This window comes from Saccopteryx leptura, chromosome 1 (genome assembly GCF_036850995.1).
Source record: "Saccopteryx leptura isolate mSacLep1 chromosome 1, mSacLep1_pri_phased_curated, whole genome shotgun sequence".
Taxonomy (NCBI): Eukaryota; Metazoa; Chordata; class Mammalia; order Chiroptera; family Emballonuridae; genus Saccopteryx; species Saccopteryx leptura.
The window spans coordinates 131890551-131962639 of record NC_089503.1 but is presented as its reverse complement, the minus strand read 5'-3'; the positions used below and the strand labels follow the sequence as shown (position 1 = coordinate 131962639).

Below are 72089 nucleotides of genomic sequence, written 5' to 3'. Positions count from 1 at the left end.
GTGACACAAAACTTCAGACATCCTTGTGATTTAGGGGCGAGATCACTAAGGGGCTTTGGGAAGAATTTTTTTCCCTGACATTTCAGAAGAAAAAACACACCTCTGAGCTGAGCCTATACCATCAGCATTCACAATGTCATGTGAGCTTTGCTTGGCTGGTGCTGTTCCAAGTACAAAGGAAGCATTTGCCGGGAGGGTCTGGCTCTCTGCAGTCTCTCCCCTCCTAAGGGGAAGTCAGATCTAAAGGCAGTGTCTAAAGCACGAAGTCTCGTAAGATTTCCAAAGAGCAAAGAAGAAAATATTCTAGAATGATCCATGTATGAGAGTGAGTCACAAAGTGTTTCTGTGGGGTTTACGAGGTGGCTCCAGGACACGTGTGCAGACTCTATAGAGCAGTGGTTCTCAACCTGTGGGTCGCGACCCTGGCGGGGGTCGAACGACCAAAACACAGGGGTCGCCTAAAGCCATCGGAAATACATATTTTATTTAAAAATGTATTGTATAATAAATGTGTATTTTCCGATGCTTTAGGCAACCCCTGTGTTTTGGTATTCGACCCCCGCCGGGGTCGTGACCCACAGGTTGAGAACCGCTGCTATAGAGCATAGGTTCACCCAGATATGCCTTCATATGTGGAGCTCTTACTGAGCACCTACTGTTTGCCTGGTACATCCTAATCTCCAGGGAAGGAGAGAAGAGGGGCTGGAGGCTGTCCTGGAATTGCTAGTTTATTCAGGGGAGACACGCCCAGTCCTGCCGGGACAATGGACATCGTAGTCAGTGCACACAGAAGGATGCAACAGGAACACAGGGCGGTGCTTCCATCCCGACACATTCTGACTCAGTGATGCTTGAATTCTACTCAGACGAGAAGAGCTTTGTTTTGTCTAAGGGAGGAATTGAAGATGCTCTCTCTTCACAAATTGACTACGAAAGCTGCAACGTGCAAGAGAAGGAACTGGAGCCTCAGCTTCCCTGAACACCGCAGCACTTAAGAAAATTCAATTCAAAAAACCCTGGTGAGCTGGTGGGGTTTCTGCCACCAGCTCTTGATCCAAATTCTCATTTCTACCCACACATCCTTTTCAGCAAAATGGTGACGGGAATGATGTCTTTAACATTGCCCTACTACTTCCTTGGGAAACAACATTAAACAATAAAGAAAAATACTTAAATACTTAATTCTTCCAAGAAAATAGCAAATATAAATACACAGTAGTTCACTACACTCTGAGAGTAGACAGGGGAATAACACTTTCCTGTGTCCAAAGGAACAGGTCATAAAGCCTGTTGCTTTGCGGGCAGTGGACACACCTCTTCCTCTCCCACGTGCAGCCACACCAGGGAGCAGTTAGGTCCCAGTGTCAGCAGGCACGTCGCTGGGAAGCCAGCGCCAGGCCTGCTGACGCCTCATTGAAGACCTGCCAGAGCCGCATGACAGTGATACTGTATCTTATGGGTAAGGAGACAGGACGATGGGCTAGATTAATACTTTGCCTTTTTAATCTATTAATCTACCGCCTTTGGGACATGATTTTAAATCCACTCCAGAGCAAAGTGACTGAAAATCATTCTGGCCTGACAGCTTTAAAAGATCACAAGTGAAATGTGTTAAGAAGGTCTCAACCCACTGGTACCGTACAAGGATGGCTTCTGGAAGTTTCCCTCACCCTGGCCATGGTTCTGCACCCTCCCGCTGGGAGACCCTGAGACAGACAATTGTGCCCCAACAAGGAAATGTCCCCATGAGACAGGGTTAACGGGAGGACTCCGTGTTTTGTCGGAATAATCTGGGCTGTGTGTATTCATTACTGATGGGTTTAAAGGTGCTCAAAGATCCCGGGGAACATTTGCTGCTTCCTTGCTGGGGTGAGTCCTGGTGGCACAGGCGCAGTGGGCGAGGCGAGGGTGGTGCCGGCCAGGCACTTTGTAGACAGAGCCTGCGGTGTGACAACATGTAAAACTTGTTTCTTAGAGCTTAAATTTTGATGACACAGAAACAAAATATGTCTGTATTTTTTTTTAAAACAAAGAACCCGGCCCTGCTTCCCTGGTCTTCGCTGGGTTCGCCAGCCTGGGATGTCCCTGCAGCAATGGATCAAAAGTCCCTGAGCAAGATCTGCAGCCTGCTCCCCTGTCGCGAGGTATACGACGTGGTCCCCACACTACAGACATTCCCAGGCCGTCCTGGGCCAGCACAGGGGGCAACACACAGATCCCAGCTTCTTCACCAGTAGGAGAGGCCTCAAAAGTAGCCAGAAGACCTGATAATATGCACAAAAACCCTATTCTCCCAGAGGGCAGGGTCCAGTCCAACGCACAAATCCGGCCCTTTGGAGGCAAATCGTTTGACAACATAAAGCACAGTCACCTCAAGGGACTGCCCGCACATGGGGGAGAGGCGGGAGAAGCATGCAGAGAGAGATGGAAGGCGTGCAGAGCTGGGAGGCGGCCAGCAGGGGTGTCTATTGGCAGAGGACAGTGGGCCACCCTGAGGACAGTGGGATACTCTCGGATGTTGCAGTTGGAGAAGCAGCCTTTGGACTGCACAACAAAGCAGTTCACAAGGGCAGGTGTGCAGGACTGAAGAGGGGACAAACGCATCATGGGAGAGTGGAGTGTGACCCAGTGCAGACTGTTCCTTCCAGGACCCGCAGAGAAAGGAGGGAAACCAGATGGGTGTCTGGGGATGACAGGGCCAACAGAAGATTGAGGGTGGCTGGCCCTGCTATAAGAGAAGGACAACAGCATGTGAAGGAAGCTGGCACAGAGGGACGAGGTCTAATTAAGGACCTGGGGGGTAGGGACCCTCAGCAAGGGTTGTGCTTGTGAAGATGCTGGAGCAGACGCTTCCCCACCCTGCGCCCTTCAGCCCACCTTGGGGCGCACCTGCACTAGAGGCTTCATTCCTGCCAAGGGCTTCGGGTCTTTTCTTTCTGCCCACGAAGTACCTGCAGCCATTGGGTGTGGAGATCTGTGGATAATTGTCTCCGTTTGCTCTCCTGCTGTGGGTCCCACTGAGGCATGTTCTCAGGATAACCCTTCTTCCTCTCCTGACCAGGTTTCTGGGCTCACACCCCAGCAAACTTCCCACCTCAAACCCTTCTTTCAAGCTGCTTTGGGGCAGCCCAGTGTGAAAGATTTTAAATCATGGATGAGAACATTTGTGGGAACTATTACTAAAATGCCTCTTGGGGAAAAAGCAAAACGGTCACAGTACTGACAGTGTAGACAGAGAGTGGGGAAGGTATGGGGACTTTTTTGGGGACTCGAGAGGTTCTAGAAGGAGCCGAGCAGTGAGAGGGAAGTCAGAGAACAGTGGGAATAAGGATCTGAGAAAATGTCCCTTTAGTGACATTTAAAAAATTATAATGATGATGAAGAGGAAAGGACATGAGAAATGTTATTGCTGTAATCAAGATTGCCAAAACCTGGTCTTGTTAATAATAATAACAAAGAACTTTGGATTAGACCAAATTCAGGACACATAGCCCTTTTATGACATCTACAGACTTTGATTCGTGAGTTTATGTGGATTTTCACAAGTGAGTAACACACTTTTTCTTCCATCTAATCACCCTACATGTACAGAAAAACAATCACTGTTTCTCCCTCTCTATGGACGTATTTCTAATTAGTTTGCTTTTTTTAATTAGAAGACACTCTGTCAACCTTTGTATCATCTCACAAATTAATGAGCTCCTCCAGATGTTGAATGGGAAACAACAACAACAACAAAAAAAAAAAAAAACCAACACAGAAAAAAATAGCTGGACATTAAACACAGCAAGAATTACCTACAGCTTATTTTGGAAACCTGTTCACATTCTCACATTTGCTAAGTAACCACTGGTGTGACATTTTCCCTCTAGAAGTGATCAACAAGTGGTGTGGGCACGTGGAAAGAAATCCGAGCGCCATTCCTGTGTCTATTTTCCTGGGGTGGCCACATTCCTCTGTCCTGCCGGCAGCTGTCCCCAGCATGTGTAAGACCTGATTGTATTTCTGGCTCTGCTGATGACTTCGTCCAGATTTCTCACTTTTAGTCACGAATATGGAGCTCCTCCACTGAGCACAGAGGAATTGGCCTTTTTTTTTTTTTTTTTTTTTTTTTTTTTTTGAGAAAACCAGCTCTTTCAGGTGACTTCTCCCTTTGAGACAAGGAGGGCTAGAGTATGTGGTCACTACTGATGACCGGTTTTCATTATTGTGTAAGCTTGGCGTGAAGAACGCCTGCAGAACAGGGCACCCCAATATCTGAGGCAGCTTCTCGAAGGTGCTCAATGATTGTTTGATAAGTGACTGTGTGAGCAGGGGACCCTCCTCCTTCCTCCCTTTCAGATGGAGACCAGCTGGAATCCACAGCAGAAGCTTAGTGCCTCTAAGGCCTTTGCCGTTGGTAACAGGAGCTTTCCTTACCAGGGGAAACAATAGTCCAAGAAGTCAAGGCATGATCTGGGGGTCACTATTAGTGCCATCTCAGCAGATGCTCCCGGGTCGCTGCAGTACGTGTGTGGGGATTTTATACAACTGGACATTCACTTCGGCCAGGAAAGCTAGGTCACCAGCAAACTCTATCATGCATGAAATAATTAAGGCAAAATATATGACAAAATAAAACCTTAAATATTTTCCATAGTTTTCATGAGTGTATGTATATCTATATAACTAATAAATATGTATAAATAATTATCTCATAAATAAGTAAATACATATTAATATGTATTCAAGTTCGGTTAAGTTTACGGTTATAAATGAACTCATTCATTACAAATAAATTGAAAAATAAAATGACTTGGGTGATTTGACAAGCCCTTAATTTTAATGGTTTAGATCAGCTAGTTTCAACCTTTTTTTATCTCATGGCACATATAAACTAATTAGTAAAATTCTGCAACACACCAAAAAAAAGTTACATTTTTTGCCATCTTACAAAAAATAGGTATAATTTTGATTCATTCACACCAGACAGCTATTGTTGTGTTGGATGTTGTCATTTTTTTATTTGACAGTTTAAGGAAAAAGAGGTCAGTGCCCCTGACTAAATAGGTCTTGCACATTTTGAAAATTCTTGTGGCACACCATTTGAAAATTACTGGCTTAGCTACTCTACTTCAGTCTTTTTTCTAAATATGTACATTTTTAATAAAATTTAGTTGATGGTTTGTATGATTTCATCTCCTGTTCTTTTTACTTACTCATAAAAACATTATATGTTGGTTTTCGGCCAATTATTTTTGACTTAAAAAATGTCTTTGATGTTTGCTGCCTTTGCTATCTGAATTATTTTTAGTTTACTTTGTCTTTTCAGGGAATCTGCCTTCAATTCTTCACATGATTACTTTTAAATTTAGAAATTTCTTAGTTCATATTTTCACTATTAAAGTCAAAAATTAAAATCACTTTATCTCTTAACAAAAGATAAAATTTTATCTTATTTTTCTTCTTCTTCTTTTCCAAGTGAGAGGAGGGGAGATAGAGAGACAGACTCCCACATGTTCCCTGACCGGGATCCACCCAGCAAATCCCATCTGTGACCAATGTTCTGCCCATCTGGGGCCATGCTCGCAACAGAGCTACTTTTAGCTCCTGAGGCGGAGGCTCCACAGAGCCATCCTCAGTGCCCAGGCCAGTGCACTCAAACCAATCGAGCCATGGCTGTGGGAGGGAAAGAGAGAGGAAGAGAAGAGGGAGAAGAGGGGATGGAGAAGCAGATGGTCTCTTCTGTGTACACTGACCAGAAATCCAACCTGGGACATCCACACGCTGGGCTGACACTCTACTACTTAGCCAGTGGGTCAGGGCTTATTTTATCTTTTTTTAAAAAAAGGAATCTTATCTAAAATGATGGAAGAGTCCCACAGGAGTACACAAAATTCACATAATGTCATACGCATAAATGAACCTTTGACGTCAACACCATGCCACACTCTTGGCCTGGCAGTGCCCTCAGTGTCCTGCCTGCACCAGCGTCACCGTGACATTGTCCCCCAAGCTCCACCATACCACCTTATTGGCCAGCCTGCTTGCAGCCTTGTTGCAGGCTGCTTTGTCGTGGGCATCGATGGTGGGCCTCTTCTTTTGGCTCTGGAGTATCCCATCCTCAAGGCCAGACAAAGTGAAGTTCATAGCTTCTTCTGAGGTAAAGGCTGTGACAAGATAAACCTTTAGTCTACTTTTTACCATCTGCGAACAGCCTAGCTTTTCCTGATGAAACCTGGGCACTGAGACACACACCACCCTTCTTGGAAGAACCAGGTTCAACATTGCAGTCCCAGTGGTCACCACCCCTCCAGCAACATTTTTCATTTACTCAGCGTGACTTTCTAATGCCCTTTGCTGAGTCTTGGCCTGTCCGTCACATTTTAGTTTGCATCCACTCTGCTTAGTCATCTTCATGTTAAAGAGTTTTGTTTTTCAAAAAAAGCTACCAACTAACATGCTGTGTGAGCAATGTGATCCAGGTGGCATGTCTGTGTCCATAGAAAGTTTTGGCTGCAGTAACAGAAGGCTCTACTCCAACAGATTGGAACAACGTAGAACGACTAGCCATGCACAGGGGTGTGATCTGCCTCTTGCACTAGGGCATGGAGTGTCAGTGTTGTTTTAAGCTGGAAATCCTCATGGTCACAATGGGGCTGCCAGTGCCCCACAGGACTGCAAGCTTTCTCCTCATCCTGCCCTCTGGACAGAAAGTGACTCTTTGCCACAATTAGAGGATTTCCCCAGCAGCTTCCATAAACCTCTCCTGGGTTGGGTCAACTCTCATTCCTTCCAGAGGTAAGGCAGGGAATGAGGTCAGTCCTACAGCTGTTAGGCCTCCTGCCTACTGGCCAAGCAGCCAGCTCTCTGAGTCTCATGGCATTATAGGGGAGGCACAAGACACCACCTGAAAAATCTTGAAAGGGGGAATGAGAAACACATGTACTCTCCATGACAACAGTTCTCTGTTGACTTCCTGCATAAGCAACCCATTGTCTGGGTATAAGATGCTGGAATTAGAATGTATTTTCCTCAGTCTCTATATGCAGCTGGTCTTGCCATGACATTGGAGAGACCTAATATCTGTTTCCTTTAGAGAATAGTCATTTTTCTTACATCTCCATAATTAGAAATAATACAACTGCAAATACTATTTCTGCCTGGATAATACCACTTAAATATTTTTTTTTCTCAAGAAAAAAACAATTTTAATTTTATATTTGATTATGCTTCTCTTTTAGTTGCTTTAGTTTTTCCTACAAGGACATTTATAATTATTAGACTGTATTCTGTTCTCTGTACTCTCAATCCACTTGTGTAATCATTTATTTATAAAGAATAAAACAATTAGCTTTATTTATTCTGCACATTAAAAATAAAAGGTGTTTCTTATTGAAGTCAGTCAATACCAAAAGTTATGCAGATGAACACGCTCATTACCAGGGCAACAGTAGTCTCAATATTTTACCGTGTATTTGTGTGTTTTTTTATCTTTTTTTCTATGTGATATATATTAATTCATGCATTAAACTGTCAGAAAATATTTCTTGACAACATATTATGCTGGCCTTAGACGATATTCTGCTTGCAGTGCTTAAAAGTACTCAACTTGGTTATTTTTTCCTCTGTGCTTATATCAGTTTGATACAGCGCTGACCCTGGAATAACCCAGGGGTTAAGGGTGCTGACCACTCTGGCAGTTGAACATCCACATATAAATTAAGTCAGCCCTCGATTCCCACCTGGAGGTAGAAAACAAACATTTGTTCCTGTTCCTGTTCAGTTTTAGGGTTGTCTTTCACATTTTTAAAAATGTTATTATATTATTGACCATGTAAAAAACTTTCTTGTTTCAAAAGGCCCTCACACTCTACAGGGCTCTCTCTCCCTCTCCCTCCCCTCACCCCTTCCCCCTCATCCTCCCAGTGACTATTAGATCATGGGTCTCCGTGTAGCCTTTCTGGGTATCTCTTTGCCAAAGTATAAAAAGATACTTACATTCTAATCACACGAAAGGGAACCCACTGCATATGCAGTGTGCACACGCCTGCTGGCTTCTCGTCACCCCAGCTTTCCCAGGAGCCCCGCGTCTTGTCAGGAAGGGCTGTGCCCATGACACACAGTGCTATGAGTGGCTGCACTGGTTTCGAGTCGCATTCTCCAGGAAAGGCAGTGTTAGTGTCACATGACTGTTGTGACAAAGCTCCATGAGCTGGCTGCCTTAAAACAGCATGAATATATCCTCTTGCAGCTTTAAAGACCAGAGGTCTGAAATCGAGGTGTGGACAGGGCCATGGCTGCCTCTTCCAGCTTCTGGTGGCCCCAGGTGTTCCTGAGTTTACGGCTTCATCCCTCCAAGCTCTGCCTCCAGCTTCACTCGTGCCCATCCTCTCTCCTTTCCGTCTAACTTCCCTTTAGCTCACTCTGAGGACACCTGTCATTGGATTTAGGGCTCACCTAGGTAATCCAGGATAAACTCATTAAAAAAGATCCTTAACTTAGTTCCATCTGCAATGTCTCCCTAAATCAGGTCTCATTCACAGGCTCTGGGGATGAGGATGTGGACAGTTTCTGGAGAGCACAATCCAACTCATTCCAGTTGATTATTTTTGATGTCTTGACATAGCAAGCAGTGCCTTATGTATGTAGTACTTCATTTTTTAGAACTGTTCAGAAGTAAAGGGCAGCTGCCTGTGCAGTTTCGCTAGACAGTGCCCACTCCCTTCCACAGGGTGATATTTCTCTTAGTACAAGTGACATGGAACATCTACCCATGTTTTTAAAAACAACTTGCATATGTTTCAATGAAGTATTGTTTCTTCTTGTTTGCACATTTTTTCATTAAGTGTTCGGTCTTTTTTTCTTGATTATTTAAAACAGTTCATAAATAGGGGTTTTTATCAACACTACACTCAAATTAGGGTTTTTAGCCCTGATACCAGAGTAGGAGCCATTAATACTGTCCTCAGTTTGGCATTGCTTTTGATCACGATCGTGGTGTTCTGGGGTAAGGCGGGGGCAGGCAAACATTTATGTATGTTTAGTTTAATAAATTGTCTTTATTTAATTGCATCTTACTTTGAGTCCTAGTTGAAAACTTTTCACCACTGAGGTTTAAAAAAAAATTGTTCATGTGTTCTTTTAATACACTCGTGGTGCCATTTTAATTTTTTGTGGATCACCGACCCCATTTTGACCTTATTCTGTTGTTTAGAGTGAGATATGGGTCCAATTTTGTTTTTTTCCAAATGCCTATGTAGTTCCCTTGATGTCATTTATTTTTGCCTTGATAGTAAGGGATGACACCTTTATCATAAACTAAATCCCTCATTCCCTGGATCCGTTTCTTCCTCCTCTGTTCCCTTGGCCCATCTGCCCAGCCATTCTCTAGAACCATTTTGTGAGAGAGACTATATGAAATGCTATCGTGTCTGGTAAGCTTGGCACTCCCCTTCTTCCTTGCTCATCTTTTATAGAGCTTTTCTAGATATTCTTGCACAATTACTTGTCTATATAAACTTTAGGATCCACTGCAGAGCTGTGACAAATACTTCTTGGCATGTGTATTGAATTGGTACTCAATTCATATGTAAGTCCGATATAATTGAGGCTTCCTGTCCAAGACCACGGGAGCCCCGCCCCCTACATTGCTTCAACTCTATAGAAGGCTTTTAAAAGTGTTTGAAAATTTCTCCACATAGGTTTTGCAATTGCTTGCCAATCAAATTTCTTTGTAAGAATTTCAGGTCCTTGGTTGCTACTTTAACTGAGATTTTCTCTTTTCTTATGTCTTCTAAGTGGTTGTTGTGGGTCTACAGAAAGATCATTGATTTGATTTTTTGTGTGTGGGGGAGGGGTCACTTTTTTATCCTCCTCAGTCTTGCTAAAGGCAATTTTTAATTATTTGAATAACTTACTCAGATCTCAAGGTCATGCTGATGAATGGAGTCCTCTTTAGAGGCAGCAGACACACACAGGCACCGACACCAAACACCAAAACAATCTCTACAACTTACACTTTAGACTATTAGTGGGCCAGTCACCCAAGAAACAAGTCAGACTCCTTCTTCTGGAAAGTGTATTTTATCAGTGTTTTTAACAGCAAAACAAAGGAAAGAAAATACCGTGCAAAAAAAAGAGAGAGAGAAAGAGAGAGAGATGGAGAAGCACAATTCTCTCCCATTGTGCACATATAAAATGTTTAGAGAAGACCTGTGCATGGAAGCTAGTGTTGTTAGCATATTAAAAACACACTTTTAGCCCTGGCCGGTTGGCTCAGCGGTAGAGCGTCGGCCTGGCGTGCGGGGGACCCGGGTTCGATTCCGGGCCAGGGCACATAGGAGAAGCGCCCATTTGCTTCTCAACCCTCCCCTCCTTCCTCTCTGTCTCTCTCTTCCCCTCCTGCAGCCAAGGCTCCATTGGAGCAAAGATGGCCCGGGTGCTGGGGATGGCTCCTTGGCCTCTGCCCCAGGCGCTAGAGTGGCTCTGGTCGCGGCAGAGCAATGCCCCGGAGGGGCAGAGCATTGCCCCCTGGTGGGCAGAGCGTCGCCCCTGGTGGGCGTGCCGGGTGGATCCCGGGTGGATCCCAGTCGGGCGCATGCGGGAGTCTGTCTGACTGTCTCTCCCCATCTCCAGCTTCAGAAAAATACAAAAAAAAAACAAACACTTTTACAGAGGTGGCAACTGAGCTGGGGACCCTCCTCTCCTCCACAAACACCAAAGGGCCACTGAGGGCAGAGCCACTTAGCAATTGCTGTGGACCCTATTCAAGAGCATACTACTGAAGCTGAAATTCCACCTCTGCCTTCAGTGTTATTTGCAGACTTAAAATAACAAAGTGTTAAAAATATATATTACAACAAGTGACTCCCAACGATAAATGCATCAAGCCAGCGGGAACTGACTATATTTAAGGTATTAAAGTTGAAGTTGATGGTGACCCCTCATTATTTATTACACCAAATGGAGATGACTTTAAATTTATATTAAATTCAATTTAAATGCCATCAAAACCATGGTTGACAAAGTCCTGGCAGATGAATATTTTAGTTTGATTCAATAGCAGTAAACTTCATTTTCTTACCTTGAGGCAAGGTGAGGCCATTTTATATGCGGTGGGATGAGCTGGGTTTGTAGTGACATGGTTTATGATTTCCATAAAATAAAATTTTATCTTTAAAAAATGATTTTAAAGGGTTTAAGTCTTGAACTCTGAAAACATTTCTTCAGGGTGCTTCTTGCTTTACTTATTACTTTATACTATGAAATCCAAAAGCTCCCTTAGATCACTCTTCAAAATATTTTTGGGTTTAAAATTAGCAATTAGTCACTTTAAAAAATTTATGTTTCATGTTGAGATGCAGTAATAGTCTGTTTTGCCTTTTTCACTTGCAGCTCTTGGTCATCAGAGAAAAACTGCCTTAACCAAAAAGTCACTTGTCGTTGGCATTAAATGAAACAATTAGTTAATTGATTATTAGCTAGTCTTTGTAACTGTTTCCAAGAAATAGCCTCTTGTCGGCCCACTGGAGTAGTTCTTGCCATAAGAGTTTATAGGCCTCATCACAACAAGACACAACCAGTTTCCCTAAAGTAGTTATTAGCGATATATACAGTGGTTATTAGTAATATATATATATAGTTGTTATTAGCGATATATACAGTGGTTATTAGTAATATATATATATATAAAGTGGTTATTAGCAATATATACAGTTGACTGTTTCTGTATTGAGCCCTCCAGCCAATGGCAGATGTTTCCATCGAAGCTCTGAGGATTTAGGAAAGGATTTTCTCTTAACATTTGTGTCCTGGGATGGAACTTCTGACTTTCTGGTCTGTTGTCTTTACTGAGTTTTACAGAAGCTGCTGGGGTGGAACCACAGCCCAAAAAACATCCCACATGTGCTGTGATGCTCTTTAGTCCAGCGTATTTTCAATTCCTGTGAAGCTGTACCCAGATAATGGCCCGTTTCTCCCTAAACCAGGCAGCCGCAGATTTAGGATCAGGACAGATAAAATTGAAAGTTAGTAAGCCATTGCTCAGCTGTGACTCTCAAAACAGCCTTTTAAAAAATAAAAATAAAAATAAAAATAGTCTAACCAGGCGGTGGCACAGTGGATAGAGCATCGGACTGGGATGCAGAAGACCCAGGTTCGAAACCCGGAGATTACCGGTTTGAGCCCAAGGTCACTGGCTTGAACAAGGCGTCTCTCAGTCTGCTGTAGCTCCCTCGGTCAAGGCACTTAGAGAAAGCAATCAATGAGTAACTAAGATGCCGCAACAAAGAATTGATACTTTTCATCTCTCTCCCTTCCTGCCTGTCTGTCCCTATCTGTTCCTTTCTCTGTCTCTCTCTGTCTCTGACACACACACACACACACACACACACACACACACACACACATGCACAAAACAATAAAATAAAAATACCACTGGATTTGGGAGCCAAAACTTAAACTGCAAGAGCCAAGTCCTTGAAAAAGAAAAGGGTTTCTAAATTCCAAAGAATCCCACAGAACACTAAGGACCCAAGTCTGGTCCTGGGGCACAGGACAAAGAGGGCACCCAAGAGAGATGGACACATTGCAAAGTGTCTTTGCCACCAACAGACGGAAGAAAGGTCTGGAGTTAGGAGCCTTACCTTGTCCCTTCCCCAGTTGCCAGAGATCTCCCCAGACCTGCAGACAGGAGGGACAGGTCTGGAGTGGCATGGACCCAGAATGGAGAGGGAGCTGAGAGCCCTAGCTGGCCAGCTCACCAGTGCTGGGATGGACTCCTGAAATTGAGAACCCAGTACGCTCAGAGCTCAGCCCAACAGAGCAGCAACCTGAGCCTGGAGGGGCCGAGTCTTGGGTTGGGTACAGGAGACAAGATGTGAAGTCACACATACCAGCTGCAGAGACTTCCTGGGTGGAGAAAAGATGGAGACCAAGGAAGAGGCTCTAAGAGTCTCAAGTCCTAGAATAATCTGTAGTCTGGATCAACCTAGTGATGACTGAATATAGCCCAAGCTAAAACATTACTGTCTCACCCACCCACCCACACTTGGCCACCAGCAACAGAAGTAGCTTCTAAAGAAGTTGATCTGCCTGACCAGGCGGTGGCGCAGTGGATAAAGCATCGGACTGGGATGCAGAAGACCCAGGTTCCAGATCCCGAGGTCGCCAGCTTGAGCGCGGGTTCATCTGGTTTGAGCAAAAAGCCCACCAGCTTGAACCCAAGGTCGCTGGCTCCAGCAAGGGGTTACTCGGTCTGCTGAAGGCCCGCGGTCAAGGCACATATGAGAAAGCAATCAATGAACAACTAAGGTGTTGCAGTGCGCAATGAAAAACTAATGATTGATGCTTCTCATCTCTCCGTTCCTGTCTGTCTGTCCCTGTCTATCCCTCTTTCTGACTCACTCTCTGTCTCTGTAAAAAAATAAATAAAATTAAATTAAAAAAAAAAAGTTTTAAAGAAGTTGATCTGATAGAGAATGAAGCTCCCTATCTGCAAGACAGGACAGTAACTGCCAATTTGATCTAAAAAGCTAAAATATGAAAAAGAGATGGCCCTTGCTTTTTGTCTCATCCCTGTCATGACAGTAGGCAGTACAGAAGCATTTGCTGCTGAAATGTCAGGGTGCAGGTGGGGATCAGAGTGAGATGATGAATGGGTACCTTCAGACCCAAACATTCCTTTGCATTTGCATTATGATCCCCAGCAGCCCATCTTTATGTGACACTTGGTGTGTGTCCACATGTCCCTGTGACCTAACACCCTGGTGTTGTCTTTGAGGAAAAGATTTCTCCTCTGATAGCTTCATTACAAACTACAAATAGAGCTATTTCACAAACAGTAGAAAAGAAGATGCAGAATGAAATTTACTTGTTTGCTCAAAAGTATTTCCTGGACACCCTGGGCAAATAAATGTGTGCTGGTAACAAACACAGCTGCAAACCATGTTTCAATTGATCATACTTTGAATGTGCAGTGTCCTCTGCCTGTTCTCATCAGCGCTGTTTAGATAGCAACATAGGACTCAGCTTTTGAAGACTCTATAGAAAGAAGGAAGGAGGAGCTAAAGATAAGAAGGCATCTGATTTATCAATGTCACCCTATTAAAATTAATAATAATAATAACAAAAATTTAAAAAGAAAAGAAGGCATCTGATGATGTCAGTCAAAATCCTCTTGCAAGCTGTGCTTGGCCCTGTCAATGTGCCAGACCAAGTAGTGGCCACAGGTGCGTGCCTCGGGGCCGGCCGGCACTCCAATAAGTCCCGCACTGCATCTTTCCTGTGTCGTAAGTACAACGCCCCCCCCCCCCCCCCCGCCCTGGCAACAAAAGCCTGACTGTTTTTTAGAGATACCATGCAGAGTAGCTTTCATTTTAATCCTTGTTCTCCAGACTACTTAGGAATGCCTGTGGCCAATAAGTTATGATCCTTGTTACAGGTAGTGCCATCACGACTTCGCCTCTAGAACAGAAGGAGTGGAGGCTGGTTTCCAGGTTCCAGGTTGTTTTCAAGGCTGATCTAAAGGGCTGCCCAGTTGAAAGAGTAGCCATTGATCTAACATCGTTTTTCATTGGTGACCGTGTAAAGTGCTTTATGTTAATGGTCTCATTATTTTTATAAATATTTAAAAATCGTATTTCAAAGATACTTTTACATTAATCCAAAATGGGTCTTTTTAAAAAAGTTATAGTAAGAGAGAAGAATCCATGTGCAAAGATAGTCAATTTTAGCACAAAGTCAGTCACCTGGGTGGAGAACAAATATCTGTGACCCTGACAAACAGAAAATCAGGAAAGTAATTTCAGAATGGTTTTTTTTTCTGCTTCCTGGCTCTGCAGTGCCCAACATTGACTCAGAAGTAAAAATAACTTTATAATGTGATGGTTTGTCTAAGGTATTGCATTTTGTTAACTTTTCACATTAACAATTCAAAATAAAATTACTATGTGATTATACATTTTTACATATTACTTGTCAATTCAAATTATACCTATTTTTAAAGAAATGTTTATTTTTTTGATGTATCAGAATCCAAATATACACATTCATGAAATTAAATACAAATTTCATTTTATACCTTTGAATTGTCCTAGTACCCAAAGGCTATAGAGAGCCACTGGAACTTAACGATTCTGCTAGAATATTCCTGCTTGAGAATTTAAAAATAGAAGCTATTACCTTTTCTAACTTTTGCCACACTGCAAATAAGTGAGCAGAGTGAAGGATGTCTGTGATGAGTCAGTGCTGACTCAGCTCCTAGGATATCCTCAAGCCCAACAAGTGTCAGAGAGTTTTCAGGAGGCCGTCACCCTGAGTCCCGCTCAGTGCAGGACAGCACCCTCCAGTCTGGCACAGAGCACCCAGCCTCTGGAGGCACAGGTGCTCAGACCTCACTCAGGTAGGCAGACACCTGGGTCAGGGTCATGCGTGCATTCTTGAGTCTCTTTGAGAAAAGCCAGTGGTGTTCCGCTCCTAAAAAGGTTGAAAAAATAAAACAAAACCTCAACCATATTTCAGTCTGTTAGCCACCATTTCTCTCTAACCAGGCCTGAAGGAGGAGGCTTTTGGGTGACCCAGCACTAGGAAGAATTGCTTTACACATTCATACTCTAACAAAGAGACAGGATGTCTCCCTCCTGGGCAGAATCTTAGGGAAATCGAAGGCTACGTGCTACAAAGTCAGGAGCTTAACACAATGTAAAATCCCAGGAAATAAAATTTTGAGAATTATTCTGATATTGAAAAACTAAGTCAGAAGGCCACATGTTTGCAACTTGTCTGTATTATTCAGGAAAAAAAGATAAAGGATTGTTATTAATTACATTATTAATCATTTCTTCCTACATGTTCAGATTCCTTGGCTAGTTAGACTCCTGTGGTCACAGTAGTAGCAGAATCTTGGCATTGGCATTGGGAATGTGAACATGAGCAATTCTGTGGCTTTGGAATTATAGGCAGTGGGTGTTGGGGACAAGTGTGGGAGGTGGTAAGTGAAATTGGTTGCTGCTGTTTTTCTGGACCCTGAACTGCTGCCTCCCCCCATACACATGCTCTATCAGTCCTGCAGTTCTGGTGGGGCTGAGCCTGCTCCTGGCGTGACATGTGTGGCTGGCCCATCCGCACACGGAAAGAATCCCATGTTCAGGAGCTGGTTTGGGGCTGGATAAATGGCACAGGTCAGGTGATCAGCACAACCTCATCTCTCGATGACCATGATGATTGTCCAGGGATAAGCATCCCCACTGACAGAGTCATTAGTGGCCACAGCCAGAATGGTTGTTTCATTCTTCCTCCTCTCTGCCTCCCATCACTCCACCTCTCTTTAAAACATTAAGGACAAGTGGCCCCTGCTCATGCTTCCATGTACTACTAACAGACAGATGCTTATCAGAAACGTCCTTCTCTTCTGCAGGGGGGCTGGTACTGGGTGTCAAGGGACAGTGACAAGGATGGAGACTGCTGCCTAAGGAGCAAGAAACTGGGCTCATCACTCATCCAGCATCCACATCCCCTGATAATGTCAGTCAACAAGGCATCTTCAATATGACACTCTGTAATCAGAGCCCTGTGCAGTACTAGCCACCCTGTCCTAAATGAGTGCTTTGCTCTTAACCAGCCAGGCACTGATGGCCCAAGAAACTTCTTTCTTCATCCAGCAGTTACTGTTAGGACATTTATTGGGGTTTTAGTAGTTTATAAATAATTATAGCCTGCTCCTCTTTCGCTCAGAGTGAGAAGACTCTTGCCTGTCTCATCTTCAGTAGGGCATCAGGAGTCAGCTGGAAGGCCCTCACTGAGTTAATACTGAGCTTCTAATGAAGAGGAACAGCCAGGTTAGAGGGAAGGGGCCTCCACCCCAGCAACACATCCTGGCTGGCTCATTCCCCATTAACGCAGACACAGGGAGCCAAGGACCTCTGCACGAAGGTCATTCTATCTTGCGATAGTGCCAAGCAGCCACTGATGTGAGGGAACATGAGGAAAGGATAGACGGAATTTACTTATGAAAAATAAGATGGATGTCTGTAGGCAATGAGACCTGAATCCCATCGTTCTGGGTGCGGTCCCTGCTTTGATGGACAGGCTTCTCTCACAGCCTGGTCACCTCTGGTTTCACAGATACTCCAGTACCAACATGTTCCAGTACATGTGAGCTGTCCATTTCCTTGTTTAGACAATTAAGCACGTCCTATTCAGCCATTCTTAATGGTGGCCACAGAATTTGGGTATCAAGATGAAGTCCCATTGCAAAGTGAGCATTAAGCAACATTTTTTGAGGGAAAGCATCTTTTATATTCTAAAAAAGAGTGAAAAGATTACACATCTCAGATCCAGGGCACGTGACTAAGCCACCAGTGCACGTGTATTTGGAATGCTGGTGGCTATGGCTTCTTTCTCCAAACATCCTGGGACTTCAAGTTCAATGGATTTTAAGAATAAACATACCTGACAAAACAAAGACTTAGATGGAAACGATTTGCAAAATTTCCAGAAATTCAATGTGTGTGATATGCATTAAAGCGTGTCAAAGTTAAGCCCATAAGTCGCAGACCTGCGTCTGGATTCAGGTACAGGTTTCGGAATGAAATGCTAAAAGCGTGATTACATGGCAGAGCTGCAGGGAGACTGCGGACAGCCCCAAGCTTGGCTGGCTGCTCCCTCTCCACCTTGTCCTCTGCCAAGTGGCAGGAAACAGCTGGCAGGAATTTCTGAGTGCCCTTAATGAAGAGGGTTCTTCGTTGTTTGGATCTGCTGATTATATGGAATAAGACGAATATTCCTTGGTGGTTTCCAGAAAGAAGCCTGCCCGTGAAGACAGTTGAGTCTCCACACTAGTCCTGGGTCCCTGCGAGCGGGGGAGAAATCGCACCTGGAGATTACAGTAAGCTTTGAATCACTTGGTCTTCGTCAGTGTGCTTTTCCCTTTCTATGTCTTTTGAGCACATTTCTTAGATTCAACTCAAGTCTGGGCTATTTTACTTGTTGGGATTTCTGTCCTTGGAACACAATGCCAGGGATCTGTAGAACAGTCTCCACTGTGGCATCTGCAGAATGGTCGAGTCAACCCCCAGAACGCTTGAGACAGAAATGGGCAGTCTGGAAATGTCCAGAAGCAAAAACTCTCTCAAGGGCATCATGAGGACATTCCCAGGCCCTGCTAAATAGAGTTTGGGTACCAGATGCTTTCTCTCTGTGGCAAGAAAAGGCATGAAAATCATGAGTTACTTATAGCAGTTTGTACCTTAACTGTTTACTGAGACTAGGCACCAATCATGATGGCCCCAGCTTTCCCCCTGATTAGTGTGTTTCACTCACTTTTTCTGGGATATTTACTCTTCTAATTGATAGGCAGGCACTGTCTCTACTTCCTGTCTGTAAAGGCAGAAGAAGAGATTGAGAGGGGTGATGGGCTGCCTACCACGTTCAAGAAACGGCAGAGGGAAGACTTGGCTTTGGGCTTGTTGACCCTGAAGCCGAGCACAGTGGCTTTGCTGCACTGAGTCCCGCAGAAGAGAGGGTCCCATGTAGAGTACAGCAGCATCCTGACCATCGATAGAGAAGCACAAAAAATCCGTTTCTGACAGATCAACCAGTGGCTTCCACCTACAGTCCACCACAGCCCTCAGAAAGAAACACACTTTACAGCTACACACATACACAAACACAACTGAAACACAAGTTCACAAACACTCTTACCTGTCTAATTATATTTTCTATTGGATCCAATTTCATCTAAGAAAAATTTCCACTTGATCTTATAACCCTCTATGGTCCCCACCCACAATTTGAATATAAAACTGAATTACTGAGTCCATCTCACATACCCATGAACACTCCAGACCTGTGGTCAGAAGCGTGTGTCTGTGTGGCAGTTTACACATGGGCTGAGATGGTACTTCTGTCTCTATAGCCACACCCTTATACTAAGAAGACACACTGACTGAGTCACTATGTAATGAAACCTGTGACTTGACCTTTTATCCAAGGTAATTTAAACAACTTAATGAGACAAATAGGTGTTGTTGGTGAAGTTCATACAGGACTTGCTTTGTTCAAGGAGCTCTGACTACCTCAAAAAAGATCACACATCAACCCAGAAAACCTTGAGATGATTCCATCTTTGATCTAGAAGGGATTGCATTGACCCTCCTTCCCAGTTCTTGTTTAATAGATTGAAAGGGAAATACCAATTAAAGGGCTAAGTTTGAACCCAGCATCTGGAACACAGTAAGTGCAATAATGTGAGTTGAATTAATGAATATGCTGATATGGGCAAAGCCCAGGCCACACAGTGGGTATCGGATCGAGGTCCATAATTCTAACCTGAGGTATACATGAGAAATTCTGTGTCTGCACTCTGGGTGTCCTTGGTCTGAGCTTGCCTTCACTCCCGAAGAGGAGCTGCTCACCTGCAGTCAAAGGCAGTCCCAAGAGAGTCAGCAGAATCATGGCTACTCTGAACTATCGAAAAAGTCTTGTGTGGTCTCCAAATCTCTGGGTTGAAAAGTAAGATGGGGGTCATGGCTATCAAGATGATTTAATCTTGTTTTAAGCTTATAGAAAAGTCAAACCTACAAGCCTAACCTCATTAGCTTTATGTTTTAATGAGGCCATACTGTGGGGGTGGGGGGGAGGACACACAAACAAAAAACGAGAAACAGAAAGCCTTTTCTTAAAATCTAAATTTACACACATGAAATGGCATCCTCGAGGGAAGTTAAAATAAGACTCTGAAATAAAAATTCCATAAGACATGTCATGCAAATGATATAAAAGGGTTGGAACACATTGAGACCCTCTGCCTTCTTCTCACTCACCCCTAGATACGGTTGGGACGATTTTTCATGTGTAAAATCCAAGGTCATTTAGTCACCAGTGATGTGCTTGTGAAGAATTATTAATAGAAAATTTGAACAACACTTCTCAAACAGAATCGTGATCTATATGCCTATGACAAGTGCCATGTTACGGATTCTGAGAAGTTTGGATAACAATAGCTGGTTTTTCTCATATAAATGGAGCACCTGTCAGCTTTTCCAATAAAGAACTTTTACTCCAAGCATACTAAACTCTTCCTTACATACCTGCCATTGCCCTGCCTGCCATCTGGGGAAAGGTATTTTTAAATGTCTTTCAATCTATTTCATTTCTTCCAAGTGCAGCAGAAACCGTCTGTCCACAGATAAGATGCTCCCTCCTCCAGCCTGACTCAATGTTCAATGAGCATTTCAGAGGTGGCAAGCCATCACCCTGATTGCTTTTGCCTTTTTTCTTCAAAACCACTTCATGAACATGCAGCAGTCTGGGAAAAGGAAATTGTTGGGAGGTGGGAGAAAGAGCTGGATTCTGGTTCAGAGTACACAGTATATCATGAAACCCTGTGTGCTATCAGAAACTATGGTCACAGCTCCTCCCTAGCTCTGTGAAAGGTGCCTGTGACCTTAGAGAAATCACATCCTCTCTTGAATATAGTTTCTGGAACAACCTCCCATGGCTGCTAGAGTATTGATGAATTAATATTTGTAAAGTACAGTGTGGAACCTCAGAGGTCAGGAATCCCATTGTTCCTCTCCCAGAACACAAATACATAAGGAAGAAACACACAGACATGAATCTGCCTAACATGCCATTGTGATGTTGTAAGTCACAAACCGCCATTTCTTCTCTCTCTCCCTTGAGCCCAGCACTCCCACATATCCTGCCTAAAACATGGACACAGAAGTTTATGGGCCCACCTGGGATATCAATGAAGCAAACAATTTGCCATCCCTGGTGGCTCAGTGGAGAGAGCATCGGCCCAGGATATGGATGTCCTGGGTTTGATTTCCGGTCAGGGCACACAGAAGAAAGAACCATCTGCTTCTTCCACCCCTTCCTTTCACCTTTCTCTCTCTCTTCTCCTCCTGTATCCAGTGGCTCAATTGGTTCAAGAGTACTCCCTAGTACTGAAGCTAGCTTATATGGTCAGAGAATGAAAGCCTCAGGCACTAAAAATAGCTCAGTACTTGAGCATCAGCCCCAGATGGGGTTGCTAAGTGGATTTCAGTCAGGGCCCATGCGGGGGAGTCTACCTCACTATCTCCCTTCCTCTCATCTAAAAAAAAAAAAAAAAAAACAACTTGCTGATGTACTACATTTCTATTGTTCTAGCAAAAATGATTCTACATCAGTGGAGCTCACACCAGTTTTCTTTTCAATGCTGTGGTGTCTTCTGCAATTTCTCTCTTCTTTCCCACTGTTGAGAGAACACATCACTATTGGAGGGTTGCACTGCTTTTTCTTTTTTTTGTAAACATTTCCTTTTAGGTTTGGTATCATGTTTATGAAGAATATACACAACATCTATTTGCAACCTAGACATTTGGGGAAGCATTTTGAATTATTTCTCTAATAAAAATAATTCTGTAAGTAGTGCAATAGAGTTAATAATATTCAATGTATTGAATAATATGTAAAATAATTGTTAAACTGTTATAAGATCTTCTGATTTCTCTGTGCTTTGTATGTACTTTGTTTTAAACATTACCTTTTCTCTTTTTTTAATATTTTATTTACTGATTTTTAGAGAGAGGAGTGAGAGAGAGAGAGAGAGAAGGGGGAGGAGCAGGAAGCATCAACTCCCATATGTGCCTTGACCAGACAAGCCCAAGGTTTCGAACGGGCAACCTCAGTGTTCCAGGTCAAAGCTTTATCCCACTGCGCCACCACAGGTCAGGCTAAACATTACCTTTTCTAAAGAAAATAGTCTCAAATTTGTTACAATAATCTTGTCAGCTAAGAAAGTCTACCATGAACACATTTCATTCAGATAAATTAATTACTATGTTGTCTGATAATTTTTAAGTTTTGTAGAATCGTGTAGCAGCCCAGTCTGAGTAAGAAACAGAGTGACAAAGTTTCCTCATGAATGCAGCTTTGGGAACGGTTTTGTAGGATTCTCTGCAGGCAGAGGGGAGGCGGGGAAGCCAGGGAAGTTAAAGGATGTGGCCGCTGGAGCTGGAAGGCAGGCGGTCTGACTTTACACCCAGCCTGACCTTCCCACGGCTTCTCAGATTACAAAACTGCCAAGGGATGTATATTTAAAATGCAGCATTCAAAATGTTCACTCTAACAATTATTCTTTTGAAACCCATAGGCCTGTGCAGAGAATGGAGCCATGTGGCTGGGCCATGGGCTGTCCCTCCTAGACACTTACAGTTCAGTCTGTAAGAGACACCTGCAGGAGGCACACTATCACCTGCTGGCTGCCAAGGAGGCTCCATGGAGGCCAAGCAGTGAAGCAAGAGTTTGGTTCAGGGAGGGCAGTTCCCACGAGAGGACAGTGAGGGCGACAGTCAGGGTACATACACATCAGCAAGTGGACGTGCTCAAGAATAACCTCCCACGCTGCTTGTCACTCTGCCAGAAGCAACCTGCTTACTGACCCTCAAGCAGGGCCTTCACGCTTCATTCTCAACTTGAGATATTTACTTTTCAGGCCCTGAAAACGTGCACCCACTGAAACTCGGCGTGTGGACACGCCTTTGCCCGGCTCTGGATATATTTGAGACAGACAGCCTAACGAAGGAAAAGAGAGTCTCTCCTGTGCCTTGCAATTCTCTCCAGGCAGCAGGTGCTAGACAGAATGTGCCAACTTACTGACTGGTGATGAATGACAGTCCCAAAATATTCCTGAAATACGCGGTCAACTTGATACGTCTTGCTTAAGGGTTGTTAATCCATGTGAAATAACGTAGACATATCTCCTGCTCCAAAATTAGATTGTGCAGGCGAAGCAAGAATCACAGGGAATGAGCCTCGATGTGCAATTAGGGGAGCACTGGGGTCTTCACCAGAAACCGCGTGTGTATGAGAGAGAGAGAGAGAGAGAGAGAGAGAGAGAGAGAAACCAAAAGGCAAAGGTATTATGCGTGATTTTTAAGATTTAAGCAACTTCAACTAATATTTGAGCCAACTGAGCTCAGTGGAAGAAACGGAAAGGAGTTTTATAGAAAGTGAGAAAGATGGGACCAGCTCACATGGGTTGTTCCCTCAGTTCAGCAGAAGTACAAGGACCGGCTGCTGCCCTAGAGAATTAGAGTCAGCGAGAAGCCAACAGTGCACCCCTTCCAAGAGAGTAACTTAAAAGAAAGGTTGGCACAAGCCACAGCTCTAGAGTTCATCTCCCTTTCAGATTTTGAGTTCTTCTCAGAAATTCAAACTGTATGGGGGACAGGAAAAATAGAGAGATGACAGAAATAGAGAAGTTTATAAAATCAAGAAATGGAAGATCTCAGGAAAGAAATCAAGGCCTAAGATTGTAGCTTCAGGTTGCAGAAGAACAGAGGTCAGAGCACTTTCTTAATCTTCGTTTGCTGAGCTCTTTTAGAGCATGGGGTCAGTCCCAACAGTGTCCCTGCCCCAATGAGCACTGCTGAAGGACAGAAGGCAGTGGCCACCTCAGCCTGAGAGCTGAGACAACTGTCATTGCTACTTTTTTGCCTGGCAATGGTTTTGGATGATACAGTTTGTTTTTTTCACATACTGTAGCCCTTTTTCTGTGGAGTCATTTAAGGACCAATGCTAGCAGGTAGCGACTCTACTGAAATCAGAAGGGACTTCCTGCCATTCTCCATCTGTTGCATGTAGCATTGAGTCTGTGTTCATTTTCCTTTGCTGTATGTTCATACACATTTATAGGTGGGCATTTACTGAGACGACTCCACTGGGTGATGATAGGAGATTGGGAAATCCTCACCCACACAACCTGGGGCTAGTCCTAGCCCATTGTCTTTATTTCGTCCAGGACATTCATTTGCCCAAAGGTCAGTCTGCACCAGGAACAGCTGAGGATGGAGCCCGGAGGGGTGTGGCACAGGGAAGGAGAAATTACCCTGAGAGAACATGGGGCCTGTGCCTGGCCTGCAAGGGAATCCAGAGCAAATGCCTTGCCCTGGGTTAATCTGGGCAAGTTCCAAGCCTCAGTTTTCTCACCTGTAAAATGGAGATGATAGTCATCACTATGTTGTAGCATTGTTGTGAAGATGAGATGAGATCATCCATACTAAGTGCACACAGTAAGCATGAGGTAAATGCAGGTAGTTACTGCCTTTATAATTAACTACATGTCCTTAATCACCCAGAGCTTCAGCGCTCCCCTGTGTGACCGTGAAACAACATCAACCCAGACACCTAAGGGGTTTGTGTGAAGTTTAAACGAGATATGGATGTGAGGTGCTAGGTTAACAATCCACTGCTAAATCTGGACTGATCCCACAACTTGCATCAACTCTCGCTCTGAATCAATACTGTTGTGAAGTGTCTAAAGCCAAAAGCCCTCACCCCAGTGTAAGTTATAAGAGAGACCCCGATTACTCTTCCAAAGTGCTGATCAATGCCCAAGTTTCTGAACTTCACCCTGACCACTGGAATTAACAAGGGGTTTGACATTAGCCTAAAAGATGCATGTGTTTTTTAATGAGTGGACTTCTTTGGGTCACAAAAACCATGACATAGTAAATGATGGAATAGTTGTGCCTTGCTGTGATCCTGGAGGCTGAATGAAATCTTTCCCATGTCATTGGCAGCTGTCAATCAACCCAATCTCTGTCCTCTGAGACTCCTCCCACCATATCTGCTAAGTCAAAGGAGCCTGGGATAGGGCCGTTAGCAGAAACACAACTTAGTTCCATCATTACTGTGCCTCCCCATATCCCCAACATAACCATGCCACCATCACCATTTCAAGAAAAAAAATCCTTGGAAACCAAAAATTAAACATGAAGATAATCTATTCCTTTTCTAGCCCACAAAATGCTGGCTCAATTACGATGCAAATGATATTCATAGCCACTAATTAAACAAATAAAATATTAGGTTGAGAGGAAATTTTTCAAATGCATTTACCTACTGAACTTCTCTTTCAAGGCCATTCCATTCATTAAATTAATAGCAGTTAATGTTAATAAAAGTGGTTTTGAATTTCACAAGTTTCTTTTTTATCTCTGAGTCTCCTACCCCGGCAAAAGTCTCTCTGCTGAGTCTTATGAGCTAGGAAGATGATCTGAAAAATGATACCACCCTTCACGGGGAGCTCACAAAGCCTGCACAGGCAGACATGCTCACGCTTGCACACACACGTGCACGCAGAGGCAGACACACTGTTCCAGGCCATTTCAAATTTTTTACTATAACATATACATAATGTATTTATAAGCACAGTTGTCAACTTAATTGATGTCATTGCTAAAAAGCCATCCCTTATTCCGTGGCAGTTAAAAGCCCATAAGTTCCATGAAGTAGTAATTAAACTTGTTCTACCAACCTAAGTTCCCTTTGCATTTGTACCTAACAGGGATTCAGCACTTCTCACAGAGAGTTTTACTAGAAGACATCTCAGTTAAGAAAGCATGTTTTTTGCTCACTTCCTGCATAACGAAGAGCTGGAGGCACCATGGTGATGGCAAGTTAATTAACTGTGAGGAGCTGTCAGCAAGTGGAGGGACTGGAAATCGAACCCCAACTGCTTTTTCTCCTCTCCCACCACTCCCTAGTAGTGCCCTTCTCTGCTTCTAACTGCACACGTATTTTAACCAGCTAATTTAAATTGCACTGAAGAGCAATTGAAGCAGTTTCATGTGAATAGGATCCAATCACATTTAAGAGGTTACACAGGGCCTGACCTGGCGGTGGCGCAGTGGATAGAGCATTGGACTGGGATGCAGAAGGACCCAGGTTTGAGACCCCAAGGTCGCCAGCTTGAGCACGGGCTCAACTGGTTTGAGCAAATTTCACCAGTCTGGACCCAAGGTCACTGGCTTAAGCAAGGGGTTACTCAGTCTGCTGAAGGCCCACGGTCAAGGCACATACGAGAAGCAATCAATGAACAACTAAAGTGCCATATGAAAAAATGAGGATTGATGCTTCTCATCTCTCTCTGTTCCTTTCTGTCTGACTCTCTCTCTGTCTCTGTAAGAAAAAAAAATAGAAGTTGCACAGGTTTCTTGAGATGGAGAGAGACAAAGCACATGAGTTTGAGGGTCCTGACTATCTACAGAGCCCCTGCAGGTTGTTGTCCACACAAATCTCTTGAAGCCATCTACACAAGCCTCCTGTAGTTGACTCTTGACACAAAGCCCCAGAAGACAGCTGTCTACACTGGGTGCCTGTAGCTAGCAGTCTGCAGAGTGTCCCAGTTTGTCTGAAAAATGTGTTTTTAAACAAGAACCAGCAAGGGAAGATGAGGGCAATTACACAAGAGGTTGGTAAGACCCATGTCCTGCTGCTGAGGGCCAAGAGTCTATGATTCTGCAGGCGGGGGGTCCCCAGCAGCCCCTTGATCAGGTCAGTGTCAGGTCTCTGATCTGCTTGAAGAAGAGGTTTTGGAAGCTGTGGTGGGCAAGTGTCAGAGTGAGGAGCAAAGGGAGGGTCGTAGCGGGAGATTGGACAGGCAGGGAAAGAGGACAGAGGGGGCAAACATCTGGGCATTGCTCTTTCAATTGTCACGTGTCTTCCCTTCAAAACAGTAAAAATGAAAATGTTCAACTTTTTGTCAGTTCATGGCTTAGTACATCTCTTGTTCTCCTCTTATAAATTTTCTGCTTAGGGCATAAATTACTACTGAAAGTCACATTTTCCATGAACAACTCTGGTGTCTTTCCACAGACCACAGTGCAGGCACGGTAAATGAGGAGTGAGCAGAGCAATGTGCTGGAAGGAGGACCCAAAACCAAAGCTCAGTCACCCTCTAAACACACGATCTTCAGGACACACAGTGATTCGTATCCACTGAGGCTGACAGGACTCTCCTAAGAAGGCTGTGTCCTCTGTAGGATGTTAAGGAGCTCACTGATAACACACCTGAATTCATGAGTGGGGTTTGTACAGCATCACAATGAGATCCAAGAAGAAAAACTACTGAAAACCTCAGTTATATCACCAGTTTTGAGTTACCGTAGAACCAAAAAGTGAGCACTTTAACTTTTGAGTAGTTTTTTCATGCTCGCTGACCCCCAGGAGTGAGAGGTTTTATTTTTTTAAAAAATGAAATTAGTTCTAGTTACAGTTTTATTAACTTAAAATCATGTTTGATAACCAATTTATGGAAACAAGAGCATACATTTGCCTTTTTTTAATGTTGCCTTACACATTTTTAAAATAAAAATTTTCTTACGATTGTACTCTGATGGTCAGGAGGCACGAGGATATACATGAATGTTCATACTACTCAAAGGGTTAAAGGAACCCTAACACATTACCAACACCTGGCAATTTCATGCAAACAGATTTGAAAGTAGCTTGTGCAGGTCACTACGCATTAAGACTACACAGCTCAAGAAAAAACTCAGGACCAAAGTGATAGCTTTCATTGCATTGTATTGCTTCTTACCTTCTCCATTTACAAACACTCGAGCTCACATATATTCACTGTGCTGATTTCAAGTCTCTGCAAACCCAGCAATGTCCCTTTCCACTGGGACACTCAGTCAAGAAATCAATTCATATCCAGAAAAGAGCCCAGGCCCAGATTTGGATGCTGTCATTCCTTCTTCCTGCTGAGTGTGGGGAGGGGTGGCTGTGGGCCCACAACTGAGTCAGGGCTCAAGCTGTTTCCAGTACCAGGAATCACGGCCTGTAATATGCAGATATTTCTCCTGCTTCTGGTGGAAACCAAAGGGCTTTCTGACAACCAGTGATGACCAAGCTAAGCTACCCCAGCCCCCACTGTCACTGGACACCTCTGTTGGCAGGATTCAGTGCTCTCTGGAGATTCTGGCTTTTTCTGGAATGTGTGGGGCACCATATTCCAGACCCGCTCTAGAGGTAACATCACCATTGCTGCACAGCCCCTATCTCTAACCCACTTGGCTCCACCATTTGAATACTGCCTGAATTTCCACTGAAGGCATTGTAATCCTTATTTTCTCAGCCTTGGTCCATCAATCACCTATTTTAAAAAAATATCGATGCCAACCCTGGCTGGTTTACTCCGTGATAGAGCGTCAGCCAGGCGCATGGATGTCCCAGGTTTGATTCCTGGTCAGGGCACACAGAAGTGACCATCTGCTTCTCCACCCCTCCCTCTCCCTTTTCTCTATCACTCTCTCCCCCTCCTGCAGCCAAAGCTCAGTTGGAGCAAGTCCCAGGGTGCTGAGGATGGCTCCATGGCCTCACCTCAGTGTCTAAGAGAGCTCAGTTGCCGAGCAATGGAGCAGTCGCGCCAGGTGGGCAGAGCATTGCCCGGTTGGGGACTTGCTGGGTGGATCCCAGTCGCAGTACAATCAGGAGTCTCTCTCTCTGCCTCCCTGCTTCTCAAAAAAAAAAAAAAATACTGATGCCTCAGCCCATGCCAGACCAACTGATCCCACGGAACTCTCCAGATGACTCTAATGCCATCTCGACATAAGGACCATTGGATTAAAACATAAAGTCACTTAATGTGGAATATAAATGCCATGAATATGGGTAGCTGACTGTCAATAAATCCATGCTAAATTAAAGTGACCATTTAAAAAAATATTTTTTTCTTTCTTCTCAATAAAATAAGTTTTTAAGTTTTAACTTTTATTCAAATTATTAGTTGGTCAGATTTTATATTCTAACCAATGTGATTTTATTAAGCCTTATTAAAGTGCCAGTGATTTCAATGTGGCTCAATTCCTGCTTCAATTTTCTTTTGTTCATTTCCTCTATTAATCCCAAAACCCAAAATCATGTACTTCAAAGTAATCAATGTGAAGATTATTTTTTTAAAACAAACACTCAAGATCTTATTCGTATGTATTGTAAAATTGCTTAAAAATAGAATTGCGGGCCTGATCTGCGGTGGCAGAGTGGGTAAAAGCATCAACCTGGAACACTGAGGTCACTGGTTCGAAACCCCAGGCTTCCCTGGTCAAGGTACATTTGGAAGTTGATGCTTCCTGCTCCTCCCTCCCTTCTCTCTGTCTATTTCTCTCTGTCTCCTCTAAAATGAATAAATAAAAATCTTTAAAAAAATAGAATTGCGGGACTGCCCCAAATGAATCTCTGTTATAGTTATTTACAGAATATGTATAAATTCGACTTTAATGTTGATATGAACATAAACTCAGTCAATTTAGTTATAGACTCTATGTGAATTGTCCCCATATAATCTTCCCTTCTCCACACATCCGTCCTTCTGTGGCTATGGCCTTGTTGCTCCTATATCCCCGTGCCTCGGCCTACACTACTTTTCTCGCTGAACCATATGCCTGCTGGTAAAATGACCATTTTTAAATAGAACATTTACTTTTGAGACATGTGTGTGAGAAAGGAGAAATGGGAAGATTTGGAGAGTGGGTCAATGAAGAAGAGAGAGGTTGAAAGGATTGTTGGGAGTCTCTGTTCAAAGACAAGGTTTGCCTACTCCCTGTCTTACCACAAGGTGATGCCGGCCTAGACAAAGGCCATTGCACACCTACAACCCCATCCACGAACAGTCACTGAATTCAGCCTTGATGTGTCCCTCCACACTCCTCTGATCCAAACCATAGATGAAAAAAAGTTTTGTTTGACAAACGTTTCTGTAATGTGCCTTATCAATATTAGGGGTGTCCAATTTAGCAAATAAAAACATAGGTAGTCCAGTTATATTGGGATTTTTAGAGTAACTATGTCCTAAACACTGCAGGGGGCATAGTTATTCCACAAAATTACTGTTATTTAAAAATTCACATATAACTAGATGTCTTTATTTTATTTGACCTCTATGCTATTTAACATATTTATGTATTCATGTGTTATTTGCATTATATTTTTATTATATTTATTTATTTATTGGATCAATTATTTCTCTCAGATATCTAAGAGACATCTCTGAGGTCAGGAAAAGGCCTGTTTTTGTAAAATATAAAATCAAGCATCATGACACTATGCATTTGTCAAAACCCAGAGAATATGCAAGAAAAGAGTGAACCCTAACATAAACTAAGGACTGAAGTTAATAGTAATGGATCATCAGCTGTGACAAATGCACCACACAACCGCAAGATGTAAATAAAAGGGGAACTGGGGGCAGGGGGGTTGGATGGAAACTGTCTGCACTGCTGTGCAGCTTTTTTGTACCCTAAAACTACTCTAAAATATTGAATCCATTTTAAAAATCAAACATACAAGATGTACACATGCTGTTTGATTTTTCAATGTGATGTGAGTAGGGTCCAACTTCCCATGTGTGATAACAGCAAGAAACTGGGAATTGGGCAAACAGAGGCTGCCTTTTGAAGCACACCCCCAGTGAGCTGGTGACAAGTGCACCTGCAAAGTTGCTGGTGCTTGGTCCTCCTGGGCGGGGGGAGTGGGCTTAGAACTCAGAATGCTGGACCATCCTAAAAGGTGCTCCTTACTTTGTCTGTACTGTGCTCAGGCCAACAGATGGTGACCTCAAAATAAAAGTGAATTCCAGGCCCTCTTCCCATAACCCTTCCCCATGTTAGGCATTATTGGGGTCTTTCTCTGCCCCTGACCTCAGACTATCTGAAATTACCTTGTTGCCCACCCAGCCACCACGCACTGATGTCCAACACCTGGTGTCCTTGAAACCACATTCCCAGCCCCCCAATATCCCTGCTGCAGAAGGGCAGAAGGAGGCTCAGCAGGGATGACCATGAACTTGCTCTTTGCGGGGCTCTAGTGGAGCACCACCGTAGAACCGATGGTCAGACCCAGGACTTTACACTCCTCCATGGGGTTCCTCAGGCTGCTCCCTGTTGGGGATCAAATTTTAAATATTAACACATTGCAGCTTTATTTTTAAATATTTTATTTACATTTTTTATATCTATGAATTATAATGTATACTTTGCCTTTAAATTTTGATCACTTAGAATATTTTTTTTTAAATGTTATCTTTTGGAAAACAAAAAACAAGTTGGTTATTTTTATCTTACATCGGTTTACAGTTTCTGTTAACAATATATTTAATGTACACTTTCAATAAAATCGCTTTTGAATTTTTGAGTCATTTATTTCACTGGAACACAAATTATATGAACATCTTGATTACCACATGATAGAAGTTATTCTGCTGACAAGAAGACAAGAAAAAAAAATCAATGGAATAAATATATAATTTATGAATTATGCTATCTTTGTTTTATTACAAATCCAAACATTGCCCCCCCCACCCAGAACAGAGCGTTCAGACATGCACAGTGATCATTACATTCCGTCCTCTTCCGTAGGTTGATGACTTCTATGTAAAGAATGCTTTGCACATATTTTGTAATTTTGTCATAAGAAGGTGTACTTTCTAAGGTAAGGGGATAAAGTACATGTTATGGAGCAGTTTATAAGCCTGATTTACAAGTGTTCATTATTCAGACACACAGTGTAGGTCTTATTTGTCCTCTTGATTGAGCCCTGAGTGGATAGCTCCCGGACTTGGGTAAAGTAATGTCTGTTAGTGGAACAACAGGAGCAGTGGGCAATGATACCAGGCTGCCTCACCCAAGAAGGAGCCTTCTTGCAGAGACTCCTGGGCTGCACGGGATGAGGTGGGCTTTGTGGAGACGGCCACTTGGGCTACTGGGAGAAGCACACAGTCTTGAATCCCGCTGCCTCCACTTCAAAGGTCATGGAGTTTGCCGTCATGCATCAAATTATCTGGGACTCCTTTGCCCAGCAGCACCTACCGTCAGAGAGCATGCACTGCCCCTTCTGCAGTACCACAGTCCAGAGCCAGGAGTGGGGCCAGGCCAAGGAAGCCACTGGCCCGTACAGACCTCACACTCTGGGCTACCATATACCATAGTAGCCAGCACCTGTCCCATGCACCCTGCCCTAGGCTGCCAGGGCCAGAGCACGTGTTTCTCTGGGCCTCCTAACACCAAATGATTTAGGACCATCACTGGCTTTCTACTAGTGGCATTTTCAACCTCAGAGACACAGGCTGAGTGCCCCTGGCCTGGGGCACTAGCCCTGCAGCCCCAGTCCCAGAAGCTAGCCATCCTGTTCACGGTGCCTGGTTTGCACTGGGCACCTGACCACTGAAGATCACAAAGTCCATAGAAAGTTGTTTACAGTTAACTCCTATTTGGGTCCGTCTCCAGCTCTATCTTCTTTTAAAGCACAGCTTTGACCCAGCCCCTTTCTTTATAAAGTGTCCGGCCCCACTGAAATGTTAAACTGTCTCTCTCATCTGGACTTGGGCTCAACCTCACCCCCCACCCCAAGTCAGACATATCCTTTTGGAGGAGGCAAATACAAATGGTTAGGTCCTTCCAATAATCCTTGTTTATATCTGGGCCCATTACCACCAAGGGCACTTTTATTTGAGGGGCTGAGTATCACATAATCATTATGAAACAAATTGTTTTTCCACTGCTAGAGAGCCAGGAAGAATAAACCTGGAACCAACCTGGGCCTCCTGTTTAAATAAACTAACGTCATCGCTTGGTAAGCGAGGAACCTGATCTGCCCCCGTATTTGGGCTGAACCCCCCCCCCCCCCCCGCCTCCAGGCTTTGGTGGCTGGTCCCTGGGCACCCATCTGTCCCCTAGTCTTTCATCTTGGCTATCTGGACCTCCAGGGATCTGCTACCCCCAGGTTTTGGGGTGGATCGGGCTGAGTTGCCTCAGGGCCACAACTTCCCCAGATCAACAAGTTTCCAAACCCCAAGGTTATAGAGCACACCACCACCTCAGACCCAACCCTCACCTGTCCCAAGCCCCACTCTAGGGCCTCCCCTGTGGCCTCCTATAGGTCCTGTGATCAAGGACCCACTCTGACCTGTGAGGGGCATGGGTGCTAGGGTTCTGAATCTGAGCTACCAGCACTGACAGCCCAGGTCAAAATCACCAATGGCCCTCCAAAGACGAGGGCCACAACCTGGTCTGCACCACAACCAGTCTGCCAACACAGGCCCCAGAAAGGAAGAGGTGAGGGAGAGGCTGGGTTGATTCTGCCTGCCCTGCAGGACTGTCACAGGAGGAAACTCAGGCGACCTACAGTGCTCGCGGGCGCCCCCATCCGGGCAGCGGTCTGCGCTGATCCCACATTGGCTCAGCCACCACCGCCAGGCAGCCCTCTAATCGGTTCTTTAAGAGGAGCACGGGGGAAAGGGAGTCTATCGAGGTGGCTAAATTTGTGTTGTCGAGCCCTGAATTGCCGGGATATTTTTCTAAGTTAAGACACTGCGCAGTCTACTTGCCTTCGGGGAGTCGTGCGGAGACACTCGCGGCTTAGTCAGCTTACTAGCGCCTCCCCCATTCCCGGGACTCTCGCTGGGTTTTGTCCAAGGGCTTCCCCGCGGAAGCCGTAAGGCCGGCCCCGAAAGCCCGGCTCCGCGCAGGTTCCGGCGGAGGCGGCCGGGAGCGCGGGGTCCCCATGGTCACCGCCTGCCCGGTGGACCTTCGGGATGCGCGCAGCCGAGGCAGCGGTCCCCGCCCGGCAACTTCGATCGCAGCTGCGCGCGTGTGCGGTGCAGCCAGCTCTACCAGGCGGGGTGCGCGCAGGAAGGCATTCGGAAAGGAAGGGAGCAAGGGGAAGGCAGAGGCCAAGCGCCCCGCTTCTGGGCGCCTTGACGGCTGTAGAGGAGAGCTTCCCCTTTGACCTGGGTGACCCTCCATCTCTCAAACCAGGAAGCTGCGCTTCCGGTTAGCTTGGGGCGGCCCCACGGGGGCCCCCGCCGCGCGCCGCGCCCTTCGCGCGGAGCCGGGCTGGGTACCGCATCGTGGCTCAGAGACTTGCGGACACCCCGAGCCTGCCTCGAGTGATTGGAGTCCTGGGAGCTGGGCGAGAGGCCGGGAGCAGGGGAGACTTGCCGAGGGGAGGGCTCCAGTGTGGCCGGGGCGGTAGGAACACCGAAAGGGGCCTGCCTGGGGCCAGGAGCTGAGGCGAGGGGCACCCGAGTAGGGTCAGGATGGGTGCCACCTAAGCACACCCTGGCGCGGGGTTAAGGGGAGCCGGGAGTGGGGCCTCCTCCTGAAGCTGCCAGGTTGTCGCTCGGTCCTGCAGGCTGGACAGTGGCAAGAGTCTGGGGACCGGAGTCTTACCTCACTTCGAAGGGAGGGAGGCCCGAAAGTGACGGGAGAACTTCGCAAGCGGCTGGACACGGGCCTCCCGATCCCTGGGGGGGGGGGGGGGGGGGCAGCCTCGGGTCTGGAGATTCCCGGAGTTCGGCTCTGCCCTCTCTTCTCCCTCCTCGTACACCCCCCTCCCGTACCACCCTGGCCAAGCGCTCCCGGCTACGACCTTGCAGCGACTGGAGCCAGGTGGTTCCATCTTCCTTGACCTACTGCTGCTCTGATCACCCGCCGAAGTCCAGGTCGCTGCTTTTTAAGGCCTCGATGTGACTAATGAAGCGCACATCTGGCGGCGCTGTGCTGGGGACTGAGAACGCAGGACATAAATGGGTCTGGGGTTGTGCGCTGAAGGATATCTCCAACTAGGCCGGCCCAGAGGACTGGAGAGCGTGGGGGGAACCGTTCCCTGCAGGAATTATTCCAGGTTGCCAGAGCAAATTGCACGTGCTCGGAACCGAGCCTGGCGGGGCTTACGGGCACTGAGGAGCTTCGGGCCCCAGGCTCCCCGGGAGAGGGCGGGCTGGGAAGAGGCCTACCGTAATGGGCAGGCTCCTTTGGTCGCGCACCTTTGACCAGGGCCTCTAACGTTCAGAAGGCGCAGGGCGGCAGAGGTGACCACCTCGGTCCTCTTTCCGCGCTGCGAAGCGGCTTCTCGAGCTGCCACTGACCCTCCGCTCCAGGTTTCTCAGACACCCAGCGGCTGCCCCGCCTCCCGGGCCACCTACTCGTCCCACCTAACCTACCAACTCACCTCTCAACCTCCCAAGGCCAGGGACACCCAGGGCGGCAGATGGGGGGTTCGCGAGCTGAGTGTACGCGGGACTTGCACCCGCGCTGGGCGTAGATTTAGAGCTCTTCCGGTCCCCAGGCCAGACCGGGGCCGCCGGTGTTAGCTCGGCCTGAAAACAGGGTCCTCCCAGGGCCACCTCTCCTCTGTTAGAACAAGTCAGAGGCTAAATGTCTGCGTTGCCTTTTCCCTTGATCTTGGAGAGTAAGGCAAGAACTGCCGGGCACCTTTCTGGACCTCAGACCTGCGCTGCTGCAAGCAGTCCCGTCTCTCTAACTTTGATCAGCCTTATTAATTCCAGCTGCGCCCTATTTGTTTGTCATTTTCCCCTTTCCTCTGGAATCATTATTTATGGCGAGGTGGGGGGAGTAGAATGGAGATAGGTAGAGGATGTCTGAGAACAGGAGGGTGACTGTGTTTTCCCTGAAGGTTACCTAAAAGGAGGGGCCCAGAGGGCCTGGTCTCCGGGTTCATTACTCAAGAGCATTAACTAATTACTAGATCAGAGAAATGAAAGAATAGATATTAAAATAACCAAAGGTAATTATAACCCTGTTGTTGACACAATTAATAATTGATCAGGCATTATACACGATAAATTGTCAATTTATCTCCTTGTGTAGCACTGTTTTGTTTCATCCCTGTGAGCATTTCCCATGGAGATCAACTCTGTTCACATTGGGAGGCAGCCCCAAACCTCACATTTGGGTCTTTAAGAATATTAATTTTAATTTGTCTTCAGTTCTCTATAAAAAACAAAGTTACTTTGGGACACCTTCAAAAGAAAAAACCAAAACGTTTCTTTTTTTATTATTATAATCTTGGGGCCAGACTTAAAAACAAACATACAAAATCAACATTCTTCCTTTTTCCTTGTACCGGGGATTGCAAAAGACAGACGACAGAGATTTCAAAACTAATTCCATTTTTATTATATTACCAGTATAGTGTTCTAACATCTTCGATTTCTATATTTCTTAGAAAGAGGGAGGCCGCTCTGTCCTCAGAAGAGTGAACACAGCCCTACTCGGTATCTGTGGGTGAGGGTGGCAGTGGAGACTCTGCAGGTGAAGCATACAAATAGGGGTGTTTGCACAGTAAAACTGGGGCTAGAAGGTTTTTTTCTCTCTCTCACCAACAGCTGAAGTCCAAGTGCATAAGATACCAGTTCCCCAGAATTCCAGCCAAACCAAAGGGGAGAGCTGACTTGTACTTTCATTATGGCCAATAGAAAGTAATTTTCAGCAACTGGAAAATTATATTGTCATAGATTACTTGTCCTTAATAAGCCTTTAAAATATCTGTAGGGATTTGTCACTTACATAAAGGTTTGAAAATACATCAAAGGGACATGTCCCCTTTGTGATTTGTAGAAATTCAAATGATCTTAATCATAATATCCAGGTATCACAGACGTGCATTGTTCCCAATATTGCCTCTGAGGTTCGCACATTTTTTTAAATGTTTAAAATGTCTATTTATTTTGTAAAAGCAGTTAAAAACACATTTAAAAGATTTACTTATATCCTTAATTTGGAGTTAAAATAAGTGTTTTCCTTGGGATTTCAATGCACTGGATAACTAAAGAAAAACCTATACTGTGAATAATCACTGTATACCATTACTTGTAAGGAACTTCTTTAAAATTCAGTGTTTTTAAATTAAAAAGGATTGGCTGTGACTGAAAAGAGAAATTGGTTTGGGATGATTTTTTGAAACTTATGTTTGTTTACCTCGACAGTGGAAGTTTAGGGCACATTTATTCTGTAAGGTTAAAAAAACGAAAGGTCTACCTTACTCTTAGCCTCTTTAATAAATCATTTAATTCCATTTTAAATGACCCTAAAAGGCATTCGAGTTTTGCGTGCGGCTACCGCATTCCTGTGTTTTTCGCAGTGGTTTGTAGCGCGCAGAGCCTGGGGATACCTGAAAAGCGAGAGCAGACCACTGCGCGGTGCAGACCCGGCCCCCTTCCACCTCCAGAATGAGCCCGGCTGCCGCGAGGGGGTGCAGGCAGGCACCACCACCACCCCCGGCAGCGCGGCCCCGGCCCCCTCCTCGCCCACCGCTTTGCCCCTCCTGCCTTGAGTCAGACAAAGGTGGATGAAGTTCTTTTCAAGTTTCAAAGGCAGTGGCTGGGCAGCTTTGCAGAAACAATAACTCTTTTATTGGGAACAAATGTTGACATTTGACGGGCGCTGGAGGCAGCGGCCGCCCGGCAAGAGCTCCCGGTGCTCTCCGCAGCGCCCGGCCTCGGGGCCCACCTGCGATTAAAGCGCGAATTCCGATAAATCAGCTCTAATGAACCGCGGGTCGCAGAGGGCAGAGGGGCCGCGAGGCCAGGAGCGCGCTCAGGCCTGCACCCAGCCGCTCGCGTGGCTCCGGGTACCCCCTGTGCCCGCCTCCGGGAACAACTGCACGCAGCTACCGTGACCGGCGACTATATTTTTAATTAACTATATTTTAAAGTAGAAGTAAAATCAGAACCCATTAATTCCTTCGCCATGAAAGATACCTCTTCCTCCCCCTTCATCTTAACTAACGATCTGCATGGTGAAGAGCTCATAAATCACTCTGCATTTCTTTAAAAAGATCCCTCTAAACACCTGAAGGTTTTATGTTCTTAGCGTGCATTTAAAAATCAAGTTCTCCAGAAAGAAATCCAGGTCAGGAGGCAGGGTGGGTAAGTTATGGAAATCTTTGATAATTTGTTGGGCATATAAACATCAAAGAAGATTCGTTAGCCTGGGCTAATCTCCTGAGTGGCTTTGAATTTTCACCAATTGAAAGGTGCACGTTGTCCCTGAGAACGGGGTCTGTCTGGGGTGTGTGCCTGTGTGGGGGGATGTATCACATGTCCAGGTAACACAATCTTCTGTTCCAAAGGGAGGCAGCTTTTATCCAGGCTTCAATTTCTGAACATATGCACAGAGATCAATTTTTGCTTGGGTTTTCTACTCGCACACTCTACACTTAAAGAGATGGAGTGTCTTCAGTGTGATATCTTAATTCAGGTGTATGGTTTTTCAGTGTTTAATTTGTTAAATATTGTTAACTTTCATCCTTTTCACTGAAGTCTTCAGAATATTCAAATTAGAATATTACACGTAGCACATAGCGTGATATCGCTGCCATGTGTGTTGTATTCCCTGATTTTTTTTTTAAAAAAAATGGCTAATAGGAATGAAAGCAAACTACTTATCCACTTTATATTGTGATCTAAAATGCTATCTGCAGAGAAAAAAATCATCATATTCACAGAAATTCTATGAGGTTTTATGTCTAAAACAAAAGCAAAGAAGCTCCCAGCTCTCTTTTACTTCCAGACTGGCATTTGTTTTTCTCCAGACACGCTGCCACAGTGGCCCGGCTCTCGTGAACAACCCTCCTCCTGTCCCTGAGAGAGAGCTTAGATCCAAACCTTTCCATGTCTATACCAGTATACCAGGGGAGGCAGGAGTGAGAAAAAAATAGTTCTCCACCCCAAAGATTCACTTTAAGTTTGACCTCCCAACTTATATATCCATAACCAACAAAATGCCTGAAAAAGTCATAGAGAACTGAAAACTGAATCTGCTCCTTTTCTCCACAAACCACAATTGCTCCTCCCCACTAACCCCACCCTGTGTCCAGTTCACAGCCCCCTGGCTTTGCCTTAAGTACCTAAGATTACTTTCAAATACCATTTCTAACAAGACCCCAGCAAGAGGCCACTAATTTCTACCGCACAAAAAGCCACTGGAGAGAGATCCGTTTGTCAATATCAACTGGTCCGGCAATTTCCCATCCTCAGACACATGGGCCTATCTGAGCTGGCAGATGTTTAGACAAGATTTTATAAATTGTTCAATATCAGCCCATAATGAACCCCAACTGACCATTCCAAAGCAGCTAAAAGCACCCGGGACGTCTCCCGCTGGGATGCAATAATGTGCTCATGCTGCAGCATTATTAATCACGGAATAAAATAGATGAACCTCTTGAAAAATAAGTGTATGATTGATTAAAGGGCAATCTGAGGAGCTATTATTCTTGTTTTATAACCGTAAGTTATATTCACTCAATTTATCTTTGCAGAGGAAATAAATGATTGTTCATTTCTTTTCTGAAATTATATTATACGGATATCCACATAATTTTGCTGAAAATTAAAGTGACAGGTTTCCTGCTCTTATGATACTAATCAAAGGAAATATGTTACTTGACTACAAATTCTAGACTTGTCCTATAATTAGATAGTGAGTAACACAATAACGAGGCAATAGTCTAAGGGTGTTTAAGTTTTTCTTTTCCCCTAGGGTAAGGGTGAGAGCCATTGAGAAGAAAATAAATCTCTCCTCCCAGTTTTCACCTTGTGTTTAATGTGAGTTACATGAAAAGGAGAGTTAAGAAGTCATTCAATAAATCTGAATAATCTATGCCAATTTAGATAATTTAAGCTTTAAAATAAACAATTATTTCCCTTAGTAATTTATGGTGGAAAGTATGACTCTTTATTATCCATGTTACCACAATTTTCCAGTTTACTGAGGAGGTTCAGTAAGCCAGCATCAAAAATAAATATTAAATGGATCCTAAAGCACAGAGGTGTCAGGTCACTTTATTTTGCCAAGTTAAAAAAATTTTACACTACCAAATATTTTGCATATTCCGATCACAAAATTTTAACTTTTTTACACTACGTGTGTATATAAATAATCTCAAATCATAAGTATCTTCCTACTGTTTATTTCTCTTCTGCCTTTTTTTAAGAGCAGGAGAAGGAGATTATTTTACACAGTATCATTAAAAAGCCTGAGGTCAGATCACCTGGGGGAGGGACTACTATTATTGGGGCTCACTACCCAAATCAATCTTTTAAGAAAAAGGAGCCCCAAACACCATATTGCTGTAGTCTAGTCTGTTTTTATTTACAATTTAAGATATAAATTAGTAAAGAATTATTGTTAAACAACCAACAAAGATTGTATAACCAGCAATGTTCAAATAAAAACCAGGCAGAATTTATTTACAAAAAGTTTAGATTCCGTTGCAATACAACTTGCATAAATTACTAGAAGCTTTATATCATTATAAAAATAAATATCAAATTTGTTTCCACTTTTTAAGTACTCAAGTTCTTCAATCACGTTTTATTTCTACTGTGTACATCTTTTACAAATAAATTTTACAGTAAATCCTATCACACCTATAGCATATATACCGTGGCAATGAAGTGATCAATTCAAGATATCCTGAGAAAAAAGATTGTTTTCAAAAGTCACACATACATTGGGGAAGCTATACTATGTCAACAAATTCACATATATCCAACAAAAGTCTGTTCCATTAGTCTGGGTTGACAATGCTCTGTGGTTCCTTCTTTTACAGTGGCACAAGATGCGGTCCGGGTGAGAGAGCAGCTTTTTATGTCTGTATATTTATGAACTTGGGAAGAGAGAATGGCCTTCTGACTTTATTTTTTCCAAAGCAATTGTGACACCTACCTGTGGACCAAGGAAAAAACCAAATCATCCCAAATCCTTCAGTTCCACACCAACATCACCACATTATAAAAGGAGTTATCTAAAAGGGTTCAGCCTCTTTCCCACCCTTAAGATGTGTAGTAAACTGATTTTGCCTATTTGTAAAATAGGTATTTTTTAAAATACCACTGTGAGTCAGATGATCTGCAGGATCCTCTCTAGTACATCTGGACACAAGGGGATGGGCCTGACAAAAGACAAGTGCTTCTTGTCTCTCAGTCTTACTCTGCAAACATCACCTAGAAAGATTCCTGATACCAAGTTTCAGTAACACTAGCTCATCAAAGCAAGTGTCTATTCCGTATCTAGTGGAGTAGGAACATTCCATATTGCACACAGATTCCCAGATTGAGAAAACAGCGTGTATATAATCACTACAGTTAAAGGAATGATTCCTCAAAGCATTACCAAAAAAAAAAAAAAAGAGGGACTCTATAAAAAGAGAACAAATCCTTTCCCACTTAAAGGAAGAAAAAAAAAAGACCAAGATTGCATTGCTGTCCTCAGACCCCATGACAGAAGCAAGAAATAGACATTAAGCAAGTTTACAGAGTAATTGGTGCAGGGAGGTTCCCCAGGGTGGGCAGAAACACCAGGGTGCCCACTTACTTGCATTGCTGAGCAGGGCCCTTCTATAGGTAGGGCTGGACGCCCCCACCAACCACCGAGCAGCCCTCACTGGCATCTGTCAGGGGAGGGGGCAGTTAGTCAGAACCAAACCCTAGCTATCCCTCTCCCAGACAGCAGCACAGCCACCAGCCCTCACACCCAGGAATGCTCCCTCTTTGAGGCAAACAGTTAGAGTAACCTGGCCATCCACCATGGAGTTGGGGACAGATTTTGGTCATATTTTTTAGTTCTCACTTTCTTACCCCCTTGAGCACCTTTTATAGGTCTTATCAGCTGAAGCCTGAATTATGAGCAACAGAGGCAATATAGAGAAGGGAGAAAGAGAGAGAAAGGGAAGAGGCTCTGGTTTTCTATTTTGAAGAACTAAGGCCTCTGGGAATAACAGGAACGTTTGTTTCCTTCCAGCCAAAGGCAGAAGGAGAGACTGTTAACAACAGAACACACCCAATCTGAAGCTCAGTCAGGAGACAAACTATAATTTGCATTTCGTGACAGTTTGTGTTTGCCAAACTAAAACTGCCACGATAGTTATGTCCATCATAATACATATAAACATACATACATACATACATACATACATACTAAATAAATAAATAAATAAATAAAGAGGTAGATCTCCCTGCAAGGCAAAGATCGCCTTTCCCACCCCACCTCTCTTTTTGGAGTCCTCATCTGCTTCACTTCTCCCAACTTTTAGTCAAAGGGTGGTGCATTCTGTTTCTTCGTTTCTCCTTTATGTGACAAAAGTTTCCCCTGCATTTTCACGGGTCTCTACGGCCTCTTCCCCTAGGTTTCTTGGGAGTGCTAATAGGGCCCCTCTGCCTGTCCCTCCCAGTGGACCCTGGGCCGCAGCAGCCTACCTTTCTTGGGCTCGTAACCGCTGCCCGGGGGCCGGTAGTGGGGCTCCAGTGGGTGCGCGCCTGCCTTGCCCGCGTCGCTGGCTGCCTTGGGCGCTACATGCAGCGTCTCTCCCGGGCCCGAGGCCGCCGCGTTGTACCGCAGAAGCCCCTGGCCCTGCAGCGCCGCGTTCAAGTTCCCGTAGTTTGTGTAGTTGCCATAGAAGGGCGACGTGTAGTAGAGGTGGCGACCCAGTAGTGGCGACGCGGGGTAAGGCGAGCCGCCCGGCGGCGCCCCGGACGAGGCTGGAGCTGCGGCCGTAGGCAGCCCCGGCGGTGCGCAGCCCGGGCCCATGCTCGGCTGCTTGAGGTCCGACGTGGCGATCTCCGCCAGAGACCACAGCTTGGGCTTGCTGGCAGGCTGCGGCGCGCCCGGCGACGTCCGGCTGCCCAGGGGCGTCTTGCCGCTGCCGCCGCGGGGTGCGGCCTCGGGCGGGGGGCTCAGCAACGGTGCCTCCACACCGGTGAGTGGTGACGAGGTCACAGCCTTGGATGACGCCAGGTCCCGCTCGCCCTCCTCCTCCTCGTCATCGTCATCCTCCAGGTCGTCGTACTTATCCTTACACTCGGAGCCCGATTCGCATAGGGGGTCCCCGGCACGGCACGGCAGCTTCTCCCCGTCCGACTCGGCAGAGCACGAGTGATCCGTGAGCGAGTCGACGTGCAGGCTGATCCCTGCAGGGGCGCGGGCACGTCTGTGGCACGTGGGACAGCGCAGGCACCGGGGCTGCTCTGCCCCACGTCTAGGTACAGCAGGCCCCTCCCCCCCAAATTTCTCATCTCCACCCAGAACCTGCCACGGTCGAGGGGAGCACGGTCTCCCCGAGCAGCGCCCCAGGAGTCGCTCAGCTCACTCGCTGCCAGGAGGCAGGAGCCCCAGACTGGCATCCGGGCTGCCGGGCAGGCAGCGTCCTCCCCTCCCTCAGCGTTGCGCCCCGCCTGGGAAGAAAACTCCCAGAGACCTCGAGCCAGCCGAGGCCTCACTCACCTTCGTCCTCTGCAGATGTCTCGGTGCCCTCCTGCGCCTTGTCTGGACTCTCCTTGCTCCTGGCTGCGTCACCCTCGTCCTCGTCCTCGTCCTCGCTTTTGTTCCTCGGGGCCCACGTCATCTTGTTCTCCTTCTTGAGGCGCCGGCGCGCATTGGCGAACCAGGTGGAGACCTGTGTGAGGGTCATCTTGGTGATGATGGCCAGCATGATCTTTTCGCCTTTGGTGGGGTAGGGGTTCTTGCGGTGCTCGTTGAGCCAGGCCTTGAGCGTTGCGGTGGCATCCCGCGTGGCGTTCTTGCGGTAGGCTGGGTCATTCAGTTGGTATGGGTAGGCCGCACTGCCGTACGGGTGGTAGCTGATGGCGCCCGTCATCCCAGTCGTGTGCGCGTCGTAGGGCGCACCCTGAAACAGACAAGAGCCCGGTGAGCGGGGTCCGCGGGGCCTGGCAGGCAGCTGCCTAAAGGCGAGTCCTCAGCCTGCCCGCAGCCGCCTTTCCCACGGGGCCTCTCCCGCGGTGGAGCCGCGCTCCCCGCACCAGCATAGTAGGAACATTTTTAAAAAGAAAAAAAAGGGGGGGGGGCGCAGAGCATTATTAAGGCCAGCTGTTGATCACGAACAACGCTGTTGTTTTATACCTGAATTTCTGAACTATTTCACTTTCCTAAAATGGTATATCTTCCCCTGCACAATCCCCGGGCCGCGAGTACAGACGCACGCAAACACGCAGGCCGGATAGTTTCCTGATATCTAAATTCTCTGGGTTCTCCAGCGCTGCGTCCTCCCCCCTCCTCCCCCGACCCCCGCCCTTATATGGTTAAAAATCCACCCCTGCTCCCGCTCCGCTGTTCACCACTCCAAAGCTCCGCAAATCCAATTTGCAACTCAGAAGCCAGTCACCGTTTCGAATTCTTCAAAATACGCGGTAATTAGCATTTTAATTCAGCCTTTAACGTTTAAATTCGAAGCATTTACAGCCTTCACCAAAGCCCCGGCTACACAGTCGCAGCCCCGGAATTCCACCGCGGGCGAGCGGCGTCCGCAACCCCTAACGGCCTCCGGCTCCCGAGCCCGCCCTGCGGCCCCGCCGCGGGGCCCCGTGCAGACGCGGGCGCTCGGGCCGACCCGCCAGCCGGAGTCGCTCCCGGCGCCCAGGGGACCGAGGAGGCGCTCGGCGGCCACAAGCCCGCAAACATGTTTTTCAAAAGCACAGGCGTGAGACGGTTTAGGAACCAGAGTGCGGCGGGCTGGGCCGGGCCCCGGGGCCTCTGGCGGAGGCGTCTCCCTCCCACCCGGTGAGCCCCCCCAAGTCCCGCCAGTAACCGCTCAACGCTCGGCAGCCGCCTCGGAGGTCGCGGTGGCAACAACCCCCGAAGCCCCGCGCCAACCAAAAAACGCGCCCCGAGCTCGCTCTGCGCCCCTCGCCAAGCTCCGGGGCCTGAACCGAGGACAACCCACAACATCCCGACACCGGCTAGTCGCACACCGGCTCGACGGGGAAATAGCGCCGGGAGCCGAGAGGAAGCAGCACGGGGTGCGGGTCCCGGCCGGGGCTAAGGACGTCGTCGGCGGCCACGCTGCCGCTCGCCCCGGGCTCCCGTCCCGCCGGCACGGCGGCGGCCAAGTCAGAGGCCCGGAGTCGGCTCCGCGGCACCATCCCCGCGCCCGCCCCGCCTGCGCCCCGGCCAGGGTCTCCGCGCCCGTGGGCCCCGCGTCCCCGCCCGCCCGCGCCGTTACCATGTAGGACGGGAAGCCGGCGGCGGCGGCGGCGTCGGCCGAATACTGCAGCGGGCTGCCGAAGCCGGTGGCTGCCTGAGCCGTGAAGGCCGCCGAGCCCGGGTAGGGGCTGAACGCCGAGCCCGACGCCGAGCGCGCCAGCTCCTCGCTGCGCGGCGCCGCCAGGGCCGACGCGCCGTACGCCGGGCACGAGTAAAGCGCCAGCGAGCCGGGCGCCTGGTACAGGTAACCCTGCGGATAGGACATGGTGGGCGCGGGGCCCGCGTCACGCCGAGCAGCCGTTAGGGCTCGCGGCGCCCTCCATCCACGCCCGGCCGGGGCGCGGCGCGGCGGCGGGCGCGGGGGGCCTGGGGCCGAGGCGGCCTGACCCGCGCACTAGCCCGGGCGGCCCGCGGGCCGGGGGAGCGCGGGGCGGCAGCAGTGACGGCGGCGGCGGCGCGGAGCCGGTGGGCGCAGCCGCGCGCCAGGCCGGCGGTCGGGGTTTGGGGGAGTCTGGAGTCGGGAGTGCGGAGTTGAGGAAGGAGCGCTCGAGTTTCCGAGGGACATTGGAACGCGGAGCTGTCCGTCACGCGCTCATCTGCATATTTGGACGCCCGCCCCCTCGCGGCTCCGCCCGCTCCGCTAGATCCAGCTGCCTGGCGGCGGCGGGGGGAGGAGCAGGCGGAGCCGCGGAGGGAAGGAGAGAGGACGGCCGAGGCGCAGGGGCGGGGAGGCGGGGGCGGAGGAGGAGGAGGAGGGACGCGCAGGCTTTTGTGGCGCAGTCGTCTCGCGCACAGCCCCAACCCGCGGCCCGCGGCCCCGCAACCCGGCGGAGCGGAGCTGCGCGCCCCGGCGGCCACCCCCTCCCACTCGCACGCAATCTCAGATGCTCCCCCCTCCCCCACCCATCCCCGCCCCAGCCACCTTTCTCACTTCCCCCGTTCCGGCCAAATCCAGCCACTGGCCCGCCCTCGAGCTCGGAACCGAAGGACTAGGCAAAGGCCGCCCGCAGTCCCGCCAGGCTGGTCCGCTTGGGGGACGAACGGCCCGCGCCCCTCTTCACCGCGAAAAGAACCGTCCAGGTGACCGCGCGCCGGACCCCGGTGTCCTAGCGACAACTCACCGGGTGATGGGCAGGCGGGACGGTGGCACCGGAGGCCCGGGTCCTGCTGGGGTGCTGTGTTTGGCTCTCACTTCCACCTTCTGGGTCTACTCTGCCTCGCTGCGGGAGGCTCTCCGCGTGGCCTTGCGTCTGGTCGCCTGCCCTGCGCTGCCCAGCGTGTCCCCGCGGGACCTGGATCCGGGGCGCCGTGGCGCGAACTGCCAGAAGAGCCCGAGGTGAGCCTGCTGCCTCGCAGTCTGTGGTGCAGACTCGGGTCCCTGGGTGTTAGCACTTTCTCGTGTTGGGAACGTTTTAGCACACGCTGCCAGTGCTTCACCCCCAGAAGGGTTTATTTTGTCTTGACAACTTGAGTTCTCTTTCGGATTTGTGTTGTAAAAACACTCAAGGGAATGACTGCCACTGGACAGACAGACGGCCTCTGGCACGACGTGAAGCCTTTCTGTCACGCGGAAAGGAAAAAGAAAGCTAAGGGCTGGTAGGTCCTGAGCAGTCGGCAGCACAGGTAGCTCAGGTAACGTGCGGCTCGAGAGGTGCCTTGCGGGCCTAGAGGAGATGGAATCTGGGAGCGCAGCTCCTGCCCCCCTCCCCGGTCCCTCTTTCCTCCTCCACCCCTCCCCCGCCGAGGTCCCGCAGAAATGGAGGCTGGGAATCACCAGAGGAGCACTCTCAGGGAATCCACAGGGAGTCTGCCATATGCGGGCCTGAGAGGGGCGCCCACCCAACAGGTGTCTCTTTCTCGGAGGCTATCTCCAGTGGGTGACCTGTAGGGGGAGAACAGTTTAGGTGGGAGTTCTGGCCTACAGCTCCCCTCCTCCAACACCTCTTCCGCCCGCCCCCCACCCCAAGCCGTTCCTCTTAGCTCTGCAACTCTGAAAAGACCTCGATTATTGAGTATCTGTCGGGGTCGCACAGGCACCCGGCGAGGCTGCAGCGCTGGATCGCGAAGCACCAGCCACCTGCCTGGTCTCACGCGGAACCTTCAAGTCACAGGCTGAATTTGATCATCTCCAGGTCCAAGGAAAACAGTTGTAAATTGTTCTCCTTGACCCGCAGGCTTGTTGCTCCTTGTAGGTGCGATTCAAGCAGTTACACCAGTCGTCTTTCCTCGCTAGCCCCCAACCCATTTGTCCTTCACTAACCGTCTCATCTCGCCCCCCCCCCATTGCTTGCCCCACCACTATTACTACAAACCACAGTCCTGCCCCCACTATCCATCCATCTTCGCTTAACCTTTTAGCACAGCACTCCTCCCCATCATTCCCTTCCACACACACCACTTCCCACGCACTGCAGGAACCTAGCAGGGGTGGCCCAACAATGCTTCCACCCCAAGTGGGATGTCCCAGTTCAGTGGTGGGCCGATGTTTTAAATCAATGCTTGTAAAGTAAAGAGGAATAAGAAAGCGGGAGAGAGGCCCCGGCAGCCCTTTGGAGCATGCCAGTGACAGAATCTGTGACATTTTTGGTCTTTCTGGAGGGAATTCAGCCAGGAAGAAGCTGTAAATGACTCAGGCACACTTGGATGACAAGCACAGACAGCAACAGATCAGATTGCAGCCTTTCGATTCGCTTCCAATTACATTGTTTAAGTGAAGAAAAAATCAGGTCTAATATTTTTTATCTCCAAGAAGGACTGGCCTCCAGAATTTCCATTTCTAAAGACCAGTTCCTGCTGTGGTTCATTAGCATTTAGGGCTCGGCCCCTCGCCCTCCCTTCCTCTTCCCTCTCCTGCCCGATCTGTGCCAAGGGCAGAAAAGAAAACAGCGAATTATTACAAAAACATCCCCAGTTTGGAGCAGGAGCGTATGCTCAGAATGCACTCGATTTTGACATCAATTAAGTATCTAACCAGACAGGAGCACGTGGCTTGGGAGGGTCTCCCCCGTGGCCCAGGGTGCGTCTCCAGAAACACTTGCCTGCTCCCTCTCTGCTCCGTGCTGCTGATTCTAAAGACAGCCTCTTCCTAAGTGTATTTTTCCCCCAGCAATTACACTCCTCCACTGAAATCTAAATTTTCCATACTGCTGCCTGCTACTAATAAAAACCGTCTACCTTGCACTATTAAACAGTTGAATCGCACTACATGCCGTTTTTATTGGTAGTGACTGTAGCAAATTAAAATGCCTACGCAGAGACATTAAAACTCACGGTCTGCATTGTTACTGGAATATATAACTCCGTTTCGATTTAAAGCTCCCTGATTTTGTAAAATCACTTTTCCTTTTCGTAGATTAAAGTTGGCCTGGCCTTCTTTTTGAAAAATCAATCGAAAAGACATGCGGCAAGTGTCGAGGCCAAACGCAGTGGCTCGGTGCGCGGCCACCTGCGAGGGTGGGTGGCCTGGATTTGCTCGTACTGCACGTCCGGTCACTGCAGGGTGCGCTAGTCCCGGGGAGAGGGACCTGGGTGCCTCGTTTATGGGCTCAAAGGGGCGTTGGGGCGGGCGGAGTGCCGGGGAGGGTCTTGCACTTGGCTTTTGCTGCTTTGCAGTTGCCGTCCGAGCTGGAATGGGAGGGAATGGGCAGGAATGGGGGGCAAACGGAGGAACTGCTTCGACAGCGCGAGCCACTTGCAACAATTGCGAGGGCCGTGAACATTTCCAGATTTACGATGTGCCCTCCCTCCCCCATGTGCGTTTTTGAAAAAGGAGTTTAACACGGTCACATTTTTGTTTCTTGTCTCCACAGTGGCCGCTGCATTTAGAACAAGGTGCGCGTAGACGTGCGCGTTTCAAGGAACCAGGTTCCCAGCGAGGCCAAGCGTTGAGAAACGCCAGAAACGCGGCCAGGATTCCTAAACTGTCCGGGAAAACGGCAGCCGCGGGCCCAGGGGCTCTGCAGACGCGGCCCGTCCCGGCTCTCCTGCCTCGGGGCGGCCAGGACGACGCGGACCCGAAGTCCTGAGCGCGGGCGGCGAGGGGGCGCTGTGGCCCGCTGCTGCGGCCTTTTCCCTGCAGCGTTGGCCCCAGCGATGTCCCCAGCCACCGACGGGCGGCAGACGCCCCTGCCCTGGCACGACCTACCCTTTCCCACGTAGGTTTAATTCGAGGAAGAAGAACAGTTTTATCAGGCGTTGCAATAAAACCTACTCCGCACATGACCTTTTCCTCATTGTGTCTTATTACCCTGGCCTTCGCTGTACTTGATAGGAGCTTAGTTAATATTTTAGGGTGTGCAGTTCTTTGTCAATGAAAATTAATATATAGATTTTACCTGGGTTCCTCTTCATGAGGTACAGTTAAAATGTGAGTATTTCAGTGTACCAAAGGGTTTTTCGATTGTACTCCTAACGAAGCTCCCTTCTGTCCCAGGACCTCTTGGCTATTGATGGAGGGAGTTACAGCAAGGAAGAGAAAAGGCGGGAAGAGTGAGAAGTGTCCTTCTGCGATTTCCTTTGTTTTTCTTTTCCTTTTTTGGAGACCGAAGTATGTCGTTATAAATTGTACAAAGTTGAAGTCAGAATAAAAAGTATCATTCAAGCGTGGTGTCTGCCCTCTTAGCATTTGAGGAGCATATTTTGTAGGGTTTCGAATGCAGCAGGGTTCCCAGAGTCTCAAATTCGCCTCAGGTGCCGTGACGCGACCCTGGAAAACGCGGCAGAGAGAACCCCACACAGGCTAGGGGACCTCTCCGCTCCTGTTCTGGAACCCTGAGCGGGAATCCAGCTCGGAGTTTTAAAACGGACCCAAAGGATAGCTCAGAGGGGACCCAGAAGATGGGTAGACCCCAGAATTATCTGGGCGTAGGGTACCCCGACAGCGGGCGTGCTCCTTCTTTACGCTCTATTACCTGTTTTCTCTCTTCCTGGCTTCTCCCCAGTTAACTGACTCTGTAACTCGTAATTACTGCGAGGTCTCGTCCTCTAGAACTTGTCCATCCTGGTTTCCTTCAGTGGACAGCACAACTGCCATCCTCCTGACAGATGACCCGCCTTAGACGTGCTTCCTGCAAGTTCTCACTCCACTGCGCCCAGAGAATCCTCACATCGCCTTTTCCTAGGCGTCTGTCGGACTCTGTCCTTTCGTGTCTCTGCTCATCTCTGCCCCTCTCCTCCTCCCTCCTTCCTCTCCCCTTCTTTGGCCGAGTTCCTCGTCCTCCCCACCCCCCACCTGCCCGGACTCCTCGCGCCCCGGCCGCCTGGGCGCGGTAGGTGTCGGTGGCCCAGGACTGGGAGGGGGAGGAGTACGGGGCTGGGAACGCCCGGAGAGGAAGAAAAGGGGACTCGGCAGGGACTGGTCAGGACGGAGTTCCTTTGAGGGATCGGAGTCACAGGAAGCCGTTTCCACAGCGGCGAAGACCTGCGTGCCCTGTTCTTCATCTGAGGTTGTTTGAAAGGAGAAAAGTTGGAAATGCTCTGCCTTTTCGCCTTGACAGCGCACACTCGGACAGGTCCCGACCCTCACGCCGAGCAACAGATAGAAGCGCGCGCACTCTTCCCCGAGAGGTCCGCGCGGCGCCGCTGCAGCTATTCCGGGCGAGTGCAAACAGATGAGTTGTCGTTTATTTTTGTTGTTGTTGGGTTGTTTTTTTTTTTAAGTGTTTCTGTAAGACAGTCTTTGGAAGAACTTAGCTCACTCCCGTTCCCGCCCTGCTGGCAGCGGCTCCAACGCTCTGGGCTCAACGTTTTCAACACCAGAGCGCACCTCCGAGGTGACCGCGGCGTTCTCTGTCGTGAGTGCCCGGAGGCCGCAGAGACCGCAGGAGGCCGCTCTGACCCGGCAGGAGTAGGTAGGACTCCTGGCTCGCCGAGAAATATTGGAGGAGAAAAATTTCCTTCAGTCTTTTGACAATTACTTTAATCAAACAAGCGGGGCTCTGTAGAGCGTTAGTTTGGGGCCATGTTGCACATCCTTTGGCTAACATGAATTTGGTGTGTGTCCCCCAGACCACCAAATTCTGCAGCATGTGGTCTTGCCGTCCTTCCTCTTCCCCAACATTCTGTCACACTCTGACACACCAAAGATTGTGTAGGTAAGGAAGGTCTTTTTCTCCTCTTTTTAAAAACTGGAAGGAAGGCAGAAGGAAAAATTTGATCGTAATAAAAGTAAAAACTTAAGTTGAATAGAAAGTAGATCATTGACACCAACCCTGAAAGAAGATACATGCAGCACTTATAAATGACAACGACTGCTGTGCAGAATCACGGAGAATTCTGACAGTGGGCGAAGACAAGACACTCAATGGAAAACGGGTCAGGGACAGGCACAGACCATTTGCACTGAGCAGAGTTAAAATCATGTACCAAAGCTGCACACACTCACTAGTGATGGGGAACTCTCCAGACAATATACTAGATACCACTTTACATCCCGTGGGTGACACCAGCCAGGCCTGGGAGGTGCAGAGCTAGGCAGCTCTTGCACTTTTGTGCTTGTTTAAATGGCCACAAAGAAGTTAGGAAGACATGTGGCAACAAATGAAAAAAGCAAGAGATGCCACATCCTGTCACCCTGCAACTCCTGGGCTCATTGTCCACTACAAAGAAAATGCCAAGCACAGCACATGCAGCATTGTTTGCAAAGTGCAAGACTGGACACCTCCTGAATGGCGATCAGGAGAGGCCTGGGTAAAGAATCGGGCATTTCAAGAAACAGAATGTTCCCTGGGGCTGACAGTGAGGGAAGTAGTTTCACTTGTATCAACACGACTAAGTCCTGAGAGTGTCAAGTTGAATGGGAAAAATAATAATTAAAAAGAAGGATGAAGAGATGATAGTACTAATAATGGAGTTGTACAAGCAACAATATCGTGCTATTTACAGGCACGGAAGGAGGGGGCTGCTGTAAAAAGTAGAAGGACCTGCTCCACTTTATAGCACACTGACGGCCCTTGAGGAGAGGTGTGGGAAGGTGGGGTCAGCTGTTATCAGTACTACTTTATTTCTGAGAAATATATCTGAAATAAGTGACAAAAATTATAATGATTATTAACTTTGAATAATACCTGGAATTATATAATTTTGCACATTTCTATTTTGTGAACTCTGATGTCTTGAAAATTAAAATGAAAAATAAATACTGGCATTTAAAAGCAGTGTTATAGGACAAAATGTAAACTGCTAACTTAGTAGTTCTTTCTTGTAAAAAAAAATTTTTTTTTTAAGTTTACATTCTCGATTTCTTTCTTCCTCTCTCCATAACCCCACCATCATAAATATAAACAGTGTCCTGGATTTGTTGTCTATGCCTTTAATCTGATAGTCACCTGTATGTCTTTGTGCCATTTATCCCAGGCATGGCAGGAAGAGACAGGTTTCCCGGGCAGGTTGCAGGGCCTGGCCACTCGCTGTGTTCATGGACAGTCCACCAGGGCCCTCAGGAAGAGAAGGGCAGCGCTGGCTGCAGCCTGGCCTCCAGTGGGCCACCTGCAAGGCCATTCTGCACTTTCTTTTTATATCACAGTAAACATATATATTTTACAAGTTCAAATCCAAGTTGGAGAGAGGGATTGTGGGGAAACAGAGAAAAGGACTGGAGAGAAGAGCAGGCAGAGCCTGGAAAGGAAAGTAGAAAGAGGCGGGATGAGGCTAGAGTGTCCCACGCTTGCGGGAGGCCCTCTCCCACATGGCTCCTCTCTCCCAAAATAAAAGGTCATGCATGTTTGGCCCCTTAGCTCTTTCTAGAAACAATTCACTCTCTGCCCTCATTTTCCCCACTACAAACCTGAGAATTTGGAAATTTCAAATACATATCTGCTTAAAGATCTGCACAGAGGAAGAGGCCTTAACAGACCTCATGACATGATTACAGGCTCTCCGTGTGTCATTCTGTTCCTCTACCTATTCGGGGCCACGCTGAAAGAAGGGCACTATTTCTTGGGAACCACCAAGCTTCCAAAGATTCCCTGTGTCTACATGGCCCATAGCCTTTGTGGTTTACTTCTGCTAGCAGCTGTCAGGCTGGTTTCCCCCTATTTTCTGCTTGGGGTGTCCTGGCCCATTCGCCATTCCAACTTCAGCCACAATTCTTCCCACTTTTGGCCTCCGCACGTTGTACCATCATCCCTTCTCCATGGTTCTCATTTACCCTTCTCCTTGGAACCCAGTCTGCTGTCAGTCTGTGATGGTTCTTGGATGTCAGTCCCACCTCTGACTCTAAACCTGGCAAGTCCTGGGCACTAGACAAATATTGATTAAGTGAATGAATGAATGGCTTGCTTTTAGTTATTTGCCTTTACTTGTAAAAGAAACAACAGCATGTTGAGGAGGAGAAACAGAAAAATAATGAGGACAGTTGATTACTTTTCAGCCCAGCTTCCCCCTTGGAAATTACTCTGCACCCAAGTAGTGTGGGCTACACATAACCCAGGCAAATTAGATAGCTCCTCAGGAGCCCTGACTGTCATGTATAAAGCACCATCCATCTTGGATGTTCAGTTTTAGGGCCCAATAGATACGCACATTTAAAAAAGTAGTTTTTAAAATAAATTTCTGAGTTAGCAATCAAATCAGAACCTTGCATTCCTTGAAGAAAGCGAGTGTGCATTTTTATGTTTGCATCCCAAATGCAGTTCCTAGCATATAACAGGTGCTCAAGACAATTAGGTGAATGAATGAAGGCATATTAGCATGTAAAATAAAGGAAACTTGAACAAACTCAAACTGAACTTTGACAATATTTTCAGTAAAGAATTCAAAGAGGAAAGAATTATAGTATTTAATACAATAATTAGATTCCAGAAAGGTTTTTGTAGGCATAGGCAAGCTTATTTTAAAATTTATTTTTAAAAGCATGGGCATTACAATTGCTAAAACAGTTCTGACAAAGAAGACTAAAGTGTGAGAAATCTGTCAAACCTATTTGAAGACATTACATGTTCTCGGAGTCAAGGGAATGTGGTGTTGCTAAAGGGATAGACAGTTAGGCATTGGAACAGAAAAGAACCCAGCAACCAACCCAAACCAATGTTTGTGGCTTATTTTGACAAAGGTGCAAAATAATTCAATGAAGAAAAGTCACTTTTCTTGGCAAATTGTTCTGGAGCAATTGGACTTCATGAACAAACAAAAAAATTCTCAACACAATTTTACACCTTTTACAATAATTAAGATTTGCAGACTTTAATATAATATTATAAAACTTTTAGAAAAATACAGGAGAAAATCTTTAAAACTAGGCCAAGACAAAGAATTCTTAAGACCAGATACCAAAAGCGCAATTCACAAGAGGAATTTGATAAATTGGACTTCATCTAAATTTAAAACTTTTGTTGTGTGAAAGATCCTGCTAAGAGAATGGGAAAGGGTGTGGCAGACTGAGAAAATACTTGCAAACCATGTACCCAACAAAGGACTAGTATCTAGAATATATAAAGAATACTCACTTCTCAACAGTAAAACAAAATAACAAAAACAATCCAATTAGAATTTGGGCTAAAGATATAAAAAGTCATTTTACCAAAGAGAATATTCAGATAGCAAAGAGCACCTGAAATAATGTTCAGGATTATTAGACATGAAGGAAATGCAAATTGAAACTATAATAAGATATACATTTCTATCAGACTGGCTAAAAAGAAATAGTGACAACATCAGATATTGGTGAAAATTCAGAGAAACTAGATCATTCGTACACCGTTGGTGGGAGTACAAAATGGTACATTCACTCTGGAAAGCAGTTTGGCAGTTTCTTCTTCTTTTTTTTATTCAAGTGAGAAGTAGGGAGGTGGAGAGACAGACTCCCGCATGTACCCCAACCAGGATCCACCTAGCAACCCCCATCTGGGGCTAATGTTCTTCCCATCTGAGGCAACTGCTCTGTTTTAGGTCAATTGCTCATCAACTGACCTATTTTAGCACCTGAGGTACCAAGGCCATCCTCAGTGCCCTGGGGCCAATTGCTCATTTGAGCCATAGCTGCAGGAGGGGAAGAGAGATTGAGAGAAAGAGAGAGAGAGAGAGAGAGAGAGAGGGAGAGAGAGAGAGAGAGAGAAAGAAAAAGGGGAGGCGGAGAGGTGGAGAAGCAGATGGTCGCTTCTCCTGTGTGCTTTGACTAGGAATCAAACTTGGGACTTCTGCACACCGTGCTGACACTTTACTGCTTAGCCAATCAGCCAGGGCCAGCAGTTTCTTATAAAACTTGCAACTGTGATTCAGCAATTGCATTCTTGGGTTTTGGTCCCAGAGAAGTATAAACTTACGTTCACACAAAACCCATACGTAGACAGAGACTGGAACTGACCTGAAGGTCCCCCAGTGGGCCAAGGGTTGAACTGCTGCTCAGCTGTGTACAGGAGTGAGCTATTGGTCCATGCAAATTGAATGAATCTCCAGAGAGTGAGGCTGAGGAACAAAACGAGTCCCAAAGGCTATACACTACACGATTCCACTTATAGAATGTTTTTGAAAATATAAAATTTTAGAAAAGGAGAACAATTTTGTGCTTTCCAGGACTTAGAGACAAGGGTGGGGTAAGAGTGGGTGGCAAGAGGGAGGTAGGTGTGTTTATGAAAGGCAACAGGAGGGGTCCTTGTGCTGATGGGAATGTTCAGTACCTTGACCTTACAAGTTTTCTGAAATCGTCAAGGGATAAATAAGGCATGAGGGCCCCTCTGAGCAAATGAAGAGAGGACACGTGACAAGGATAGTAGAGATGCACTCTCTGAAGATGTAAAGCTGGGAACTACCTCAGTGTTCATGCTCTGAGGGGACTTAGTGCAAATGAGAAGAAGGTATACAAGCTCAAGTCAGACTCAGTGGTGCATGGGCAACTCTAATAGGAAATTTTCTGCATTGTTTTTTTTATTTTAAGGGAGGCCTAACAGAGAGATGCCCCTCCCAGGGCTGGCCAGTTATTAGGGCAAAAACTTGGCCAGGAGCACCTTTGCTTGTGTGACCCAACCAATTTGGTACATACCCCCTCCTCCTTATCTGAAGTTTACTCACCGAGTCAATGATGCCCAGTCCTAAATCACCCCAGGCCAGGTACTAGGCAACTGGAAATCACCCCTCTGCCCCAAAGCCCACCAGAATTATTCAAACTAACCACCCTCTGTGAATTTAGCAAGGTTACAGGATATAAAGACCATATTAAAACAATCAATTGTATTCCTATAAAGTGACAGCAAATGATAGGCAATTTAATATTTAAAATTCCATATATATTATTTTTTTAAATATTAAACAAACAAGAATAAATTAGATTAAATTAAATGTAGTCCACAAAATCTCTACAAGAAAAACTATAAGACAATTAAATAAAATGAAGGACATAACCATAGTCATAGACTGGAAACCTCCTCATTGTTAACGATGTCCATTCTCCACAAATTAATATGTAGATTCAATATAATACCAATCAAATTTTCACAATGGTTTTCTATGAATACTGACAAATTAATTCTAGTTTATGTGTGATTAAAGAGGGTAAAAATAGACGATTTTGAAGAAGAACCAATCTAGAGAAATTTTGGTATTTGATTTTCCCCAAGTTTACTGTAAAGTTACTGTAATCAAGACAGTTTGATATTGATGAAGAGGGATACACAGATCAACAAAACAGATTAAAGGGCCCAGAAATTGATGTATATAGATATGATAATTTAATCTGATGTCAATTCTGTGGTGCAAGAACAACTCAATGTTCATATGAAAAAAATTAATTTTATCTCCTACTTACATTATGTACAAATTATTTTGAAATGGATCATAAACCTAAATGCAAAAGCTGAAACATCTAGAAAAATGGTAGAAACAAATTTTTATAATTTGTGGGAATTCGAATATTCTTTTGATAAGACACACAAGAATATTTTTTTTAAAATGTAAATTAGACTTCAAAAATTCTCTTGAAGTTACAAAGACAACAAATTATACAAGGCAAGGCATGATGTATAATTTGTTATTTATGACATATTGTATATAGTGTATAATTTGACAAAATTTTTGTAAACATATCTTATATTTTAATAAGACGAAAGCAGTTTAATAAAAATGGGTAAAAGTATTGAACAGCACTTGTCAAAAGAAGATATATAAAGTACCAATAAGCACTTCAAAAATAATTGATATTATCAATTAGAATAGAAATGCAGACTTAAGCCACAGGATACCACAAACCCATGAATTGGGCTAAAATTAAAAAGACTAACAATACCAAGTGCCGACAACGATGAGGAACAACTGAGTCTCAGACATTGCTGTTGAGGGTGTAAAGTTGTACTAGCACTTTGAAGCTGAGCAGTTTAATATAAAGTTAAACCTACACTTACTCCTTGTCCAAGGAAGTCTATTCTTAGGAATTTACCCAAGGCAGGGGTGGGGAGTGGGTGGGACATGTGTTCGGCACACTATTTGGCCCCAAGTTTATTATGGCATTGTTTGTTATAGCCCCCAAGTGGAAACAACCCAAGTATTCATCAATAGGTGGGGAGTTAAATTGTGTTCTATTAAGTCAATGGAACATATGGAGCAATGAAAAGGACTGGAATGCCACATAAAACATGGTTGAATATCAAACACGTTCTGCTGAACCAAGTGAGCAGATACAAAAGAATATACCATGTCTGACTGCATTATATGCATTCCAGAATAGTACTGACAATAATAATCAACAGTAATAGAGGTTGCCTGTGGCATATGGTGGTGGACCACTAAGAGGGGACTGGAGGGTACTTTGCAGGGTGATGGAAATAATTTATATGCTGATAGATTTCATAATTACAGGGTTATACATATTTGTGAAAACTACCGAATTTTACATTTATTATCTGGGTGTTTGTTGTATTTAAATTATATCTTGATTGATAAAGCAAATTAAAAATATTTTTACTGAAATTATAAATCAATGTTTAAAATATTCCTAAAGAACTTATGCTTACACCACTGTACCTAAGTCACCTTAGGACTGTTCGTGCTCAGCTTGAACCTAGCTTTATTTACCTAGGGAAGGATGGAAGCATTCTATTAGAGGAGATTCACAGGACTCGCTCAGCCCCTTCCAGCAGGACAAGGATGCTATGGGTTTACTATCATTTGCAAACAAGTTTTCAATTGAAATCAACTGAGTCATTTAAACTAAGGCACTTAGCCTTTAAATGTAGCTACTTAGAATTTTCTATAAACTTAATGAACTTCTTCTAAGATAAGGGGATTATTTTAGAAGGTTAACTTTTGAGCAACTGTGACAGAAAGCTGATGCCGGCATAATGTGGTTTCTGGTGAAAAATGACATTGGCCTTTAGGAAGCAACAGAAGTAAGAACAAGAGTATGGTGATATTCTCAGGAAAAGTTATTTCTCCCAAAGAAATGAAGATGGAGTCCTTTTGGAAATGAAGAGGATAAAGGCTCTCAGAAGAACAATCTCAGGAAAGAGGGCAGAAGGTAAACAGAATACAAAATATTCCTCGCTTTGATGTAGGGAATTCAGAGGAAACAGAATATTGTGACATGACATATCTTTGCAATGATGCCTTGGTTTACGTAATTCTGGGAAAGGGACAGTGAAGTCCAGGATAAAGTCAAGTACAGTGACCATGTGAAGCTGTGGACAGCATCCACTGAGCATGCATGACCATCTAATCACAGTCAACCCTGGGTGTTTACATACACTTGGTTTTGGGGTGTTCAGACTCTATCTTCTGCTTCATCCTTACCACCTGACCGGAATCACTTCACACCTGCCAGGTACATTTTGTCCTCAGGACTGAAGCTTGAGAGAATCTGACATAATGTTTAACTTGTATTCAATTTTCTATTTATTAATTAGTCAAAACCTGTGTCACATCAAATTTATATGTTGATATCCTAAACCCCAATATCTCAAAATGTGACTTTATTTGGAGATCCAGCACTTAAAGAGATGATTAAGATAAAATAGGGTCATTAAAGTGGGCTCTGACCCCACGTAAGTGATATCCTTGTAAGAAGAGACAGTCAGGACACAGATGCACCAAGGGATGACCGTGTGAGGACACAGGGAGAAGATGGCCATCTATATATACGTCAAGGAGAGAGTCCTCAGAAGGAACCAACCCTGCAATACCTCGATCTCAGACTTCTGACCTCCAGAACTGTCTGTTGTTTAAGCCACCCAGTCTTGCTACTTTGTTGCAACCACCAGAGAAAATTTCATACAGGCCTTTGCAAAGCAATAACCACTAAGCCTGCTATCATGAATATCATTCTACATAAAAAAATAAATAAAAAGAGAGCTTTGGTCTCATGAAATTTATTGTCACCTGGGGGTTAGGATAGATTTCACTAATTAGCAAATCACCCATGAAGTCCAGCCTGAGTTCCTAGGCCATCCGTGATGGTGGCTTTTGTCTTCTACCAGGTTTTTAGCAGTCTCCTGCCCTTACACTTGACCCCATAATCAAACTAAAGGAACATATGATATGCTACTTACACTTCCCAGCTGATTTGTCTCTGTATGTGATACTCAAAATATAGGTAGGGATCTAGAATTATCAGATTACGAGCAGACACTTTGAGGGCAGGAGGTGATGGCAAGCAGTTTGAGCCCACATACTCTGTGGCCCACTCGGCAGACACTGAGAGTTACAGCCTCCACGGAGGGGGGCTGGTAGTGAGACCGAATGTTAAGTCCTCTGGGAATTTATTTTTGTGTTCACAGCAGAGGAAACTGAGGATAGAATAAGTATTGGCCCTAGAGTGTGTTGTTTGTTTACACAGCTATCATACACTCGCTTTGTACAACAGAACTCAGCGTTGCGGAGGAGTGGTCATAAGCATAGAGTTTCTTCCTCCACCTATTAGACAATTTGGACAGGCACACATGCCGAGCTTTACCAGGTTATATAATATATGAAATGATGCAGCACAGAGTGTTGATATTTCAAAGGAGGAATTCCAGATCTCTAGCCGGTGTCCACAGTGACTTGGCTAATCTGTGCAGAATCCTGTGTGGCAAGCAGCTTTCTCCAGATGCACTCTGTGCATCCAGGCGCATGCCGGCCTCCAGTGCTCATCACTGATGACTCAGTGGTTTCCTCTTGTCTCTGCAGTCTGCTGAAGGACGTGTTAATCTTTCTAGGGTTCTTCATTTACTGTAATGTTTATTTTTGTAAGTAACACAGTGTCCTCTCTAATGAAATAAGCATGATTCCTTACCTGTACCTCAATCTCCTTTGTTGTTAGACCAACAATATTTCAGTGGGCATGTATCTCAGGGCATTGGTTTTCATAGCCCATTTGGATCTCCAAGCTTTTTTTTTTTATTCAGTGAGAGGAAGGGAGGCAGAGACAGACTCCTGTATGCACCCCAACCAGGAACCACCCGGCAAGCCCACTAGGGGGTTATACTCTGCCCATTGGGGCATTACTCCTTTGCTCAGCAACCGAGCACTTTTTAGCACCTGAGACAAAGGGTATGGAGCTATCCTCAGCACCTGGGGCCAATTCACTACAATTGAGCCAAGGCTGCAGGAAGGGAAGAGAGAGAGATAGAGAGAGAAGCAAGAGGGGGAGGGGTGGAGAAGCAGATGGGCACTTCTTCTGTGCCCTGACTGGGAATTGAACCTGGGACATCCACACACAGGCTGACACTCTATCACTGAGCAAACCAGCCAGGGCCAGATCTCCAAGCTTTTGCTCAAGGAGCAGCATGAGGACCTGGGTCTCTATCTTAAGAATTCCCAGTTGGTGTTGCCGGCGGATGTAGGAACATGTGTGTAAGATGTCCAGAAGTCCAGTTAGCACAAAGCTGAGGCTTGTCTTTGTGGTCAAGTCTTACTTGTTGTTATGACAAGGACAGATGCAGACCAGGTAAGTAATGGGCTAGAGAAGGGTCAGGTATAAAGTCAATGTCAGACAGGCTGCTAGACTGAGGCCAAAAGAGATATCTGGTATTAAGACACATATCTGAGATGACTGGCAGAAAAGAATCTACTATATATATCTTTTTAAAAATTTTTTAATTTATTTATTCATTTTAGAGAGGAGGGAGGGGAAGAGAGAGAGAGGGAGAGAGAGAGAGAAAGGGGGGAGGAGCAGGAAGCTTCAACTCCCATATATGCCTTGACCAGACAAGTGCAGGGTTTTGAACCGGCGACCTCAGTGTTCCCAGGTGGACGCTTTATCCACTGTGCCACCAGAGGTCAGGAATCTTCTTCTTTTTTTTTTTTTTTTTTTTTTAAGTAATGAGAAAGACTAGGGAGAACAAGAAACAGGTCAAGCCATTGAAAGGCTAGTTTATCAGTGGCCATAATAGAAGAAAGTTTGTGTTGGAAAGGTGATGTTTGAGCAGAAACCAGATGAAGTAAGAGAGTTCCTCAGAGATATGGAGAGTGGCGAAGATTTACCCAGGGATGTGGGCACAGACTTCCAAAGTCACATGGATTTATGTTGTATTCATTTTAGGCAGCTGATGAAAAAAATGACCACAAATGGGGTGGCTTGAAACAACAGGAATTCATTGTCTCATAACTCTGGAAGGAACTCTGAAATCAAGCTCTCAAAAGGGCTGCACTTCCTTCTGAGGCTGTAGGGAGGGTCTTTCTCGTCTCTTGCAGTTTCTGGTGCCCCAGGTGTCCTGCCCTAGGCCCCTGGCTGACTCTCTCCAGTCTCTGCCTCTGTCTCACATGACTTCTCCCTCTTCTTTTGTCTCCTCTTCTTAGAAGGACACCTATCCTCTGATTTAGTGTTCCCTAATCTAAGCTCATTCTTACCTTAAACATATCTGCAAAGACTTTTCATTCTAAATGAGATCATTCATAGGTTCTGAGTCAAAGTATCTTTTTTGTTGTTATGAGAGGGACACTATTCAACCAACTATGTATGTAGGAAATATAGATTTTAGGAGGAATTCAGAATTGATATACCACCCTAGGAAGAGAATAATTATAGGCTACTTTCCAAAACTGGGGAGAGCTGCTGCCCCCAGGTAGGTAGACTCAGGTGGAACTTTGGGGTAGGACAGTCACACCAAGAAAAAGCAGCTAGGGGTCAGGGGACAGGGAAGGGAGTCCTATCTGGAGGGGCATTTTACAGGGCAGACATGGTGGTCTCTGGTCCTCTCTGACTTCCTCATGCTTACTCTTCTCAGATTTCTGTTGACTTCTTCCATCCACCCTTCCCAGGGTCCGCATGCTGTCCTGTCTGCCAAACTCAGACCTTCTCTCCCATACCCTGACCTTCCTGTGCCTCCGGCTTCCCTGTTCCCAGCACCATTACCTCCAGGCTGTGACCAAGCAGGCAGTGAGGGTGGAACCTGTCCCTTCATTCTTTTCTAGAGAGCTGTACTGGCAGCTGTCTACCTTAGAGCACACTCTTGATTGTGTTTGGGTTGCCTCTGCCTGCTGTGCTGGCCCAGGTGGTCCACTGGCTCTGACTTCTCCTGCCCCCTCCCTGCCCCCAATGCTGCTGGAATGTGCCCTCCAGTCCCCCACACCTCAGATGCAGGTGAGAGGTGCTGGGAACACAACTGGTTCAACCTGTTTCCACACCAGACTTTGCACAGGATGGAACCTCACTCATTCCAGAGACAGGCCATTCCTGAGCCTGGCCCAGATCTTGTGTCCACGTCCCAGGTGCATTCCCGTGAGGAGATGCAGTCTCAGCTCCAGGCAACAGGTGCAGGCAGGCTGGAGGGCAGCTCTGCATCTGCTCTCCTGGGTACCCTCGCTCCCTGTCCAGTCAGGATTCCCAGAGATGCATCCCCTCTCACCCTCAGCGCTCCTGTCCCAGGCCTTCACTTCGGCTCTGCCTTCTCCAGCAGAGGAAACACCTGACCGCTGGTCCTGCCTTACAAAGAGTGGTGGCAGAGCCACTAATTTTATGAATGGGATTCTGCCAACAGCCAAGTTGTCAATCTTAAGTTTCTTAAGAAAGGGTTGTGCTGGCCCTGGCCGGTTGGCTCAGTGGTAGAGCGTCGGCCTGGCGTGCAGAAGTCCTGGGTTTGATTCCCGGCTAGGGCGCACAGGAGAAGCGCCCATCTGCTTCTCCACCCTTCCCCCTCTCCTTCCTCTCTGTCTCTCTCTTCCCCTCCTGCAGCCGAGGCTCCACTGGAGCAAAGATGGCCCGGGCGCTGGGGATGGCTCCTCCGCCTCTGACCCAGGCGCTAGAGCGGCTCTGGTCGCAACAGAGAGACGCCCTGGAGGGGCAGAGCATCGCCCCCTGGCGGGCAGAGCGTCGCCCACTGGTGGGCATGCCAGGTGGATCCTGGTCGGGGGCATGAGGGAGTCTGTCTGACTGTCTCTCTCCGTTTCCTGCTTCAGAAAAATACAGAAAAAAAATAATAAATAAATAAATAAATAAAATAAAAAAGAAAGGGTCGTGCTGACAAAGATAGTTTTCTCAGACGAATTCTTGAACTAGGTGCCAATTAATACATTTTATGTAAATATATGTAATGAATAGATAAATATTCAACAAAAAATAAATATGTTTATAAAGAACATGGAACATTTGTAAAAACGTGCTTTAAGCTGCAAAATTATTTCATAACTCCCCAAATAAAAAATAACAAGACAACAATAATACTATAATTAACAATAGCCGCCCCCAAAAAAACCTTCTTGGAAATTAAATACATTAACAACACCAACAACAAAGAACTCAGACTAATTGACCAGAGAATGCAAGAATGTATTCATGAAGGTACAGAGAAAACAGAAATCAGATTTTTAGCACAAATACAAGTTTTTTGGAGGCTATTTTTAAGCATTTATTAAAATGTAAAATATTTGTAATCTCTCTTCTAGAAATTCTTTTTCTAGACATTTAAACTATGGAAATACCAAAAAATGTGTGTATGAGGGCATTTATTATTGCATATTTGTAATATAGTGGTCCCTCGTCTGTCGTGGGGGTTAGGTTCCAGACCCCCCCCCCCACTATGCGAAAATCTGCGAAGTAGTGACCTTATATTTATTTTATTATTTACATATTTTTAAGGCTTTATAAACCCTCTCCACACTCTTATAAACATTCCCCACACTAATTTTGCTTATTTTACCACAAAAATAATTAAAATAATAAGTATATAAAAATACCTATATACCACAAAATCCCACGATATAGCAGAAAATCCACAATACAAAATTAGATATATACAATTTTAAAATCCGTGATGTAGTGAGACCACAAAAAGTGAACTGCGATATGGCGAGGGATGATTGTAAACCTAAAATAGGAAATGACTAGGGAAGAAAAATAAGTAATGGACTTCAAAGAATGGTGTACTGAGGCCCTGGCCAGTTGGCTCAGCGGTAGAGCGTTGGCCTGGCGTGCGGGGGACCCGGGTTTGATTCCCGGTCAGGGCACATAGGAGAAGCGCCCATTTGCTTCTCCACCCCCCCCTCCTTCCTCTCTGTCTCTCTTTTCCTCCCGCAGCCGAGGCTCCATTGGAGCAAAGATGGCCCGGGCGCTGGGGATGGCTCCTCCACCTCTGCCCCAAGCGCTAGAGTGGCTCTGGTCGCGGCAGAGTGACGCCCCGGAGGGGCAGAGCATCGCCCCCTGTTGGGCAGAGCATCGCCCCCTGGTGGGCGTGCCGGGTGGATCCCGGTCCGGCGCATACGGGAGTCTGTCTGACTGTCTCTCCCCGTTTCCAGCTTCAGAAAAATACAAAAAAAAAAAAAAAAAGAATGGTGTACTCAGCAGCTCTAAAAATCAGCAGTTCACACAGGTTACAACACATGAAATATTTATTAAGATTCACACTCTATGGTTAAAAGTGTTTATCTTCCGTCAAATAGAATAAGAGAACTTATGTATGTATTTATTAATTTTATACTGCTTTAATTTTTAACACAAGTATGTAGCATTTTATAATTTTAAAAATGAGAAAACAGAACATAAGTCTGAGTCAAATACATTATGATACATCTATGGACTAGAATGTTAATTAGACACTGAAAAAGAATGAAGCAGACTAACATAAAATGAAATTGAATGTTGGCCAGTACAATCTGTTAGATTATATGTATGATAAGTCAAGTGTGAACTGTACATATATGTATTAGGAAAACCATGGAAAGTGAAATGACAACCACTTCTTTTTGTTTTTTTTTTACAGAGACAGAAAGAGTCAGAGAGAGGCACAGATAGAGACAGACAGACAGGAAGGGAGAGATGAGAAATATCAATTCATTTCAGCTACTTAGTTGTTCAGTGATTGCTTTCTCTACAACCACTTCTTTAAGTAAGTGGACATGGGAGACCTTGATTACTTATGCATTATTTGAATGATTTAAATGATGCATTGTTTTGGACTGATCTAGCAAAAACTTCTCTGGGTTCCTCACTTGCAATTCCCTGCTTTTTTAGGGGCAGTGGTGGGTGTCCACAGGAGGTGATTTTGAGTTGTCATTACTGGAAAACTGTATAGTTCAGAACTCTACCACACACTTCTACCCTAGAAATACACAAACACACACTTTAGCTTTTTATTTATTTGTTTGTTTGTTTGTTTTTTACAGAGACAGAGAGAGAGTCAGAGAGAGGGATAGATAGGGACAGAAAGACAGGAGCGGAGAGAGATAAGAAGCATCAATCATCAGTTTTTCGTTGCGACACCTTAGTTGTTCATTGATTGCTTTCTCATATGTGCCTTGACCATGGGGCCACAGCAGACCGAGTTACCCCTTGTTCAAGCCAGGGGCCTTGGGTCCAAGCTGGTGAGCTTTTGTTCAAACCAAATGAGCCTGCACTCAAGCTGGCAACCTCGGGGTCTTGAATCTAGGTCCTCCACATCTCAGTCCGATGCTCGATCCACTGCACCACCACCTGGTTAGGCTAAACTTTAGCTTTTAAACGAGTACAGTACATGGCAGTACATGGTCAGCTAGAATAAAGACTTCATTTTCCAAAATATGTGGCATGTGGCTGTTAGGTATAGTCACATGACTGGGTTCTGGGCAATGGGAAGTAAGTAGAAAGGATATGTGAACTTCCAGCTGCCCTTAGAGGTGGAAGGCACACCCATCTCAGTCCCTTGTCCTCTTCTCTTGACTGAAGCTGAGGAGACACTGTGCCCACAGGTTAAAGAGCAAGGAAAGGCCCCATGAGACTCCTGCACCTGCTAGGGAGGATTGAAACACATGCTGACGTGCCTTCAGCCACTGCAGCTCTGGTTTTCTGACTTTCACAGATGAACCAAGTCCAGATTAAAACAAGTGGGGCTTGATGTTTTGTTTATACACATGAACACATTGTTCCTATTAACAATTAAGATTATTGATAAAGTTAAGATGCCTATGGCTACTGTAACAAATCACTGTACCACTCACTGGGCAGTTTAACACAACAGTTCTGGAGGCCAGAGTTCCCAGATCAAGGTGTCAACATGTCCACGCTCCTGCTGGAGGCTCCAGGGAGGATCTGTGTCACCCGCACCCCCTTGCATCTGGCGGTTATTTGAAGTCCTGGGTGTTCTTAGCTTGTGGCTGCCATGCTCCAGTTTCAGCCTCCACCTTTATGTGACCACTTTGCTTTGTGTGTTTTCTCTTCTATCTTGTATAAGAATAGTTGTCATAGACTTTAGGGCCCACACGGTTCATCCAGAAAGAAGACTTCATCTCAAGCTCTTTCATGTAATTACATCTGCAAAGACCCTTTCCTGAAATAAGGTCTCATTCACAGGTTCCGGGGTTAGAACATGGGTATATCTTTCAGGGGACCACCATTCAACCCACTACAGATCACTACCTCAACTACATTTTTCCTCTTCCCAGTCAAGGTGTGTCATCCAGAGATGTCAGAGTCCTTTATATAACTTTGATATAAACCTTTGTGGCTATTTTCCCCAGTCAATGACATACTTCCTTATTTTTTGATATCTTTCCAAAACTAGAAGTTTTTAATTTTCTTGGAGTTCAGTTTATCACTTTTTATTTTACAGGGTTTATGGTTTTTCATCCTTAGGAATCTTTCCCTGACTCAATGTCATGAAGATTTTCTATTATTTCTTTGAGAAATTTTACAGTTTTATATGTAGGCCTATAACTCATTTCAAGTTAATTTTTGTGTTTATCATGTGTGTGTATGTTTTTTTAATTGATGTCTCATTGTCCTAGTACCATTTATTAAAAATACTGTCATTTTATCCATTAACTTGCCTTACCATCTTTTTAAGAAAGCAATCAACCATTTGAGTATGCATTTATTTTTGTATTATTTATTTTGTTTTATTGATGTACACATCTAATTTACTGTTGATACCAAATGGATTTTATTATTGTAGCAAACTTTTAAATGAGACAAATGTTCCAACTCTGCTCTATTTTAAAACAGTTTTGTGTATTCCAGGTCTTTTACAATTTCATATGAGATTTAGAATCAGCCCGTTATTTTCTACTAAAAAACCTTTGGGATTTTGATTTGTATTACAATGAATGTATCTATTAATTGGGGGACAATTGCTACTATAACAGAATTCTAATAAATGGATATGATATATATTGCCATGTATTTAGGTCACTTTAATTTTTCTAAGTAATATTCTGTAGTTTTTCATATATTTTGGTATTTTTATTCATGCATAATGTTTTCAAAACTATTAATAATAGGCATTTTAAAGATTTTATTTTCCAATGGCTGATTGCTAACATAGATAAATTGATTAATTATTATATAATTGACATTTCATTTTATGACTGTGCAAAATTCATTTGTCAATTCTAAAAACGTTTGTAGATTCCTTTGATTTTACTACATACAAGATTATGTTATCCACAAATAAAGACAATTTTATTTCTTGCAATCTGTATTGCATTTGCTTCTTTTTCTTGCCTTATTGCCTTAGATAAACCCTCTGGTACATTGTTGATTAGACGTGGTGGGAACAGAAATCCTAAGCTGTTGTTCCTGCTCTCCAGGGAAAAGCATGCAGTCCTTCCCCATTAAATATGATGTAATTGTAGGTTAACTGCAGATGGTCTTTATTAGTTTGGGAATGTTCCCTGCTTCCTTTAGTTTGTTGAGAGTTTTAATCAGGAATGAGTGTTGAATTTTGTCAAATGCTTTTCTCCATCTACTGAGGTAATTATGTGATGTTTCTTCATTTTGATAATATGCTGATTGATTTTCAGATGTTCAGTTAATCTTGAGTTTTTGATATAAATGCCATTTGATCAAATTATATTTTCTTTCTACTGTTGAATTTAATTTGCTAATATTTTGTAAAATTTTCCTTTTTTCATGATGGAGTTTGGTAGGTTTTTTTTTTCTTATTATGTTTTTGTCCAGTTTTGGTGTCTTGATATCAAGGTAGTTCTGGTCTCATAAAATGAATTGGGTAATATTTTTCTCTTCTACTTTCTAAAATTTTTGTCTATTATTATTGTATTATTTTATTGTTATGATTAACTTCTCAAAATGTTAATAAAATTTATCATTAATGTCATATGGGCCTTGAATGTTCTTTATGGGGAGGTTTTAAATTATAAATTTAATTTTTAGATAGATACAAACCTATTCAGATTTTTAAATCTTTCCTATACTTGATAATACTTGATACCTTTTAAGAAATGTCTCATTTTATCTAAATGATTGAATATGTTGGCATAAAGCTCATTATAATACTTTCTTATCATATTTTTAATGTCTATGAAATCTACAGTAATGTGGTCTCTGATTTTTGATATTAGTAATTTATATCTTCTCTTTTTTTCTTGTTTAGTTAACTAGAGATTTATGAATTATATTGATAAATAAATTATATTGATATATGAATTATATTGATTTCTTTTTCAAAAATGAGCATTTGGGCCTGACCAGGCAGTGGCGCAGTGGATAGAGCCTCGGACTGGGATGCAGAGGACCTGGGTTCGAGACCCCGAGGTCGCCAGCTTGAATGCGGGCTTGAAGAACTAATGATTGATGCTTCTCATCTCTCTCGGTTCTTATCTGTCTGTCCCTGTCTATCCCTCTCTGACTCACTCTCTGTCTCTGTAAAAAATTAAAAATTAAAAATAAATAAATAAATCATGAGCATCTGGTTTTATATATTCTTTCTTATTGCTAGGCTTCCTACACTTCCATTGATTTTTTAATTTCTGATCTTTGTTATTGCTTCCTTCTCTTATTTTGTGTTTACTTTAATATTCCACTTTTATTTTTATGTTTCTAAAAGTGAAGTCTTAAGCTGTTGATATTTATATTTTTCTTTCTTCCTAACACAAACATTTAATGATATAGATTTTCTTCTAAGTACTACTTTTGCAATAGACTGTAAGGTTTTATATGCTGTTTTTATTTTTATTTAGTTTAAAATATTTTTAATTTTTCTTTGTCTATTTCCTCTTCCTCAACTCATTGGGTTATTTAAGCATATTTTGCATACTTTCCAAATACTCTAAATATTTCAAATATGGGAACATCATAAATTCATTTTTATTGTTTATTTCCAATTTAATTCCACCATGTTAGATTTTTTGCCTCATATAATTCAATACTTATTATTAGGAACATAAGAATTTTGAATGGTTAGATCTTATTGATTAATAGACAAATTTATCATTATGAATTATCTCTCTCTATATATAGCAATAATTCTATTCCTAAAGTCTACATTGTCTGATAGTAAGATAGTCACTTCAGCTTTCTTATGTTAGTGTTTGCATTATATACCCTTTTTGATCCTTTTATTTTAATCTAGCTCAGTTTTTGTATTTGAAACTTATCTCTTATAAACGTACATATTTGGGTCTTGCTTTTCTATCAGATGCAACAATCTCTGCCTTTTAATTGGTGATTTTAGAGCTTTTATATTTAATGTAACTACTGCTATGGTTTGACTAAGTCTATCATATTGTTAGTTGTTCCATTTTTTCCATTACTTATCTTTTCTTGCCTTTTTAGATTGAGAATGAAAAAGTTATTTCACTTTATCTCTATTATTGGCTGATTCATTATACCTCCTTTAATTATATATTTTTAGTGGAATATAACATTTACAATCTGCAACTTTAATTCAATAAAACCCACCTTTAAATATTATATCTCTACATGTATAATGCAGGACCTAAGAATGTGTTCCCACTTTTCAATGTCATGCATTTTATTTAAAAACATGCTATAAACCTCATAATACATTTATTTATATTTTTGCCTTAAATGGTCAGTTTTCTTTAAAAAATTTTAAAATTGAAAACAAAACATTAATATATATCTATATATTTAGAATTTCTGGACCTCTTTATTTCTTTTCTGCAGATCCAGTTCCCACTTATTGTTTAACTTCCACATGAAGATTTTTAATTATATTGCTTATGGTAAACATCTACTAGTGATAAATAGAAAAGTTTATGCATATATATCTCACACAGGAATGATAAATTTAGCACTATTTAAGGTAGTGTGATGCCTTCCCTCTCCCAGGCAACCGAGTATATATTTTATCTGGAAAAATCTTTATTTTGCTTTCTTTTTTCAAAAATATTTTTCTGGACACAGAAATAGTGTTGACTTTATTTTACCATTTTATAGATTTTTTTCACTGTCTTCTGACTTTCATTAATTGTCAGGACAAGTCTGTTGTCATTGTTATCTTAGTTCTTCTGCATCATGAGTCACAACCACCCACCCTTTGTCTGCCTTGTGTGGTTTTCTTTGCATTTGTTCAGATTGGGCTTTGATGAATTTCTTCCATCTGTGTTCAGAGTTTTAAACATTTTTATATAATTTTGATTATTTTTTATTCAAATGTATTTTTGACTCTTTCTTTTAGTGACTCCAAATGTATAAGGTCTACCGGAAAGTTCTGTTCGTTTCTATCACAACAAGTTTTGTCACATAAGCACATGTTTATTTGGCACATGTGTGCCCCTCTATTTTTATCATACATACTGATGTAGCAAATTAACTAAAACAAAGTTGATTCACGTTAGTCTTATGTGTGAAGCGATAGTGTACCCATGGCTGCTGATAAAGTTCATTTACGCCACTGTAATTTTTACGAATTTCAACAAGGAAGAAATGCTACAGAAGCATGTCTGTCGCATCCACCATATTCCCCAGACTTAGCACCCTCCGACTATCACTTGTTTTTGTCCTTACAAAATTTTTTGAAGGGCAAAAAATTCAAAACTGAAGAAGATATCAAACAAGCACTGTTTCAATTTTTCACATCAAAAGATAAAACATTTTTCAAAACTGGGATATACAAATTGCCCTCACGCTAACAAGAAATCATTAATAATAATGGCAATTATATTATTTAATAAAGTTTATTGACAGTAAGAGAAATTTGTATTTTGTTTTATTCCAAAAATGGACAGAACTTTCCGGTAGACCTTATATTTATATTAGATTGTTTGACATTTTTATATAGGTCACTAAGGCTCTAGTCTTTGTTTTGTCTTTTTCTCCTTCTCTGTGTTTCATTTTGGACACATTAAATTTTTATATCTTTACATTCCTTCATTTTTTCCTCTTTGGTGAAGTGCTTTATCTCATTTTTTTAACAGTTATATTGAATTTCATGGCAAGAAGGTAGCATCCCATAACTGAGTCACTCATTTTCCTAATAAAAGGCATCATAGTGTCTCTCCTAGTTTGTTCCTTACAATGATCCTGAAACAAACATCCTTGTACATATATTCTTATTATTTTATTTTTGTGCTATAGGACTCCAGGTCTGGGGTTTCTGGGTCACATGGCATATATATTATTTTTTACTTCAAAATTATTGCCAAATGTTGCTTTTCAAATATCCTGTCTTAAATGAGTCTATTTGGTTACCTATGTATAAAATTTACAGAAAAATAATTACTGTAACAATTTTATACACTTTATTTTAGTACAGTATTTATTATTTTTCTTTTCCTCTCTGCTTGGCTGTCCCCTCCATTTCTCCTCTGCCCTTTAAACTATACTTTCTTGTAGTGCTCAATCTGCTAAGTCCATCCAGTAATTTTTCATTCAGATACTTTTACCTCTAGAAGTTCAATTTGGGTATTGAGTATATTTTTACTAGGATAAAGAGTGAAAAAAGAACAATATAGAAGTTGAAGATAAAATAAATCAATGACTAAAACCAAACAACCTAACTTGCATGTGTTTGTATCTAATTTGTATTTGGTGTAAGGTATATACTCAATTGCCTAGAGAGAGTGAAGGTATCACATATTACCTTGAATGGTGCTAAATTTAACATTCCTGTATGAGATGTATATGTATACATTTTTCTATAGATTAGAATCAAGTGGAAACTTGGTTTGTAAGATATAGCTTCTTCAACTCCACCAGATAGATCATCTGAGCCAGGTGATGGTGATGATGACAATGAAGTTGGATCAAATAAAAAAAGAACTTATGAATTTATTGATATTTGTTATTCTTTCTGCCTCAGTTGTAAAAGTCAAAGCTTTTTTTATAATTGTCCATTTCATTCAAGTTTTTAAACCTGCTTAATAAATAGCTTAGTCAAACGTATATAGCTCTGTCCCTGGTTAAATATTCAGTAATTAAACACATGTATTAATTGTCATAGCTGGAGTGCGTGTGCTTGATGTGTT

At 44.7% G+C, this 72089-nt stretch overlaps 1 protein-coding gene across 1 annotated transcript; it reads right to left on the bottom strand.

Moving 5' to 3' along the window:
• Positions 1-39387: 39387 nt before the first annotated feature.
• IRX2 (iroquois homeobox 2) lies at positions 39388-45052 on the bottom strand. Its single transcript, XM_066374791.1, has 5 exons — positions 44572-45052; positions 42837-43239; positions 41813-42523; positions 40932-41007; positions 39388-40283 (listed from the first exon to the last, which is right to left on the bottom strand). Exons 1-4 carry the CDS (start codon positions 44815-44817, stop codon positions 40955-40957), a joined length of 1413 nt encoding a protein of 470 aa, XP_066230888.1. The 5' UTR covers positions 44818-45052; the 3' UTR covers positions 39388-40283; positions 40932-40954.
• Positions 45053-72089: the final 27037 nt, after the last annotated feature.

Excerpts from the sequence above, each read along its gene's own strand:
- IRX2 (XM_066374791.1), bottom strand. The coding sequence starts at position 44,817 with ATGTCCTATCCGCAGGGTTACCTGTACCAGGCGCCCGGCTCGCTGGCG. Across the intron at positions 43,240-44,571 it reads CCGGCTTCCCGTCCTACATG|GGTGCGCCCTACGACGCGCA; the intron begins GTAACGGCGCGG and ends TGTCTGTTTCAG. Across the intron at positions 42,524-42,836 it reads GACATCTGCAGAGGACGAAG|GGATCAGCCTGCACGTCGAC; the intron begins GTGAGTGAGGCC and ends GCGCCCCTGCAG.